The sequence below is a fragment of the Nomascus leucogenys genome, chromosome 21 (assembly GCF_006542625.1).
Source record: "Nomascus leucogenys isolate Asia chromosome 21, Asia_NLE_v1, whole genome shotgun sequence".
Classification (NCBI taxonomy): domain Eukaryota; kingdom Metazoa; phylum Chordata; class Mammalia; order Primates; family Hylobatidae; genus Nomascus; species Nomascus leucogenys.
The window spans coordinates 30,964,058-31,025,005 of NC_044401.1; the positions used below are offsets into that span (position 1 = coordinate 30,964,058).

Consider the following 60,948-nt stretch of genomic DNA (forward strand, 5'->3'; position numbering starts at 1 on the left):
ACAAATGGACTTTGAATTTTGAAAATATCCAAAAGTGAGACTGTTCCTATCAAACCCTTACTACAGTGCACATTACAGGGGGCTTTGTAAACACCATCATTTGAAATACTATCTATACACTAGCTACAAAATAGAAGAAAAGGGAATAATTTACTCATGAAATTCACTTTTAAATAAATGAGATATATAAAATATTCTCGACAATTAACATTTTTGTCACCTTTCCATTTGCTTGTATAATAACAGTGAAACTAAACAAAAGGAAATTCTTCTTTTGGAAGAGAGGCAAAAAAACTGCTGTGTTTCTGAGCCATAGAAGAGTCTTGCTAAATATCAACCAAAAAATAGTATAATTACACGATCTAAAATTAAAATAAAATAGAAACAATTTACAATCAGATTCACATATAAATATGTATGCATTATAGATTTACTTTTATAATATAAATATAAAATATGTATACATTAATAAAGTACTATGCTAAGAATTATAACCTTTAAAATTTCCATTTGAACTATCATATAATCCCTTGAACAGTGGTCCTTAATATTGCCAAGATAGGAAAACATTAAAATTGTTTTAGAAGATTAAAACAAAAACCCATTTGCTGTAGACTCATTGAGTAGACTAGTTGAGGACTAGCCTCTCCATTTCATTTGGGAGAGTTAAATCAAAAGAAGGTCCCCAGCAAATGCCAGTACAAGGAGCATCATGATGTACTCTGTCTTTGCCTTGTGGAGCACCTGGTGCATCTTCTTCTCCTGGGGTTCTAACCCTGGGCGGGGCGGGGGGGGCGGCATCTTGTCTTTAATAGCCACTAGACCCTCATTTTCTACACCATCGCAGCTTTGTGCACTCCTTCCTTGGGATCTAGAGAGCGTTCCCTGGTGGGCTTCTCGGGCCTCTGCCAAATGTCCAATTTAGAACGCCAGGGATATCAAGATACTTCTCAAAATGTTCATATTCAATTCTAACTCAAAAACTTTCCATCTAAAGTTGCCATTTTTGCTTCCTGAACTCATCAGTTACTTTTCATCATCAGTATTCTCAACCTGCTAGCATGAGCTTTTCTCTCATGGGAAACACGCTGATGATGACACTTGCCACTGATCATTTACACTTTTTCTGAAAGATTTTGTTGTGTCTAGCTCTTAACATGAAAGACTGTTTTTATCAATTGCTTTGGTAAGATTCTTCTTTATTTTTTTGTGGTAAATTTACTCTAAATTGTGTACGTCATGAAAATCCATTTGTTTTTCTTGATGTAGTTGAAGAAGGACATGAAAGATCTTCTGGAACTGTTGCCTTTTACTTTCTGACCATGATTTCCTGGTTGCAGCAAATCTGCTCAGTTTAATACTTTTGATATAATGTTTAGGTACATTGATTATTTTATCTTCTTCAGTTATCTTAATGTACATTTCATTTATTTCTTCTCTGTTAAAATAAGTGTGTTCGTTTTCTATGCCTGCAGTAACAAATTACCACAAACAGTGGCTTAAAATAATGTAAATTTATTATCTTGCATTCTGGACATCAGCAGTCTGAAATCAGTTTCCCGGGGTAAAATCAGTCTATCAACAGGGCTGCAGTTCCTCGAGCAGCACTATCGGAGAATCCATCCCTTCTCTCTCACAGCTTCTGGAGGTGGCCTATATTGCTTGATTCATAACCACATCTCTTCAACCTCTGCTTTCCTTGCGTCATTTCCTTCCCGGACTTGGATCTTTCTGCCTCCCTTTTACAAGAACCTGTGTGATTACTTTGGAGCTCACCCAGGTAACCCAGGGTACTCTCCCCATCTCAAGATACTTAAATTAGTTATATCTACGAAGTCTCTTTTGACATGTAAGTGAATAGAATACATTTACATGTTTGTTCTGGGACTTAGGACGTGGACACCTTTGCCAGGGAGAGTGTGGGACATTATTCAGCCTTCCACAGTAAGTTTTACTAGGCCACATCAGTCCATTTCTTCAAAACTCCTAAGAGATCTCTGTTTCCTGAAACATTTGTTTTAGAAAATTCCAAGTTCCCACCATCCATGTCATCTTCTCCAATAATAGCAGTCAGATCACTGAGCTTCAGCAAGGGTTCACCTAGAAATTTGATCTGATTTTTACTTTTGGAACTTGTTCCATACCACTTTAGCATTTTATAGCATTGCATTTCATTTAGTGTTCACTAACTCTTCTTTCCCATCTTTCTGCTTATAAAAAAGTCTTCATACTTTCCTCATGATTAGAATTTTTATCAAAGCATTTTGATGTCTGAAGTTGTGCCTCATTTTGCTGATGTATAATGAAGAGTGTTTTAGTTGAAATTTAGTTGAAGCAGCTACTTGAAATTTTAAATGTTTTGATGCACCATGTGCCATTAAAACACTGTATCTTTCTTGTTACATTTATTATCAGCCCAGGTTGTTCTAAACATTGAGATTTCTCTTCTTTCAGTCTTTTTTCCTAGGTAACTTTTAAAAAGCCAGCATAAAGAATTGGAGATTTCCAGGTCTTTTATTTCTGTTAAAGTGTTCTCAAGTCTGGCTTTCATTAAAGTTGCTTCAATTCCTGAAAATTCCTTTTTATGAACCTCAAGCATCTCAAAGATGTGCTCTCTTTCCTTCAGAAGGGCAGAAACTTCAATGGCCGGTCAGGGCTGCCACCAGGATGGACCAGGGTGATGTAGAGTTTCATGGTCATCAGTGGATCTATAGCTGAGCCCCATCATGTTGCCAGACTGGAGAACTCTCTGAACATTCTGTCTACCAGTGTCTGGCAACTAGGGTAGACCTTAGTGGAGGTAAGAGAGAAGGAACAAACACTGTAGAAGAAAACCTTCCAACCTTCCTCAAGCAGTGACAAACATAGATGGGATAATATCACATTACCCTGGGAGATATGGACTGGACCTCCAGAGGCACGTGATGATGGCTGGGGGCTCTGAACACCCTAGCCCTGCCATTGGTGCCCCAAAGGCTCAGGGAATCTGTCTCGCCTCGTGTGTGAATCATTTAGAATCACTGGTTGAGGTCTCCACCAGCTGTAGAGCACTAGTTGAGAGCATTTACAGGCTGCTAAACCTAGCCAATATTTCATTTCTCTTAAACTTTTCATTCTGTGATCCTTCTAAGATTGTCAGATTTAGCAAATGAAAATACACGTGCTCAGTTAAACGTGAATCTCAAAAAAAATTAATATAAAGACATCCCGTGTAATAGCTGTGATATACTTATAATAAAAAAAATTGCCATTTTGTTTGCTATTCAAATTTACCTGGGGATCCTGTATTCATCCAGCCACTCTCCTTCCTGGAGGCATCATTCTCTTCATAATGATAACAGAGAACTCACTGCTGTCAGTGCTCCTGCTCATTTTTTTGTTTGACTATCTTTGAGTATGTATCAAGGAGAGGGTTGTAAAGGGCCCCCAAAAAGGGTTTCAACCAATGGTGTGCTGGAACCAGATTGCACCCACTGGCTAGAGCTGATGATAAGCAGTTTTTTCCAACCCTGTGTTCAGGAATGTCTCATTGACATGGCTTGAAATGCCATGGTTGGCATTTACACCAAAGACATTTTGCACCCAATAAATAAGCGAATACTAGAGACGAAGGTTTCTTCTGCCTTCTGCCTCTCCACCCCCAACCCCCAAAAAGCAGGTTAAACATTGACTTACGCATGACCAATAATGACCAATTCTCTTGAACTATAAACTCTGCCAGTCTTAGAATGTGGAAAGCAACCTTGGAAGCCAGTTTTCTCCCCTTTAGAGTAAGGGTGAGTGAGAAATACCATTGCCACCAGAGGTCACTCTTAACCTCTTGAATCCAAAAGCACTCAAGCTACACGGAATCACCTCTTGACACAGAATTAGGAAGGACATTTTCTATACCATAAAGTAAGTGACTTAAAATTAATTCTACATTTTAACCTGTCTAACTCTATGGAGTTTCCATAGAACATAAACATAGGATATAAAATAGTTAAAGCACCAGTAATATAGGTGTTGTTTATTATCACTTCTCTGTTAATTGCCAAGCACAGAAACTTATTTTATTTAGTGAAGATCTCCTTATTTCAGTGCTATCAAAAGAAATATAGAATGTGAAGAGATGGAGGAAGTGGTACTTTATTAAGTTTTAGCTTTACATACACATTCTTGGACATAGAGTGAGTTCAAAGAACTAAGAAAATTTTAGTAGAAGTAAAACACCTTGAAGACCACATGATCAGTGAGAGGTAATTATTCATATAATTTGGCTTAAAACACAGCTCTGCTTAAAACATAGCTATGTTCAACTATATTTTCTTAAAGATGTAATAAAACTACAAATATTTGATGGACACTGTCTATACAGTATATGAAATGAATAGAATATTACCATTCTTTAAGGTAAGGGTCTAATGGAATAATTTATATGTATATATAAAATATTAGATATATGTATTTCCAAATAGTAAATTATATAGTAAAATTTTCAACAAATTGCTACGAGAACTCAGAAAAACACAGCTAGTCTTTTTAAATGCCTCTTTTCTCTTAAATTTATTGGCTGATTTATGGCCTAGATGTTACCTTGGTGGTGAACAAGAGGCTTACATTCTATTAGAGAAATAAATAAATTATAAAATTATTTCAAATGGTCCTAAGCATTATGAAGAACATAATAGAAGATGATAAATATGGGAAAACTGGGGTGGAATTGGCATGGTCGGGTAAGTTTCTCCTGGGGGAAACTGAACTGAGTCCTGAATAAGGAGTTGGCCTTATGAGATTTCAAGAGAGAATGTTCCAGTCAGAAGAATGGAAATTTAAAAGGCCCATGTGATGAGGATTCTGAAACTCTACAGACATATAAATTAACAGAGTCAGTACAATAGTTAAAATACAGGATTTGTTGGTAGGCTTGCCTGAAGGAACATCTTTTCACATGTAATGGATGGAACTATTGAATGCTCCATCTTCTTTGCAATCTGGACTGCAGAGATTATTTTGTTGCTAGGCACAGCCAATCTCCTGCAGGCCCTGAGAGGAGAGTTCAAATGTGCCCCTGAAAGGAAATGTAGAGACACCGTTGTAAGAGAGCAGCTTGCTCCAAAGCACGCCGCCCATGAGATCTCAGCATGGAAGACTTATTTCTTTTTAAACAACATGTGGAGGGCTGGGTGTGGTGGCTTACACTTGTAATCCCAGCACTTTGGGAGGCCGAGGCTGGAGGTCTGCTTGGAGCCAGGAGTTCAAGACCAGCCTGGGCAATATGATAAGAACCTGTTTCTACACAAATTGTAAAAAATTAACCAGGCATGGTGGTGTGCACTTGTTGTCCCAGCTACTCGCGAGGCTGAGGCAGGAAAATCACTTGAACTCAGAAGTTTGAGGCTACAGTGAGCTATAATTACACTACTGCACACCAGCCTGGGTGACACAGTAAGACCCTGTCTCAAAAAAAAAAAAAGAAAAAAAAGAGCCTCAAAACCATCGAAATTTGCCTACCAACTCTTGGAACAAGTCTAACTTTGCACCAAAATAGAAGACATTATAGTTAGAAAAGGATTTTGCCAAATATTTGAAGTGATGAAAGATTTTTAAAATTTTCAATCCTTGAGAGTGTAATTATGTAAGTCTATAAAACTGATTAGACATTTTAAGACACTGTAGAGAGGGAACTTAAAAAGTAGCAATCACAAGTAAGTGGCTTTTAAGATTTTTTTTTTTTTTTTTTTTTTTGTGATGGAGTCGCTCTGTTGCCCAGGCTGGAGTGCTGTGATGTGATCTCGGCTCACTGCAACCTCCGCCTCCCAGGTTCAAGCGATTCTCCTGCCTCAGCCTCCTGAGTTGCTGGGATTACAGGCATGTGCCAACATGCCCGGCTAATTTTTGCATTTTTAGTAGAGATGAGGTTTCACCATGTTGGCCAGGATGGTCTCGAACTCGTGACCTTGTGATCTGCCTGCCTCGGCCTCCCAAAGTGCTGGGATTACAGGCGTGAGCCACCGAGCCCGGCCTAGATTATTTTTAAAAGATATATAAAAGTGGAAAGGTGGGGGCGGGGCTGCCGGCATGGCAGGGCCTAGTGAGCCTTGTGCCTGGGCTCCCACATTGCAATGGGGGCAGGGGCGCGTGGAGGGGCCTCCGGGCCTGATTGGTTCCTGGGAACCCGCAGGGAGCTCTGGCGGTTGGCAGGGCAACCTCCTTCAATTGGTGTGAAGCGGTGGAAGGAGGAGGAGCTCCCTCTGTGCTCTCTTCTCGGCAATCACAGCTCTCAGGCTTGTTGCGTCTAGACCCTTCTAAAAAAAAAAAAAAAAAAAAAAAAGCCAAGCAGATTCCCAAGGGACCCTTGCAGACAAGTCAGCTCGGGGGAGGCGGCTGAGGTGGGGTGCGGGCTGCTAGTGGGGTGCAGCCCCATAGCCAGGGGCTGGCCCTGCCAGCGTGCCTTTGCTGGGTTGCTGGGAAGAGGTGGAAGTGCTGAGCTCTGCAGACTTGGAAGCAAGGGAAGGCCCAAGCTGCTGGAGAGGAGCCTGGCTACCCCATGGGGAACACGCTGAGCTATTGCGTGGGCACCAACGCCTGCCTCAAGCGGGGCCAGCGCAGGAGGTCTGGGGAGCTGTCCTGCAGCGCTGACATTTATGAGGCAGCATCAAGCAAAGGTGTAGGCCAAGGCAGAGAGGAGCGGAGGCGCCGCGGATGGAACATGCTGCTGCCTGATGCCAGGCCCAAGCAAAGCCAGCGCAGGGTGCAGTGGGTGAAACCGCCCTGCAGCTATAACCTCACGGAGGCAGAAGTGGCAGTAGCCCCACACCCCACTGCTGTGGAGCCTGCCCTGTCGGATTTCGGAGCCCGCGAGGGCCGTGACCTGCAGCACACCAGCGACCAGGAGATGCCCAAAGATTTTGCTTCTGACTATCCAAGGGAAAGCACACTCTTCCTGAGAAAATATCAAATGAGTGTGCAAGAAAAGAGGAGCAGCTCTCACCTATACTATATACCTGCACGGCATCTTGATAGAAAATACAGCTCATGTTCCACCATATTGCTAGATAACAGCACACTCAGCCAGCCTGACCTTAGACACACATTAGAAAGTGTGGCTTTGGCAATATATTACGACATAAAGCACAGATACGCAAATAGATCTCTGGCTATTTTTGAAGAGCCAGTACATCCACTTTCACAAGACAAGGTTCCAGGGAAATCCTTCAAGCCTGATCCCAAACGCAACTGTGTTTTCAGATATTTCTGTACTCTTTCTCAAGTCGTAAAACTAACAGCTCCATGTGCAATCGTAGCTTTGGTGTACATCGAACGACTTCTAACTAGTGCTAACATCGATCTTTGTCCCACTAATTGGAAAAAGATTGTCCTCGGAGCCCTGCTTCTTGCCTCCAAAGTGCGGAGAAATCATGGTCTGTGGAGTGTGGGTGACAGCCAGAAGCCCAAGGACACTGCAGAACATGAGCAAGATGGAGAAGTGTTTCCTGGAGCTACTTGAGTTTAATATTCATGTATCTGCCAGTGTTTATGCAAAATATTACCTTGACCTGCGTGCCTTGGCAAATGACCATGACCTGTATTTTCTATTTAGTTTTCTTCACGAAGATAAAGCCCAGAAACTGAGGCTAGGTCATGGCTGTGTGAATACAAAGACGCATCGAGATGCCGCTGCTATGAAAAGGGCTGTCAGCATGAACTTCATTGGTATTCGGTGCTCTAATGCCGTCTTATCTTAAACAGAAAAATTAGCCTTATAAGACCCTGAGCTTCTCAACTGTAAAGACTAGAAAATATCACTTCTGCTGAAAGAAACAACAAAATTAGGATTTTCTTTTTTTCTTCTTTGTTTTATTTGTTATTTGTTTGTTTGTTTGTTTGTTTGTTTTCATTTGTTTGTTTAGGATTTTCATCAAGAGGAAGCATCTTCAAGTTAGCCACATTGTGGAACTGGGTGATGGTGGTATGAACAGTGGGTGCTGGGTGCTTCCTGCCCTTCCTCTTTCACTGGGTCTAGATGGCATTCCTAGGGCACCACCTTCTTGAACAACTCTTGGAGAGAAGGAGTGTCACGTGGACACAGCACATCCCAGCTCAGAGTCCAGTCATCCACAGTCTCAAGCAGGTGCCAGTGGTCTGAGCTGAGCTGGAGCTAAAAAAAACTTTAGAATTGGCTCCAGATTTGTGAGAGCACCTGGGTTTGGTTCTCTGTCCACTGAGGCACTGAATGCATGATGGCCCCAAACTCAACAATGGTAGGAAGAGAGAGTGGCATCAGGGCAAGGCTGTCATTCCTCCAAGCACCAGGGTGCCTCAGGTCTGCTCATCTAGTCTTCGGAGGGAATCTGTGCATGTGAAATGAGGCCCCCACATCATGGTTATAATGGAAGAAATGAAATCAGCTCATCTTCTCCCAGGCCGATAATGGTCACGCCACCTAAGGAAGCGGTAAAAGACCTGGCCTTGGGATTCTTAGGGGAGCTACAGAAGTGAAAACTGAATTTATCCAGTTCCGGGAAAACAACAAAGGAGGAGCATCTGGGTTCAAAACCTTATCAGAAGATCATTTTCCCAGCTAATCTTGCCCTGGTGCATTGTATGGTCTCAGCACTTGTCAACAATACAAAAGCCTGTCTATAATTCTAAGACAGGGACACACCGTGCCTCACATTTTCCAGTGCACTGCAGTGGTTCAAAAGATTGCTGGTGCTGCCTGCATCTGTCTGTTTGCATATGGAGAGGAACTGCGGTTCTCACAGGAGCGGCTTCTGCATCCTGAGGAAGTTTGCCCACACAGTTCTGGTTGTAATAACTGGTGGCACCTACTGACATGCAGTCAACAATGGGACTCCTGTGGTGCACAGGACTGCCCCCCTCATCAATCAAGAAATAATTTTCTGGCTTCCAAAATAGAAGGTGCTGAGGATCAACTGCCTCAGAGTCTACAAGGGAAACATTTTCGGAGACTTTCTTTTTTCTCACAAGAACACCAGATCCCCACCAATGTGAGATGGTAGATCAAGTTTTTGTGCAAGGGTGGATGTGGGGGGCAGAATCCTAAGATGCCCCATGATCTCTGCTGTCTTTTGTTACACCCTGAATCCTCATCTTTCCTTGGGTACGGCCAGACCTGTGCCTTGTTCTAGACATTTGAATATGGCAAAGTGAGGGAGTGGCTCTTGCGAGTTACCTTTCCTTTCCTTTTATCGGGAACAATAGGACTCCCTATTTTCTTTCTTGCATTTACTTTCACAGTGCAATGGTTTGGAATATCCCACTGTCAATTTGTGATTTCCTCCTCCAACCATAATCTATGGCCCTTTATATGTAATTGAATGTTTTCATGTATTGATATTTTGTCTGAAAATAAAATATTAGACTAAACATGTTAAAACATTTCATGCAAAACCTTCAGTGGTTGTAAAGTCTACTCTTTGGTGAATATACAAATTTATCTATTTTATTTATTAAAAATTATATTAGTTGTGATAATGATATTTTCTTTCTTATCTTCACTTGTTAGATATAGTTACTTAAATTTTTCCAAAATTAATGATATTGTATCTTATATTTGATTTAAAATACTACTAGGATATTTGGATTGACAGTTGAAAATAAATGGCAAAATAAGAATTGCTGAAACCTAGTGATAATGTACTTAGGATGGGTTTATTATCTATTATCTGTATCATTGTTAAATGTTTAAATTTCCATGAAAACCTATACATAACAACTTAAAATTTTGTGTAAAATCCTTCGTGCCCGGCACTTAGGCTCCACTGCATAATGAATAAAAGGAAAATGAATTCTCCTGCGGGGGAAAAAAAAAGATATATAAAAGTGAATTGTTTACTTGATTACAGCTGACGAGGCATTTTTTTAAAAAAGAGGAAACAATATAATTTTTTGTTGCTGTTTAGACTAGATTTCATGAATACGCTTCTGGAAACAAACATTTTCTTTGTACTTCCATGTGATGTGTGGTGCAAGTCATTCTTTCCATATTTCCTGGTCCAAGAGGGCTAGAATGTGAGTAAAAGAGACTTCACACACGAAAAGCACATACCCAGAAGCCAGAGAGCAGGATCCATTATAGGATCTGGCTATCTCTTCCTCTGTCATGTGTGGGCTTAACTTGATTGAATAACCCATTTGTTTCATTCATTCATTTATTCATTCAGTTTTGGCATCAGACTAACATGAGCTCATATTCGTCATATGATGCAATGCAAGCTATTTAACTCTAAAATTCAGCAATATCAACAGTAAAATGAAGATACTCCATAAATTATTTAATGGTTATTGAGGTTAAACAAGATTGTGCAATTGCTAACACAGGCCATGGGCCAGTGGCCTTAGTAAATGATAGACTGCTATTAATGTTGTTTTTATTGTTCGTTTACTAATTCAGAAAACTATTTATTAGTTACATTCTTTATTATGAGGACTGTGTTAGATTCTGGGGATAGGGACAATACATAATTGAGTTTATTTGTCTAATATATGCATGTAGGTGTCTAATATTTGTCTAATGTATTATATATACATATGTATATATGATTACTAATCAGATGCTATGTAGAAATATACACGAAACAATAGCTATAATATTGATATCTATCATGAGCAAGCTGAGGCTCAGAGAGGGTAATGACTTTCTCAAGATGGCACAGCTCATATCAGAGCCAGGGTTTGATGGTGGCTCACCAGCCGCATTCAGTTCCTTTAACAACTAACACCAAAGTGCCTGTCACCTTGGCACAATCAAGAGTGGTTAGTTTTTTTGTAAGCTAACTGTTGTTGGGTGTTAAAGAAGGCTCTAAAGAGTGGTGTCCTTTAAATTGGCTTTGGAAAGAAAAGTACGTGTTTATCAGCTGGGGAATGGGGAAGAGAGATTGGGAGAATAAGTAGCAGAAAGGGAAGTTAGCATTTTTTTTCCCAGAAGTGAAAAACAAAAAGCCTAGTTCCAGTAGTAGCCATGGCATATAATTATATATTAATGTCTTTTTAACTAAAGAAAAGCAGAACACTATTAAACTATAAAAATCAGTTATAAAGTTATCTTTTACACTCTTGTTAAAAATCTTGTAGAAAAGCACGCAGTGAATTCGTATAATAAAAGACAAACTCATGATTTTTAAGAGTATAGAAAAATAAAAAGGAGATTTTTTTTAAAAAATTAGTTTGCTTTACTGAATGGTTAATAAGGACAAAAATAGAGCTCATATTTCATCCATTCTTAGTATGCGCATTTTTTTTTGTTGGTTGGGGCTGCAAAATTACAACTTGCTGACTGGTAGTTCAATGTAATATGTTATTTACTTTTATATTCCGAATTCTAATCGGTTATGTGAGAACTCTGTGGAGGAAAAATTGTTGTTGCTGTTGGTGAAGGGTTTTAAATCATTCGTTTAAACAATAAGTGCCTATGATTGTAGAGCTAAAGCAAAAATGTGAAATATTTTATCAGAAATATCTTTTTGATAAAGATTATTCCTTTCGTGTTTCTGTAACCTGTCAGTTCTTCATACTTTTACTTGATTCCTACCCAACTGGGAATACATGGTCAACTATTCCAACATTGTCTGCTCTTATATCCTCTTTGATTCTTCTGTGAATATCTTGAAAATATCCAGTCTGGATTGCAGTCACCCTTTATTCTGCCATTTAGATAAGAAGTATTACCACGGCATATTAATACAGCCTCCCAAATAGATCCACTGGACTCTCATATTCTCTGATCACAGATGGGTTCTCCTTACCAGTATGGCCCATTTATTTCTGTTTAATTCCAATCTATTACCCAAACTAATCTTTGCCAGATGTGGTCATCGAACCCAAGCCCTTACTCTTTTCTTCCCATTTCTGCTTCCGTTACTCCTCTCACTCCATTGGTTTTGGCATTTTTATCAGAAATCTTTCAGGGTATGTTTCACTGTCAGCCATTTTCTCTTTTATCACTATAATTTGCTTTCCACATATTTCATGGCAAGTGGGAGGCAGCATAAGATAGAAACTTTACCTGGATGTTAACTGCAGCCCCACCCTTTCTGGCTCAGGCTTTTGGGCCCTAAATCATCTCATGTATAGAATAATAGTAGTAAAAATGCACTTCATGGTTTGTTGTGAGAGTGAAATCAGATATAGCATGTAGAGGATCTATCATATGGCTGATAGGCACAAGGTGTACAACAAATATTAAATTCTTTCTTTTTCCCCTGTTGGGTAATACATGTTTTGCTTCTTTTCTTACTAGTCTAAGCTTGTATCTCCTTTGTGGATTTCCTCTCTCACCTCAATGTTTTCCTTATAATCTTCATCTCTTCATTGTTTTCTATAATGATTTTACTTTCCAAAACTTCACACCTCATTTTATGCATATCTATCCCAATTATATATTTTTGATTTATCAAACTTTGGGTTTGAAAGTAGCCTTATTGGTCATCTGATTAAACTTTAGTATTTTGGTGAGAGACCCAAGTTTCGGAAACATTAAGGTACTTTTCCAGAAACACAAGAATCAGTGACAATAGAACCTCCATCTTTTGACTTTTGGACAACTGATCTGCCAGTTCTTTCTCCAAAGCTCAATGTTTCATTTGAATCAACTGTTCATACCGCAGGAATCTTACATTTTTCACAATTATCAACGAGTTTTTCACACCTATTATCTCAGCATCTCCAATTTTCACTTGAGCATACTGAAGCTCAGTAAATGTAAATACTTTCTCAAGTTGTATGATTAGTTGTGATGGAGCAAGGATTAGCTTCCAGTCTTTGACTTTGTTTCTATAAAGAAGTCCAGGTACTTCATTTGCAGGAACTTAGGCCTAAGATCTCTGCTTCATACTTGTCAGGCCTTTTACATGGTTTAGTCATTGTTCTCGACACTGAGAACATTATTTCTTACTACTACTCCGCTTGGCTGTAAATTTAAAAGATTACACCAAAATCACATGTACCTGTGTTATTAAAATACTTTAAGAGGCTTCTGATTATAAGGCATTATTCTCTATACATAAGCACAAATATACTATTTTTCGTTTCATTAGTAATCACTTTGTATAATATATACCATGTCAATCTATTCTAAGTCAAAGGAAGCATGTTATTCTTTTTTCTGTTTTTTTTTTTCCTTTGCCAGGATTCCTTTCAGGCAACGTAAACAATGAGTTGCTATGAGGTAAATCTTCTCGGGGATGACTTAACTACCCAATTCCCAGACACTGTCATGTAGCACTCAGATATATCATAATGTGAAGGAATGGCAAAGATGTCTCTACGCAGGCTGTTATAAGGTGGCACGAACGAAATATAGCTAACCATGGGGACTATATTGGGATGGTTTATGACTAGAAGGAGGTTGTAAAAATTATAAGTAGTAGAACCTGTTTGCATTGGAATAGACAAGCCAGCTTCAACAAAAAAATCTCTTTAATATAAATATACCTAAGAGTAATATGACATTCATTAGCATCGTGTTCTCCAAATACACCTGTTATTACGTTCAGGGTGAATGCTTAGAGTTATTTTATTTGAAAATATTTTTATTCTCTCCAAACTAAAGTTGTATGTATTATATTATCTATCATTTATATTTCACTAAACATGATAAAATATTATGTAACTTGAGGTCATTTTCTCAGGTAGATTATTATACATATGCACATAAAATAATATATGCTAATAAATATAATTTTGTCATTAATGTATTACTTATCATTTTAACTAAATAATTTATATATTTGACATATAATTTATATAATTTACTCCAAATAAGTATTGATTCATTATTGACATACTTAATATATACTTTATTAGATATTAATTTATGTATTTGTGAAATATATAACCCGACTAGTTACAATCAGGTAAATCATTCTAATATGGAATATGGGATTTGTCAAGAAAATAATAGCATTCAACTTCAAATATTAATTAAACAGGCACCTACATAATGTGTTATGCTTGCCGATGAAGCAAACATGATATTAAACCACATTAATAAATGCATTCAAAGTTTTAAATAAGGTAGGCAATAGTGTCACTCTATACAGCACATAGACCATGTCTAGGTGGTATTGTCTCCAGAAACCACAGTTTTAAAGAAACATTGGGCAAATTGTAATGACTTCTGGGAAAAGCAATGAGAATAAGATATTTTCTTATTAGAAGTGATGGGTGGATTGGAAAATATTAAGCCTAAGCAAAAATTAATGCTAAGGTGGGTGGGCAGGAAGGAGACAGGATTGAGAACATACTGGGTATAGCTAGCTTCAGAGATATTAAAGGCATAACATGAAATGAGAAATTAACCTTATTTGTATAGCTCTAGAAGACAGATAATGATCACAGGAGTTTTTGGATCATCTTAGGAAGTCAGACTTCAGCTCAATCATATAAAGATGCTTTTGACAATTAGTGATGCCTAAAAAAGAATAGGCTTCATATGAAATTACTAGTTTTTTATTGTTGATTGTTTTAGACAGAATTTTTTATACAACATTGACTAGGGTGCAGGAGAGGATCAACATGTATTGGATTTAAATTTAGTGTAATAAACTTTCAAAGAAGGTGATCATATGTCTTATAATCCCAATAGGACACATTTAAGAATGAAAGAGGACACTAATAATATGTAGGTTGGAGCTGAGGGTAGTGGCTCACGCCTGTAATCCCAGCAGTTTGAAAGGCTGAGGCAGGCTGATCGCTTGAGCTCAGGAGTTTGACACCAGCCTGGGTAACATGGCAACACCCTGTCTCTACAAAAAAAAAATAAAAATAAATAAAAAAATTAGCCGAGCATGGTGGCAAGCACCGAGCACGGTCCCAGCTACTCTGGAAGCTGAGGTGAGAGGATCATTTAAGTCCCAGAGGCAAAGGTTGCAATGGGCCAAGATTGTGCCACTGCACTCCAGCCTGAGTGAAAGAGTGAGACCCTGGCTCAATAATAATAATAATTAATAATAATAATAATAAAGCAGGTTGGGACAGGAGTCCTAAACAGTAACTATCTCTGAAAAACTGTTACTCTAAGGCAAATTCTGAATCAATGCTTCCATAAATCATGGAATTCATAATCTTGATAATGATAATGATGATGCTGATGATAAAAACATTTTAATAGCACTTCTTATATGTTAGAAAATGTATTAAATTATTTACATGTGACATAAGGAGTATTATTATCTACAATTTGCAGATAAGGATAACTGCAGTTCAATTTCCTGGATTTATCCAAGGTCATACAGCTGGTAAGAAATGAAATGAACTGGTAAAAGATAAAGCCAGGTTTCCAATCCAGGAAACCTGTTTCTAGAGCTCATGAACTCAACTACCACACTATATTACATCAATTATAGTTTTAAAACTTTATTTTGAATATTATTATTTTGAAATAATAATTATAGATTTATGGGAATTACAAAAGTAGTACAGAGAGGTCTCCTGTTGCCTTCTACTAATTTTCCACCATGGTTACATCCTACAGAAGCAGAGTAGATATAAGCCAGGAAATTGACATTGTACCATGTGTGTGTGTAGTTGCTATGCTGTTTTATCATATGTGTAGGTTCAGATAACCACAAATGCAATCATGATACAGATCCAGTCAATCACCACAAAGACTTTCTTCATGATTAGCCTTTTATAGTCACACATGTCCTCCTTCCCTCACCATTCCTAACACCTGGCATTTACTAGCCCATTCATTTCTATAATGTTGTCATTTGAGAATGTTTTATAAATGGAATCATACGGTAAGAGACCTTTGAGATTGACATTTAAAATTTAGCCTGATGCTGAATAGAAATTTAAACATATCGATTGTATAATTTCTATGCACACAATCCTATTTGATTTCATAATAAAGAATTTTAATACATAACATGACACAGGAAATGTTTGAGAATTTATAACTTTTTTGGAATAAATATATGAAGCACATTGGATGAAAAAATAAACATTTAAATTGGGCTTACTGTATAAGAATTGACATTTTGGTTGTGCTTATGATTATTTTTTAATGATTGGCTGTTTACTTTGAGCATCTTAAATGACCTGTTTCCTTGTCTATAAACAGAGAAACAACTTGATGTGCTGATGGGGAAGAATATAATTTAGCAATCAACATTCAAATTTATTTTAAATTACATTCCCAGACATCGGGAAATATTAAAAAGGAATTAAGAATTTTTCTCCATTAGAGCTTTAGTTAGAACCACTTCATTAAGTGGCAACTTCCAAGTAAATAGGCAGGCAATTATGTATCTCCACTAATCACACTGGCTGGTAAAATTGTTTCCCGCTTCTCATTTCCAGTTAGTTCCACGAAATAATGTTATCTATAAGATAATGCTTTTGACTGAAGAAAACAAGAAAGGCAAATAAGCGAACCTAATTGCCAATAACATTTACATCTAAAACATTCTGTTACAAAACAGCTTAAAAATTCAACAGCTAACAAGATGAACACTGATTTTTGGAACCATTTTCCTAGTTATTTATTTATTTTTAGTAAAAGAATATGCTAATGCACTCTGAGCTCTCGTGCACAGATGTGTAAAAATCAATTGACTCTCCTCCAGAAATGCAGTCAAGCAGACGCTGTCATCTGCATGGCGCCCCACAGCATGGCACACTGCTGTCCATGTAACCTGTGTTCAGGAGGTGTTGGGACAAGAAAATAGACAAAACAAAGAAAAAGTAGAATCGAAATTTTTACTAATCTTTCCATCTAAATCCCATCAATGAAAAATTATGTATTTCTCCACATAGAAGATATGCATGAATTTTACAGATAACAAATAGCAAAGATAATGAATATAAGCATTTGTTTTCCAAAGAGTTCATTATGGACAGACAGTTCCACAGAAGTCAAATTCTCTTATTTTTTATTTTTCAAAATATAATTAAGCTACTTTATCTTGTATATAGAAAAATACCTAAAACACATGTATAAATTCATTATGGGATAACATAAAAATTAAGCCAGTGAATGGCCAATGTGAACAAAAAATGTCTTTTCATACTTATATTTCGATATGAATAAAGAAAGAAAAAAATAAAATAAGCAAATAAAAAACAACCAGCAACACAAAGCAAAGAACAAACTCCCCATTCACAAATGTACTCACTTTCAACTTGGTACACAGATGTTTTTGTGTCTGTCTACACTTGTTAAAATAAAATCTATCCAGAAAAGGAATTTTTCCCTTAAATTGGACTGAATATTATCCTGTTAATAAATATGAATTATTCCCTCATATACAGACCAACATTATATAGTTATATGTAATCATTTGTTATTCAACAAGTATTCATCAAGTCTTTAATTATGCACAGACATTGGGAACATAAAAATATTATTTGGTTTGCCCTCTAGAATATAACAGATACATATATAAAAAATTTAACTCTAACATATAAGTGCTAGAAATAGAGTCCTTTTGGTTTTTTGAAGCTAGAGTAAAGTTGTTATTACAGAGTGAGGAAGAATGACAGAAAACATAATACGATCCCCTAAGATTAGTATCAAAAGTGGCTACCCAAATAATTAAGTCCAAATGTCTAATTTTACTGATAGGGAAACAGATTTGAAAGCATGCCACAATGAGTTAGACTATATCTTTACTAGATGCCAGATTTTTAAATATCTTGACTGCTGACTTTACAACGTTATTGTGAAGAATAAATGAAGTGTAATATATGAAGTCTTTGGCATATAGCAAGGCCTCAATAAACATCTGGGAAGAAGTCTGCTGCAGTGAAAACAGCATGAACTTGGAATAAAATATACTTGGATTAAAATTCCATTTCTTCCTAATGTGGCATTTAACTTACCACTGCTTGGTCTAATATTACTCTTCTTTAAAATAGAGATAAGAAAAAAAAGATAATCATTCCAATATTTCATGATCATTTAGCTATGTGAGAATGTATTAAGTTTATCATTTAATAAATTTATCACATCATTAATCATTTAATGGCTGATAGATTTTTGAAGAAGAGATTTTCTCTTTAGAGGAAGATAAAAACTTGACAAATATTTTGGATTTGAAGATGGTATTCTTAGTAATACAGGTGAAAGAGAGTTAAGTTGTACAGCATAAGAAAATTTGATGTTTTGATTATGTTTTGATGTTCTGCTCTCTGAATGGAAATTGACCACAGAGAAGCAGGTAACCACTAGCACACACCCTTTTCATGGCTGCCCTAGTCCAATCAAAAGCATCTCATTCTTGTAACTCCTGTTACAATTACCACATTGTAATTTTTCAATACATGAATTAAAGGACCGTTGATGGCCTTATTAAAAATCTCATGAGAAAAATTCCAACGGGATTTGCTGTTGTTTTGCTGTTAGATAACTTTTTCTATGTTCCTAAACACTTTGTTTGGAGCATGAAGTATGTAAATAGTTTTGTTTCAGTGAAAATTAAATAAGTGATTGAGCTTTACAGTTGGGTTAGAGTAGAATGGAGCAGAGACGCATGTATGGAAACAGGACCCTGCAGATGGAAAATGTAAGTCTTGAGAATTTACTGACATTTTAGGGGAAAAAAACTTTGAACCTCCACAGAGCATTGAATTGGAGCTTCAAGTTAATCATACTTGTAAGTCAGAGGGCAAGAAGTTCTCAGTTAACACCTCGGTTGCATTTTTTGTGAAGATTTAATGAGATAATGAATGTAACTACCTGGGTGTTGAGACAAATAGACAATGATGACCCCTTTTTCTCTTTGGCTTCTGGCATTGATTAGTGGCACCCTGGCCCCTGCTAATAAGACTGGAGTTAGAGTCGGATGCCAGCAGGAACACTCAGATATGCTTTCCTAAGAATTTGCAATCGGAACTAAGAGTTTATATATGTACACATATACACAACAGCTTGATATATGGATAAGAAGGGGGAAAAGGCAGGCAACAGAGCTGAGATGAAGCACACCACAAAAAGGTACCAATTTTATTTCCATCAAAACATTGTTGTACTTCCTAATGGAAACATTCTTTTCTTGGTAATTAGTTGCATTAAGATATCAGCATCTAAATTTCTGGGATCAAGGGAAATTTTTTGAGAGATTTAGTAGGTGTGCTAGAGATAGAAGCCATTCCTATCAGCTTCCACTCCTTGGTTCCAAGACCCTTTTGTTTTAGCTTTAGAATAAACAGCTCCTTTCACTGTTTATAGTAACAAAATAATATTCAAAGCTTATTTTTGCATTTGTAGGACTGCACCCTAGAGACACAGTGTTCTTTCAACTGGACCCATATCTGAATCTTGAACAGGTCTTCTGACACTGTATAAGGCAGACTATTTCTGGATGATGGGATGTGTTAGAATTGGAAAGCATTAGACAGAAACAATGTTGTGTAAATTACCATAATCATGAATAAGAGAATGGATAATGGTGCTGGAAGAAGCATTGTGGACAAGGCAGGTATATTCACATCCGGAATAAGTATGTTTTACAGTGAAGAGAAAATTTGCTTCCTCCATGGTATAAGGATTCTAATTTAATTGTCCTGCCCCTAGGTGACTGGTCAGTCCTTTAGGTAGTAGAATTATATTAGAAACTTAGCCTTGATCTCTGCTGTTGGCAGGTTGGAAATACAGCAGGAACAGCAATCAAATAAGGCTTGTTAAAAGGAATGTCATATTGCTAAACCTATACATAACTTTAACAATCTTGCCAATATAGGTGCTTTTTTTCATGAACTATAGAAAAAGACTGAGTGACAACACTCAAAACTGATTATATTGTCTACCTGATTATTAAGAACCTCCTCTCTAGTAGGGAGTTTTCCTGAATATTGGTTGATATGGGTGAAGTTTTTTTTTCCTTAACCATTCAGTGGTCATGGGGACTTACAAAAAGGTGCCATTTGAGAGTGATGGGATAAAGCAGAAGAAACAGGTGCCACAAGACTCTGAACCAAATATATCTGAAACTTTCTTGTGCTCTCAGACACTGCTAAAGCCTTATCTAACTCCTCTTGAGAATGGAGTGTTGCGATGCACACGCAACTTTATGATTTGGCGGATCAGATAACAATGAGTTTATAGACAGGCAGATTAGTTTCAGATGCACTTGGCATTTCACGATAGGAATGCCAGGAACCCAGGCTTTACCAGATCCTAGGAACATGCCCAGGAGCTGATTTTCAAAATGTAAATAAGTTACGTGTGTTAAGAAGGCATAGCTGCAATCAAAAACTGTAGGAGCCTGCATCGTGATTCTTCTATCAGGATTCCCAGAGTCCATCGCGTTCCTATCTGCAATAGACGTTTGGAGCACATTGGAATCTGCTGGGTTTTAAAGCCCAAGCAGGAAAGCAGCTGCACTATACCTGCTCCAGATTTAGAACCTATTCTTGTCGTGGCCCTGTATTAGTTTTCCATTGTTTTGTAGCATATTACTACAAAGTTAGTGGACTAAAACAACAAAAAGTGATTTTTATCTTACAGTTCTGTAAGTCAGAAATTCAAGATGGTCTTATTGCGCTAAAACCAAGGTTTGGCAGGGCTGCATTCCTTTCTGGAGGCTCTAGTTGAGAATCATTTCCTTGCTTTTGCAGCTGTTAGAGGTTGCCCACATTCCCGGCTTTATGATCTTCCCTGATTTTCTATCTTTAAATCAAGCCTTGCTGCATCTCTGACTATTCTTCATAGTTACATGTCCTTCTTTTGCAACAGAAGGAAATAGTCTCTGTTTTTAAGGACCGGTTTGCTTAGATTGAGACCGCCTAGATAATCCAGGATAATCTCCCCCAACTCAAGGTCCTTAACTTAATCATATTTGCATAATCCCTTTTGCCAGGTAATGCAATATATACACAGCTTCCAGAGGACCTGGACATCTATGAAGGACCATTATCATGCCTAATGTCAAAACTTCCTGTTATATGATTCAGAACAGCATATTTTGCGAAGTGCACACTGCCTGCAAAATCTAAAGAAGCTCATTCATCATCTCTTTCTGTGTCATAGAGATGCAAGGCAAAGCACCTCGTTGTTCACTTTGAAAGAAATATCTGGGAATTGCTCAATTCTGCTGGATTCCTAGAACCTCGTGAAGGTCTGTGAGTTTTCACGGGATTTATTTCTTCCCTCAGGCATGGATATATCTTATCAACACATTTAGGATATTTGCTGCTTCCTTCTTACCAGGTCTGACCGGGATGATGTCATAAATGTATTGGGCCGGTATAATGCCCTGTGGGACGGTGTGTGATCAAGAGCCCTGAACGTTGGAGTGTGAAAGATAATCAGAAAATGGACACATTCTCCAAATAATAGAATAAAGTTTTACTGCTGCCAGTATGGTCTAATAATTGCAATCCTGGTGAGGGGCACTAGCCAGACCAAAATCTGCACATTTAATGAGAATGGGTATGTTAATTTGCTCTAGCAAAGAGATCACACTTGGAACACCAACTGCAATTGGTGTCACTACCTACTCAAAGTAGTTTGCTATTTTTTTCCTATGACCTACCTATCTTGTCACAGACTAAAAAGGCAAGTATATAAAGATGTCTCTTTCAATAATTTGATACTATTTCCCCAGTTTGAAGCAAGGAAAAAACAATTAGAACCATTATAATGGATAGGGCCAAGTATAAGGATCTGGAAATTTGTGTCCCTATCAAAATAATAAAAACAAATGTAATACCACATTTCTGGGGAAAACACAGATTAATGCTACCTTTAAAGACTTGGAAGAGAGAGACTGACAGATCATCTGGATCCACCTCTGATGGATTTGGGCTAAATCTTCATCACATGACTCCTGGAAATCCCGTTTTTGACTGGTAGACCATAGAGGCAGTTTCAGTTCCTGGGAAATAGTGTAAACTGAGATTAAATATCCAATAATCTTTCGAAAGCTTTAGTATTTCCTCCTCCTCAGTGCACAGTGACCCTGGCAAATGTCTATAGGTCCCTTTGGGGAAGGTTAGGAGGATGACTTTCAATAAATACTTTTGGCAGATTCTCAGAGTTCATTCAAAGGGCTTCAGTTGTTTGAACTGGTTGAGGTATAGAATGTCAGTCAAAGGCTGAGAACTCCCATGTGACAACTCAGGTTCTGTGCAATGTGTTCCCTTTCAGGCACGTCGTGTGTGTTCGATCCTAAGCCATGTTCCAATTATGGTTCTAGAGACAATGAGAGGTGATGAGTGGATGTTGAAGAGATTGGCCACTCTGTAAGATAACTGCTTCAGATGTGATAGGAAAGGATTTGCCCCCTGACTCAAGGAAGAAGGGGTTGCTTCCTCCAGGACACACAGTGGGACTTAGAGGTTCAAGTTTAACAGATTTATCTGTCAGCTGAAATATCCCGCATCCAGCTCCCTGTGTCGTATTCCCTTTATTCAATGCAAAAAAATTCAAATGAGAGGCCTATTAATATTCTGAATTCAATTTACATTGTAATTTTTCAAACCCACAGAGTTAAATTTTGGATCTGGTCTTTGCCATATTGGCCATCCTATCTCTTGTAAATAAGACATAAGAGATTATTTTAGGGTGGTAATTGAAATACTCCAGTTCTCTGCTCATAACTTGACCAGCAGAATTTAAAGCACTGAACTCAAAATTTTCTTTATGTCATTTTCCAATGTAGCCAGAGTCCACCACAGAGCCCTGGCAGTCACTCACTAGATGGCTACTTTGTCTAAATGCTATATATGACTGACATCCCATTTTATACTGGAGTCGAGGTCATAATTTTGATCAAACCCATCCGGGACAGAAAATCTCTCCCAGGTTCCCATCTTTGTAGAATGATTTCTTGGAACTACTTCTAGACAAAGAAAAAATACTGTATTAGTCAGAGTTCAGTCACGGAAAAAAAAATCAGTCTATATATTTCAAACAGATTTAATCCAAGATAAGTTGTTTGAAATAATGTTGGTGAGGGTAGAGAAGTCACCGTAAGGATTGGGGATGCTATCTAGAAATTACAAAACTGCAAGAAGTCGATGCCAAAATTTCACCCGCAAAGCAGGACATGGCCACTGGTGTTTGGATTTTAAGAAGCGTTCCACTGCCACCACTCCAGGAGTCTGAGCTGCTGCACTACTGCAGGAGAAATAATGAATTTTAACTCTTTTCCTTCTGAATCTTTGTCAGTGCCTGCAATAGGTAGAGTCTAAAGCACAGACTTGCTGGTTAGGGGACTGGGGATAAACCACAGTATAGAAAAGATGGCAGAAGGAATAACACATCAAAATAACACATCAAAAGATAACCACCAGCACACACCCTTTTCATGGCTGCCCAAGTCCAATCAAGAGCATCTCATTTCTTGTATTCTTGTTATAGCTTCTTAGCAGAACTTTCTTTTGACCACTCATAAGTCATATCCAAAGCAGGAAGAGTAATGTTTTAAAAATATAAGCCTCAACTCGACATTTTATCCTTATTGAAACTTTCTGGATAGCTTTCATTGCGATTGAAGTAAAATCCAAACCCTTACTATGCCTACCTGTATATTTTTGGCTTTTGCTGGGCCTCTAACTTTGAAACCTACCACTTTCTACCACACCTACTGCACTTCTCACTCATCAGGGATAACTTCCTAATGTTTCTCAAACGCACCAAGCTCATTCCTGCCTATTGCTTTGCACTTGCTATTCCTTCAGCTTGGAAGGATCTTTCTTCACATACTCCTCTATTTGGCTCCTGTTCATCATTTATATTTCAGCTTAAAGGGCACATTCAGACCTTATAACTCTTCTACTCTCTCTATTTTTTTTTTTTTGAGACAGTGTCTCACTCTGTCACCTAGGCTGAAGTGCAGTGGAGCGATTTCAGCTCACTGCAACCTCCACCTCCTGGGTTCAAGTGATTCTTGTGTCTCCCGAGTAGCTGGGATTACAGGCATGCACCACCACGCCCAGCTAATTTTTGTGTTTTCAGTAGAGACAGAGTTTTTCCATGTTGGCCAGGCTAATCTCGAACTCCTGGCCTCAAGTGATCCAAGCACCTTGGCCTCCCAAAGTGCTGGGATTACAGGAGTGAACACCCCACCTGGCGTCTTCTACTCTATACTTAGATAGCAAATGGTAGAGCATTGGTTTGAGTTAGCTCTTTTCCATTCCAGAACCTGAAATGCTGACAGATTTCTTCCAACAAAGAGGATTTCTGTCCTGTTCAATAACACTTATATCTTTGTTTATGAAACAATGAGAAGGAAGACAATAAAGTTTTTTGAAATTTTATTTTATTATTCTAGTTCAGTTACAGATTTTATTAACCACAGTCTTCTTCTTTTTCAGATGTAATTTTTTTTTGCTTCAAAGCATTATTTTTCAAAGCAATGCAAAATAATAAACATAGCATTCTTATTTTTCAAAGCAATTAAAAATAATAAGAATGAACTTCATTTCTTGTAGATTATGAGTTTTGAATGGATTAAGAAAGGTGATGGTTCATATATAAAATTATCTTGTCTGATATCAATAGAGAAAAACTGATCATTGTAACAAAAGATGAACAAAATAAGCAATTTTTAAAAAAAAATTTCAAAACTTGGGAATGTGGGTGGACCACGTTCTAATGGTACATGTTAGAGGTAATCCAATGGCATATTTTTCTGTGACACCCTTCATGACTTTAGAGATAATATGGTGCTTCTAATATTAATGTGTGCAGCAATGCCTTCCTTAAAATTTTGCTCTAGTTTATGATTCTGTAAAATCCTGGTAATACATCTAAAATGTACATTGGTCTAAGGAAACAAAAATTCAGTGACTTATTAGGTATAACTCCCTGACAGATACGTTTAGCTAACTCCAGAGGCTTTTCTATTGGCTTGTATGCTATGCTGCTGGCTAATTCATTCATTCATTCATGAATTATTCATTCATTCATTAATTCAACAAATATGTATTACACATCTGATATGTACCTGGTTCTAGAAACTAAATATAGAATCACAATAGAATGTAGCATATAACACTTTACAGAGTGCTTTGGAATATTCTTCTCTGTATAAACACTTGAATTTTTCATATTGAAGTTTGTTTGTCTTCTCTGTGTCTCCATCTGAAATTACTATCTTTCCTTACAGGAGACAAAATGCTCTGTAAGCAATCATCTAAGAAACCTACTAAACAAGAAAGAGAGAAAAATTCTATAAAGGAGGTGATATAAAGATGAAATTGTAAAGGAGAAAAGAGAAAATTAAAAACTCTCAAGTGAAAAGGAACATTATTAGAAAACAGAAGCATAATATATGCATCTGCTCTTAGCAGCAAAATATATTGAAGCTTCACAGCTATAGGTTGTTTGAGGGGTCTATCATACAGCCCAGTGTTTCTCAAGTCTGATTTCTCTGTGCTTTTCTAAAAAAAACAGACTTCTGTTTCTTATCCCTGCCCTACTACAGTTGGGGCCCTCTCGTTTGCATTTTTAATGTTATTGTAATGATTCTTACACAGACAGCTAACCATAGATTTCTTGTATTTTACTTATTTTGTGTGTTATGCATTTTTGGAACCACTAGGCTGAAAATTATAATATTTCTATGAAAATAACATGTCTCTAAGAAAGAAGAAAATGAATCTATCATCAAAAATATCTAATGAATCTAGTAAAACTGGTCATCACTAAGAATTTAAGCATATCTTATTGTAAAACCTTTAAAGGAAGAAAAAATACCATCTGAATACAAACTACGAGTAATTCAATATAAGCATACCTTGTTTACAGACTTGCAAACTATTTAGCATCCTGTAATTGGCCTAATGTTGGACAATTTATGGTTTGTTTTCTTCTTTTGATAGGGTTTCCATCTCACTTACAAAAACAACAAGAAGCAACTATAACTTTAGATTAAAAAAAAACAAACATTGCAATGCCACAGGACTTTTCATAGGGCTCAAATAGGTCACAACAATAATACGGAAACCTGGACTTCTCTCAAGATCTTAGCTATTCGGCTAAGGGTATGTGTTAAGCTCTTCTACTCCATTATAAGATGAAAGCTCCATGGATTTTTTTTCCTGTACCTTGTGATATATCTGCCCCAGAAAGAGTAATGGAACTGTGGAAGAGATAAATGACAGTTCTGTACAAAGTATTCTGTCCCTTTCATGAATATACCAAAGTATAACCCAGTTGTGCCCTCTGGCCTTCAGTGGGAGCAAATTTTTCTTTAATTCTTTAATAAAATAATTTGAATTCCAGTCTCACTTCAGACTGAAAGAAATTTATATTCTTCCCAAATATTTCTGTGAATTCTTGGAGATCGTGCTTATATATCTCAGTTGTTAACTTTTCAGCTCCACTGCCAAATTCCTGGTTTTGGCTGGTTTCTCCCTGACCATTCTGGCTACCTCTCCACCACTCTACATATTCCTCCAGCTTTTCTGGTCGGCTTCACCTCAAATTGTAAATATAGATTTTAGTCTCCAAAGCAAAGGGAAGAGACAGCCATTATTAAGTTAGTAGTTGATAAAGCTGTATTAAAGATTTGGATTAGGGAAATTGCAGCATAGAATAGGAAACTGCTCTTTCCAGATTTGCTAATCACAACTGTCTCTGGGAATTTTAAAATAATATTGTGGCTATGTTTTTCCTTTAGGCTCGATCTGTATCCATGTTGCTGGGACCCATTGTGTCTTTGCAAATTCTTCTCTCCTAGTTCTTTTATACTATCCATGCACAACCACTTAATTCCTCCTCCATTTTCCAAACCACTGCTGACCACACACCCAGCAAAGCTCCAAAAAAGGGTGGAAGAAACCCCCCCACAACAAAACAACAATGAAAAACAAACTGCAAAACAAACAATCCAAACACACACACATACACGCATGCACGCACACACACACACACAGTCCTGCATTTGGCACTACCTGTTCAAAGCTGAAATTATTGTACCTTAAAATAATCTCTCTGTATCAGCAAGAACAAATATGAACTTTATTGTGGAAAGAATTTAATTATGGTTATCTGTTTTCTCATTCAAACACTGCCTTATGCCTTGCCTTTCATAATGAAAAAAATTCTTTTCTAAAAGAAAAAAGCCTTTTTCTACCTAAGAGTAATTATATAGGTCCCCTAAAATATAGAAAAGTGTGCAATATTTTTCTTTATTTTAAAATGGCAATATTTCCTTATAGCCATAAATGAATAGTGTATGCTTTTTCTTTTAACTCAGAATGCACCAGGAATGATGCATAGAGGCTGATACAGAAAGTGAACACAGCACATTAACTGAGTCAGTGACTGAATCCTTCACATATTTTCAGAACTCAGAGGAATTCTCAACATTAGATGTTCCTTAGAACCACCTGGGGAGCTTTAAAAAATCCCAATGCTCAGGCCTTACAGCAGATCTATAAATCTGACTCTCTGGGGCTAAGACCCAGGCGTAAGTAGTTTTACAAGATCCCCAAGTGATTCCAATAGGCAAAGTTGAGAACGACAGAAAAGAAAAATTTGATACAAGCATGAGTAGCCAGTGGCCAAGCGTGATCTCGTCAACAAAGCCTTAAAAACTAGTTCAAAAGTAATTTGTGGGATGAAAAGTTGGAGGAGCTTTGTCATCCACGTTCTTTAGGAAGAGGAGAAATTATTTCTTTAAAAATCCCTACTTATCTGTGAACTTTATAATATAAATGACTAAGAATTAAGGAAGCCATCAAAGATGGGTGGCAGAGATTCGGAGCTGGGTGAGAGGGGTATGTAGTTGCTTTTTAAGTGATTCTCTTTTTCTGAACCATGTCAACTTTATAATACCATTTGAATAAATATCGTGTTGTTATTTTTTGCTTTTTTTGGAGTCAAAATCATATGATACTGGTTATCAATTCTGGAAGACAGACCACTACTACAACTTGTTACTTCATTCACTTTGTAATAATATGGAAATAATATAATTTTAGCCTAGGAATGAGCCTCTGTACTAAAATTCAACATTCCCATTTAACAGATGAACAAAGTAACTTTGCCACACAAGTGAGAAATGGAAATGAGAGTAGACCCAGATTCATTGTCTTTAGTATGTGTTCTAAAACATATACCTCACTTTTTCTCTGAGTAACTTTTTTCTCTTTCTAAAACTTGAGCAGTCTGTGTAAATATCTAGTGAATTCATATTGAAGGCCTCTAAAATCATCTTTCAACCCTGGCTTAATAATGTCCCATTATTATTATTATATAGAAATAGAAAAAAATGTAAAAAGAGAGACTGACAAGATTAATGCATTACAAGGTCTTACTCTCACTGCCTGGATGAAAAAGTATTAATTAAATCATTGGGAACCAGAGTTATTCTCACATTTTATTATGAATATAAAATGAAAAGTAATGTTAAAAAAGAAAACGGATGTGTTGAGTCAATTATTATTGTATTTAATGTTCTTGTTAGTCAATGTTTGTTTCAGGACAAAAATGGTATCCAAAATCTATGCTCAATATCTACAAATGGTAGAATTGTTGATTGTGGGGATAGGCTTGGAATGAAGGGCAAGGTTTTGGAGGGTTTTTTTCATGTGTGTGTGGCAGGTGAAGAAGTGAATCACAAAAAATGCTATTCCACTGGTCTGACTGATGAAAGAAGAAATAGGATCTTGAAAGGTGCTAGACAGAAGAATAACTAACTGAAAGATTGTGGCAGTATAGAATCATGACTGATATTCTGTAAAATAGTTTTGGGTCAAGAGTATTGGGGTTGGAATTGAGGGTCTATCGCTTATTATTTCAATAACTTAGGACAGATTGTTTGCCCTTGCTGTACCTCAGTTTCTTCCTCTGTAAAATGAAGGTATATTAAGCTTCACTTTATAAGAGTTAATGTGATGTTTAAATAAGTGTATATCAAAATCAATCTACTTTTATCTATTTATCTATCATCTATCTGATAAACTTACACCTATACTTACTAAACACTCAATATTAGCTATTATTGTAGGGCAATGAATTTATAGTTAGAATGATGTATGCTCTATTTATTATGAGAAGCCCAAGAATGTGGAGAAGTGATCTTTTCCATATAAATAAAAAGTTTATAATGTAGGTAATAAAATGTGATATATTGTATATTAAATTTGAAATTAAGATGTGACAAACTGCAGGGGTTACCATTTTTGCTGCAGCCTGATTTTCAGGTACATTTCAAATGGTACTTGCATCTCTGGTTTCTCTCTGTCTCTCAGACTTTCACTTTGGGGGTGAAGAATTTGTATGTGGAAATAAAGTTTATTATTGTCTGCATGCAACATATCTAAGGAATCACATAGAGTCAGATGCCAGGACCACTGAAGATTTGTAGGTAATAACAGGCAAGAAGGATGGCTGGTTGAACTATGCTTCTCAGTTTTAAATCATCCCAAATTATAACTCTCCAGGGAAATGATTATTTGGAAACCTTTATCAGAAAGCCCCTTTGGGATTGCCTATAGCTGTGTGACTGAAAGAATAAACCAAAATTATTGTTCCAGCCAGAAAATAACTGAGAGCTTGAGTATCACTGGTAAAGAATTTAGGTGTGATTCTGTTAGCATAGTTGTCTTAAAGCTTCTTTTTCTGTAACATGAATATGTAGCCCCACTTGAGTCTCATTCTAACACTAGGCAGGCTTGAAAGGCCATAATCTGGAAACTGAGAATGAAGGAGAATAAAATGTGCCAACTATAATAAAGATAAATACTGAATCTACGATGAGAAAAGTACATTGCAAATTATGGGAAATATTTGCAAAACAAAAGAGATTTTCAAAATAAAAATTTGTAATATTCTAATATAAAATATTTTCTTAATTGCAAAATTAAAAAAAATTATTTTGCACGTGAGTGTAAATAAAGACCAATCTGATATCCTCATGGCTTAATCTCAAATTTTCTGCAGATCTCTGCTCAAATGTCAACGTAACATATAAATCTTCCCTGATTCCCATATCTAAAATAACTCCCCCATTGCTCTTTACTCCCTTACACTGCTTTACTTTTCTTTGTATCTTTTAGCACTACCTGGCATAGAAATGTATTTATTTTTAATACTTTAGATTAGCTTTTCTGTCATTAATAATTCTTGGAGCATTGCATCTTCTTAAAATTAAATCAGATAATTTTTAGTTAATTTATTTTAAAACGGAATCAACTAGTAGTTATAATAGGATTAAAGTGAGTAAATAGATCAAGGATAACATGAGTATGCAATACTTTGAAATGATTTTGTAGTTTGATACAATAATACAAATTATAAATCATAGGCCATGCCTTAAGCATTTTAATAATGTTTGTCTTGGTATTTTTTTATTTTCTTAGGCTCATTCATTCATTCAAATAATATGTACTGTTTATTTATTAATTAACTAGAAAATATACCTGGCACTGTGCTACAGCTGAAAACAAGACAATCCCGTACTGCTCTCAAGTTGCTTACAATCTAGTATGATAGACAAAGCTTAAACTAGTAATTTTATTTATTTATTTATTTATTTATTTATTTATTTATTTATTTATTTATTTTGAGACGGAGGCTCGCTCTGTCGCCCAGCCTGGAGTGCAGTGGCGCAATCTTGGCTCACTGCAAGCTCCACCTCCCGGGTTCACGCCATTCTCCTGCCTCAGCCTCCTGAGTAGCTGGGACTACAGGCGCCCGCCACTATGCCCAGGTAATTTTTTGTATTTTTAGTAAAGACGGGGTTTCACCGTGTTAGCCAGGATGGTCTCAATCTCCTGACCTTGTGATCAGGCTGCTTCGGCCTTCCAAATTGCTGGATTACAGGCGTGAGACACTGCGCCCGGCCTTTTTAAAATTTTTTTGAGATGAAGTTTTGCTCTTGTTACTCAAGCTGGAGTGCAATCGTGCGATTTCAGCTCCCTGCAATGTCCACCTCCCAGGTTCAAGCGATTCTCCTGCCTCAGCCTCCCAAGTAGCTGGGATTACAGGGAACCGCCACCATGCCCGGCTAATTTTTGTAATTTTTGTAGAGACAGGGTTTCGCCATGTTGGCCAAGCTGGTCTTGAACTCCTGACCTCGTGATCCACTCTCTTTGGTCTCCCAAAGTGCTAGAATTACAGGCATGAGGCACTGCAATGGCTGTAATTATTAAAATAGATTTAATTTTAATTAATAATCAGAAGAAGATATAAAGAATTTTGGTGAGTGAGTGTAGGGAGATCAAATCTTGTTTGGGAGATTAGGAAAGGCTTCTCTGAGAACCTGACATTTAGAAAGAGACTTGAAATTTAAATTGGGAAGGCAAAAAGGAATCTGGAGGAGGCCAAGGGAAGAGCATGCCTGGTAGATCAAATAGCAGGCATGAGGACTGGATACTGAAGAAAATAAAAACCATCTAAGCTTGTTCAATGACCTAAAGAAGGCCACTGATATGGTTTGGCTCTCTGTCCCCTCCCAAATCTCATCTTGAATTGTAACTCTCACAATTCCCATGTGTTGTGGGAGGAATCTGGTGAGAGGTAATTGAATTATGGGGGCGGATCTTTCCTGTGCTGTTCTTGTGATAGTGCATGATTCTCACAAGATCTGATTTAAAGCAAACAAACAAACAGGAGTTTCCCTACACAAGCTCTCTTTCCCTGCTGCCATGCGTCAGACTTGCTCCTCCTTGCCTTCCACCATCATTGTGAGGCGTCCCCAGTGATGTGGAACTGTGAGTTGTCCATTAAACCCCTTTGTTTTGTAAATTGCCCAGTCTTGGGTATGTCTTTGTCAGCAGTATGAAAACCGACTAATACAGTAAATTGGTACCAGTAGAGTGAAACACTGCTGAAAAGACATCTGAAAATGCGGAAGCAACTTTAGAACTGTGTAACAGGCAGAGGTTGGGAAGGTTTGGAGGGCTCAGAAGAAGATAGGAAAATGTGGGAAAGTTTGGAACTTCCTAGAGACTGGTTGAATGGCTTTGACCAAAAGCCTGATTGTGATGTGGGCAATAAGGTCTAGGCTGAGGTGGTCTCATTTGGAGATTAGGAACTTGTTGGGAACTGTAGCAAAGGTGACTCTTGTTATGTTTTAGCAAAGAGACTGGCAGCGTTTTGCCCCTGCTCTAAAAATTTGTGGAACTTTGAACTTTAGAGAGATGATTTAGGGTTTCTGGCAGAAGGAATTTCTAAGCAGCAAAGCATTCAAGGGGTGACTAGGGTGCCGTTAAAGGCATTCAGTGTTATAAGAGAAGTAGAGTATAAAAGTTCAGAAAATTTGCAGCCTGACAATGTGATAGAAAAGAAAAACCCATTTTCTGAGGAGAAATTCAATCCAGTTGCAGAAATTTGCATAAGTAACGAGGAGCCCAATATTAGTCACCAAGACAATGGCGAAATGTCTCCAGGGCATATCAGAGGTCTCCATGGCAGCTTCTCCCCATCACAGGCCAATAGGCCTAGGAGAACATGGTTTCATGGGCCAGGCCCAGGATCCCTGTGCTGTGTGCAGACTAGGGACTTGGGGCGCTGCGTCCCAGTTGTACCAGTCATGGCTGAAAGGGGCCAATGTAGAGCTCAGGCTGCGGCTTAGAGGGTACGAGTCCCAACGCTTGGTGGCTTCCATGTGTTTTGAGCCTGCAGGTGCACCAAGTTCAAGAATTGGGGTTTGAGAACATCTGCCTAGATTTCAGAAGATGTATGGAAATGTCTGGATGCCTAGGCGGAAGTTTTTTTGCAGCAGTGGGAGTGGGGTGCTCATGGAGAACCTCTGCTAGGGCAGTGCAAAAGGGAAATGTAGGGCAGGAGCCCCCACACAGAGTCCCTACTGGGGCACCACCTAGTGGAGCTGTGAGAAGAGGGCCACCATCTTCCAGACCCCAGAATGGTAGATAAACTGAGAGCTTGCACTGTTCACCTGGAAAAGCCATAGACAATGCAAGCCCATGAAAGCTGCCAGGAGGGAGGCTGTACCCTGCAAAGCCACAGGGGTGGAGCTACCCAAGACCATTGAAACCCAGCTCTTGCATCAGCATGACCTGGATATGAGACATGGAATGAATGGAGATCATTTTGGAGCTTTAAGATTTGACTGCCCTGCTGGAGTTTGGACTTGGATGGGGCCTGTGGCCCCTTTGTTTTGGCCAATTTCTCCCATTTTGAATGGCTGCATTTACCCGTTGTCTGTACCCCCATTGTATCTAGGAAGTAACTAACTTGCATTTGATTTCACAGGCTCATAGGCCAAAGGGACTTGCCTTGTCTCACATGAGACATTGGACTGTGGACTTTTGAGTTAATGCTAAAATGAGTTAAGATGTGGGGAAGGCATGATTGGTTTTGAAATGTGAGGACATGAGATTTTGGAGTGGCCAAGGTCGGAATGTTATGGTTTGGCTTCATGTCCCCACACAAATCTCATCTTGAATTGTAACTCCCACAATTCCCATGTGTCTTGGGAGGAACCTGTGGGAGGTGATTGAATTATGGGAGCAGATCTTTCCTGTGCTGTTCTTGTGGTAATGAATGAGTCTCATGAGATCCAATGGTTTAAAAAAAAACAAAAAAAAAACGGGAGTTTCTCTTCACAAGCTCTCTTTGCCTGCCGCCATCCGTGTAATACTCGACTTTTTCCTTCTTGACTTCTGCCATGATTGTGAGGCTTCCCTAGCCATGTGGAACTGTGACTTTTCCATTAAGCCTCTTTCTTTGTAAATTGCCCAGTCTCGGGTATGTCTTTTTCAGCAGAGTGAAAACGGACGAATATAGCCACTATATAGGGTTGCAGAGAAAATATAAGACTTCCAGTTAAGTTTGAATTCCAGATACACAATCCACTTCTAAAAATACAGGTATTTCTCCCAAGTAATAGGTGTATTTTTATTTGTTTATTCTGGCAACCATAAATGAGAGCACAATGAGTAACAGAAAATGGAATAATAGACTAGAGAAGGCAATAACTGGGTCTCACAAAGTCTTGGAAAATTATGTTATTATTATTTTTTCAATGCCTAAGAAATTAGGAGGTGATTCAAGACCTTTAAGCAAAGACTAATCCAATTTCTATTTTAAAAATAATAACTTTGTTTGTAGAGTGGAAATAAAGAAATCCAGTTTTAAAAACTCTGAGTAAAAATGGAAGGATAAACATATAATAGTAAATTTTGATTTATTTATGAAATTTAGAAAATTATGAAAAACTGTAGAGGAGATAATAAGCCACAAAATTTTAAAAACTGGGAAGCAGTTGAAAAAGTGAAAACTGACTAACCAAAAAGAAGAATACTGAATCCTAAACCAGCAGTTAAGATAGGTTAGGAATTGAACAGTTTCATACCGCAGCTTCTCAGGGTCTCAGGAATCAGGCTTTCTAGGTTCCATGGAAGTAGGAGTAAAGGAGGAGAACCAAAATATCCCTTCCCAGAAGAGCAGCATAGAAGTTTATATATTGGAGAAATAAACCCAAAATCTCTGTACAAAAAAAAATCATGCACAGTTGCAAGTATGAATGGAGGTGGTGAAGTCTATACAAAAAAGAAAGTAGTAAAACTAACGAAAACAGATTAGATGTGGAAAATCTCAGCCTTTTTTTCAACTTGGGTTTTAGTATTCTGTTAGGCTGCTTCTAGCTAAGCACTAAGCGTGGGAAATTGTCCTTGGGCAATACGATAAGACCCAAAGTAACGACCTAAAAATAGTGCTGTAAAACCACTCAACAGTATGATGCAGATTTCTCTACTGAACCTACATTGTCAAAGTCCAACCTGTACTTTCTCAGACCTTCTTTTCAATTTTAATCTCCATTAGCAGTAAATAAAGAAGTATCAGATATCCGAGGAAAATCTCTTTACTTAAAAAAAGTCCAAAACAAAGAAATTTAAAAAGCAAACTGAAGAAAATAAAACTGTATAGAAAAAAATAAAACAATAAAAGCTATGATTAAGAACTTGAGAGATAAAAAGATGGAGAAACATGAAATAGGAAGAAGATACTACTAAAGAAAAAGATTAAGATTAATATTCAGAATACAAAAATAAAAAGTTGTAGTGACATTAGAAATAAAAAATAGAAGAAATAAAAAACAAAATACTAGGCTTGAAAGTTAGAATAGGGTGTATATTTCAGATAGTGGAGCAAAAATACAAAGTGGGAATATATTCCAGATAATAGAGCAAAAACATGAAATTAAGAGATAACATAAGAAAATTTGATGATCTGCCCACAAGAGCCAATATGTAAGTAAGAGGCATTTTAGCTAGAGAGAATAGGAGAAATGGAGGAAGGAAACCATTAATCGAAGAATTTAAGGGAATTCCAAAGACAGAGAAACATAAATTTACAGATTAAAAAGGTCCACCAGATGCCCCCAAAGTACCACATCATGAAATTTTAGAGGGCCAAAATTAAGAAGCAACAAACTTCCAGAGAGAAATAGAAAGCAACAGCAGACAATGGTACATTGCCTTCTAATCCTAAAAGACAACCATTTTCACCCTAGAATACTACAGACACTGGCAATAAATTGCTAAGGTAGAACCCAAAATATTGTGACATGCAAGGTACAAAAAAAACTCATCTCCTAGATGAAGTTCCTAAAGAGGCTGCTGCAGGAGATACACTACTAAAACAAAGAAATGAACCATGGAATTGTTCATTATAAATAGGAAGTTATGGAATATAGAAAACAAGACATAAAGAGTAAAGTGAAAGAAATGCCCAGGAGGGCTTAGAAGGGAGAAGCAAGCCAGTCATGGAAGTCAACCAGACCAGAACAAGTCAATAGGCTGTGGGAGAGGTTTTTCAAACGCAGAAACTGAAAGAATATCTGATGTATCTGACAACTGGACATTTAGACAACTGGCAAAGAATTTGTGATAAATGCAAAAGTAAGCATACTAAAAGAAAAAATTCTAGACAATTAGAGAAAATCTAGGGAATACAAAATGTGCAGAAAATTAATGCTCCATTCTGAATCAAGAAATAACAATATTATTTATTTGTGGAGCTGTAGAGGTAAATGCCAAAATGATTCACTTAACTAATAGAATTGAAAATGATTAACTTGGAGCTGGAAGATGAGAATGTCAGTGTACTCCGGGTGTGTAGCAAGCCTTGAACAAACCTTGTAGAACTATTCGACTTTTTAATCCATGTAGAATTCATGCATGCATGTAGAATTCTGATAAAAAATAATAAAGTAAGTTTAAAAACCAACCCATGGATATTTAAATCATCCAGACAAGAAATCCTAGTAACTTGGACTAAGGTAATGAGAGCAGAGATAGTGGAGAATGCATGGATTTGATATAGAGGATGAGGAATAATGAGTTGTTTGTTAAGGGTAGCTTTTAGGCTTGTTCATGAGCAACAATGAAATAAATAACATTAGAGTAAGAAAAACAGAAAGAAGTATATGAGTTTTCTTTCATAAATGCTTAGCTAGAAATAACATGGATAAATTGAGTAATAACTCTGTAAAACATTCTGAAACTTAAAGGAAAATCTAGGCTGGCAATAAAAAGCAGAAGTCTTGAGCACTGATGTAACTCATTAATTATGACTTCAGCATTTGGAACGATGCACATGTAGAGTCAATTACCAGAAAAAAATAGCAAATCAACAGTCTTTCCATTAGCTGCTTACAAATATATATATATATAGTCTCCTTCCATTCTGTCCCTTCCATGCACATTCTTCCTACTCTTTCTAAACCTTTGGCCTCTTCCCCAGGGTCTAGTTGTTTATGGGCCTCAAAGTCGTAAAAATGGTAATTCTTGGCAACTCGTGATACAATCTTACTGTCCACGCTAAAAGAGGACATTCCAGTGTTTAAACTTCAGCTTGGAGAGTAAGTCAATAGCATTTACTCATCACCTTGATGACCTTGATGCATTATGGGTTTAATAAATTATCTTTTCGGCTGGGCGCGGTGGCTCACGCCTGTAATCCCAGCACTTTGGGAGGCCAGGGCGGGCGGATCACGAAGCCAGGAGATCGAGACCATCCTGGCTAACACTGTGAAACCCCGTCTCTACTAAAAATACAAAAAAAAAAAAAAAAAAAAAAAAATTAGCTGGGCATGGTGGCGGGCGTCTGTAGTCCCAGCTACTCGGGAGGCTGAGGCAGGAGAATGATGCGAACTCCGGAGGCGGAGCTTGCAGTGAGCCGGCATTGTGCCACTGCACTCCAGCCTGGGCGACACGGGGAGACTCCATCTCAAAATAAATAAATAAATAAATAAATAAGTAAAAAGTATCTTTTCTCTTCTACTCAATTATACTACACTCCCTTCCCACCACTAGCAAGAATATAAAGAAAAATACTTGTGGGATGGGATAGTGGGGACTACCTTTCTGTTAAATGACACTAAAGGCTGCAAGTTAACCTAGGGTTAAAATTTACATTAAGAACAAAAGAGGGGAGCCAGCCTCGGGAAGGAAGCGCCTGTCGGGAAGGAAGCGCCTGTCGCCAGCGCGAGCTTCTGAGCTGGACGGGCCGAGCTGGCAGCTGGTTGGTGCTTACACCTTGGTCACAGCGGCAGGTCCCTCCACGTGCTTTCGGCGGCGACATGGAGCTGGAGGAGCTGGGGATCCGAGAGGAATGTGGCGTGTTCAGGTGCGTCGCCTAAGGAGAGTGGCCCACGCAGCTGGATGTGCCGCATGTGATCACTCTGGGACGCTGCAGCGCCGGGGTCAGGAGAGTGCTGGTATCGTGACTAGTGACGGGAGTTCAGTGCCAACATTCAAATCACACAAGGGAATGGGTCTTGTAAATCACGTCTTTACTGAAGACAGTTTGAAAAAATTATATGTTTCAAATCTTGGAATGGGACACACAAGGTATGCCACCACAGGAAAATGTGAATTAGAAAATTGTCAGCCCTTTGTTGTTGAAACACTTCATGGGAAGATAGCTGTGGCACATAATGGCGAATTGGTGAATGCTGCTCGACTAAGGAAAAAGCTTCTGCGTCATGGTATTGGTCTGTCCACAAGTTCTGATAGTGAAGTGATTACCCAGTTAGTGGCGTATACCCCTCCTCAGGAACAAGATGACACCCCAGACTGGGTAGCCAGGATTAAAAACTTGATGAAGGAAGCACCCACAGCATACTCCCTGCTTGTAATGCACAGAGATGTTATTTATGCAGTACAAGATCCTTATGGAAATCATCCCTTATGCATTGATCGTCTTATTCCAGTGTCTGATATAAATGACAAAGAGAAAAAAACACCAGAAACAGAAGGATGGGTGGTGTCTTCAGAATCTTGTAGCTTCTTGTCTATTGGTGCAAGATATTACCGTGAAGTCTTACCTGGAGAAATTATGGAAATATCCAGACATAATGTCCGAACTCTTGATATTATATCAAGGTCTGAAGGAAACCCTATGGCTTTTTGTATCTTTGAATATGTTTATTTTGCAAGACCAGACAGTACGTTTGAAGACCAAATGGTTTATACAGTAAGATACCGTTGTGGCCAGCAGCTAGCGATTGAAGCACCTGTGGATGCAGATTTGGTTAGCACTGTTCCAGAATCTGCTACGCCTGCTGCTCTTGCGTATGCAGGAAAGTGTGGACTTCCGTATGTGGAGGTGCTGTGTAAAAACCGATATGTAGGGAGAACCTTCATTCAGCCAAACATGAGGTTAAGACAACTTGGTGCTGCAAAAAATTTGGAGTATTGTCAGACAACTTCAAAGGCAAAAGAATTGTTCTTATAGATGATTCAATTGTGAGAAGCAATACCATCTCACCTATAATAAAATTGCTCAAAGAATCTGGCGCAAAAGAGGTACACATTTGAATAGCTTCACCACCAATTAAATATCCATGCTTCATGGGAATAAAAATTCCTACAAAAGGAGAGCTCATTGCCAATAAACCAGAATTTGATCACCTTGCAGAATATCTAGGAGCAAACAGTGTTGTGTATCTGTCAGTAGAAGGACTGGTTTCATCTGTACAAGAAGGGATAAAGTTTAAAAAACAGAAAGAGAAAGAGCACGATATTGTGATCCAAGAAAATGGAAATGGTCTGGAATGTTTTGAAAAGAGTGGTCATTGTACAGCTTGTCGCACTGGAAAATATCCTGTAGAATTAGAATGGTAGCTGGTAGGGTTGGATGTGTGTAGTTTCAAGATAGAAAGTTGGTCAAGAAGTTATAGTGGTCACACCTCATCTATTTACTGTTACTCAGTTGGTACAATGTAAAATGCCATGCTTATGTATACCTTTATAAGTTTTGAGATTTTTTTTTTCTGAAAAGGATACCAAAGTGGGATAACTGAACATTTCTAATTGCATATAATACAACAATATGTGGTGTTCTTTTTTTAACACAAGCATTGGCTAGCCTTTTTAACCTGGTCAGAGAAGGCAGGTTGTCACTGACATTTGCCATGGCCATGCTTTAAAGGGTTTGCAAGAAGTTGAGGTTAGGCCGGGCGCGGTGGCTCACGCTTGTAATCCCAGCACTTTGGGAGGCCGAGGAGGGCGGATCACGAGGTCAGACCACAGTGAAACCCCGTCTCTACGAAAAATACAAAAAAAATTAGCCGGGCGTGGTGGCGGGCACCTGTAGTCCCAGCTACTCAGAGAGGCTGAGGCAGGAGAATGGCGTGAACCCGGGAGGCGGAGCCTGCAGTGAGCCGAGATTGCTCCACTGCACTCCAGCCTGGGCGACAGAGTGAGACTCCGTCTCAAAAAAAAAAAAACAAAACAAAAAAAAGAAGCTGAGGTTAAGGAGAGGTGATGCCAACAAGACAGGTGAGTTAAATGTAAAATTTCACACAAAGTTTGAATAGAATACATTATACCTCATAGGTGTCTAGCCTCTACAGTTCTGGCTGTAGTTATGACCTTGGCTTCCCTGTCTAACTGTAGACAAATCTTTAAAAAAAAAAAACCCACAAAATATAATCTGTGGTGCCTCAGTTTCCCCACATGTGCAATGGGATACTTATTAGATTAAATAATTAATAAGAATGTGAATAAGTGTCATACTTTTGTGATTTGAGCCATCGTTTCACTTCTGATTTTAAGACAGCTCATGATTGTTAGCTTTCGGAAAGCTAATGATTATTAACTTCTTGAAATTAGTTTACAATTAAGATTTCATTATGATGGAAGGAGACATAATTGGCAGATCTTTGCCATCTCTCTTTGAGATGTCCTAAAAAGGGTTGTAAAAATCTGTGAAAAGGTTTTTCCTACATTTGACTAGAAAATGTGATCCACAGTATTTAGTGCCCTGATACTATAGGCTCAGCAAGTAACCTGGTACATTTGAAATAAAAACCAAATTTTTAGATTCAAACAATCCCTTTATCCCTAATTTAATTAATTATCATATGCTTTTTAAATGAAGGGCTTGATCACTTGCAAGCATATATACATGTAGATGTACATATATACATGTGCACATACACATAAATATTATTGCAATTAAGTACAGACACAATAGGGGCCAGTTTTGTTTAAGGATCAAAGAGACAACCACTTTGGGGAATTAGTATCAACTTATAATCCAAGTCCAAGTATCATCTTATAATCACTCTTTTCTACTTTATTAAGATCTAATGAATTTGATTTCTTTTTTGAAGTTTTTTCTTGTAACATCTGAGATTTAGAAGTTTAAGTTGACCCCAAACCTTTGTTTATATAAGAATTTTTAAACATAAAAGTGTTTGTTTCTGTTATGTTGCCATAATCTGATGTCTATAGTGTCCACGTCCATTTAGAAATTTAGTATTTATTAATAACTGAAACTGTTTGTCTTCCTTTGGTATATAGTCTCACATATTATATTATAGCAGGCCAAGATAAAATTTTGACAGCTCTTTAAGTCCACATGCAGCAGTGGGTCAGATAACCCTGTGGCAGTGACACGGGCAAATTGGCATTTGAATAAAGCCCTGGGACCACCTCAACATGTGTAGCCTCTTATCTTAAATGTATTCCCCATGGCAGCATGGAGGAGGTAAGACCTGTGGGTCAATTTTGAACTGGCCTTACTTTGATTTTTAAAACAAGAGACTCAGGGAAACTACTAAACCAAAATCTCTGATTTCACTTTGCGTTTTCTGTAGTTTTTGTTTTACTGAGATGCTTTTGTAAAGGAAAATAATACTGTGACAGTCTGGTAATTCTACAGATTTCTTAATATTTCTCCATCATGGCCTTTTACTTCACAATTTTCTGAAGTCTGAATTCAATTTTTTTTAATCAATTTAATCTCAAATGTTGTTTAACTGCTTTAAATTTATATACATAAAGTATTATAAACTGCAGAGATGAAAAATGTGTTTTCACAGGATTTATATTGTGAACTAAACTAAGCCTACTTTTTGTGACTTATTTGTGATGCCTTGTTGATGAATATGTGTAGTAAGTATGTTTAAGAAAAAAAAAAAAGAACAAAAGAGGTTATAAAAATAAGGCCTGTAAAACTACAACATTAAAAGTTTGAATAGAGGAGAAGCAGAAAAATTGTGAAATAGTGGCCAAAGAAAGAGAGAAGGAAAGCTGTGAAGATTTAGTGTTACTGAAGCCAAAGTAAGAGAGAGTTTCTAAATGGAGAAATCAACTATTTGGAAAGTGATAGGAGGCTGTTTGTAAAGTGAATCACTAAGAAGGGAAGTTAGACCTGGCAAAATTGTGTTAGTTGATAATTTTCTAGCACAGGTTAATTGGAATAATACAAGCATTGGTGAGCTCGTAGCGTTGTTTTGATGGCATCTCTGTCTTCTCTTCTCACTCTCTCTTTAGACGTTTTGAAGTCTTGCATAATAATTAGTCAAGGCTCAGCATATCCAGGGGTCATAGTTAGCACTGAGTTCAAAATCAAATGTATTAACCCTTACGTTTGAGTTTTCCCCTTTTGTAATTGAAGATAAATAGCTTAAACTGTGTCTTCTTTTTAAACATACAGACATACAGACACACAAACTGGATGGCCAGTAACTGAATAAAATATTTTTTAAACAAACAAAAAGCTGTGTTTTCCTATATTTAACCAAATAAGTTTGCTTCATTTACATCTTGCTAATGAAATGCTTGCTTTGCTATGTGGCACTAACTATAACACAGAAAATACAATTTTAGAGCAATGTATTTTGGTATAAGAAACAAAATCGAACATTACTTCAAATTGTAGTATCTTACTATTTATTAAGCCCTTACTTAATGTCCATTAATTACTATTATTAAGCCCTTACTTAATGTCCATTAACTGTGAAAACACGTAAGGCCAAAAATCTATCTTGAATTCAGAAGACCCTTGACTTTCAATTGTCTAATTTTATATGTATAGTAATCCTGCAAGTACAAAATAAAAACTTATTGATGAATAGAATTGTAGGGAAATTTAGTGGAATTGTTTTTGAATTTGGAAATGCTGTTAATAACATTTTTTGTTTTTAAACTGATAATGGCAAACTCATTCCTGTTAGGGCCTGGAAGCATTCAGGTCACATTGCTTTTGGAATGATTTGAGTTCCTTCTATTTGAGTAGTCTTGGTGTGAGTTAGAAGTCTCTAGTTTCCTTCTGTGTACTTTAGAGGGATGCTTAGCAACCTTGTGGTTGTAATATTTCTGAATCTGTTGGATCACTTTCAGTAAATATCAGTTCAAACAACACTGGACTTGAGAAGGTTGATTTACATTTTTGCCTTTAGAATGAGACTAACACACTCCTTTCTGGGCTCAGGAAAGTTGTCTTAACTCCTCTCTCTTCCCTACCATGTTTCCTCCTGCAAACTCTGAGATCCTGGGGCAAAGATAAGCAGCCCAAAAGTGTCATTCTTTCATATCCTAAACTTTCTCAACGGCCTTGTATACTATTCTATTTGGAGCCTCCCTGGAGATGTTTTATCCAGTCCTTTCAGCTAATTCAGAAGGGCCAAGAAGCCTATGCAGGGTTCTCACTTGACCACTGCCAATTCAGGCTTTACCATTTCAGTGTAAACTGAACAAAATGGCCTTAGAAAAGAGAGAGAGAGAGAGAGATACGACCAAAATTGTGTTTCTGACCAAAAATATGGAGAGTGGGTAATTTTTTTACTTACAGAGTATGTGGAAAAAGACAAAGTTATAATGAGGTTAGGCCAGCTATAGTCATGTGCAGATGCTTCTAGATCTTTATTTAAATCTGCGCTAACGGGAAGGGATGGTAATAGAGCAGCAGAAGCAACATGAGATAATCTAAAGAATATAAAATCAGCCCAGATCTTCCATGACTTTCGTGTGCCCTTGGATAAATCACTTCACTGGTATGAGTTTTCTTCATCAATAAAATGAGAAGGTCCTACTAAATCGCTCCAGCGGATCCATTCAGCTTTTATATTCAAATATTCATTTAAGCCTTAGAAGTAAGCTCTGAATATCTGTTTGGTGAGAATATTTCTCATAATAATTATGATGGCTCATCTATGTAAGCCTAAAAATATAGATTTTCAAAAACCATGGTGTTTCAGTACAGCATTATACTCTTGATCTCAAATATTTCCTAACTGAATGCCTGTATAGATATGCAGCAAGATAGGATATTTGATTTTACCTTCTTGAATATAGTAGTTCCAATTACTTGAAGCATATCTAATATTAAAGGACACTTACTTGCCACCCCCACATCACCATGCCATTCATCTTTCTGGCAAATGTCATTGAATTTTAATAGTAGAAGGTAAAGAAAGATACTCTTTTTTTTAAATGTTAAGGGTTTAGGATGAAACAAATAAATGTTGAAGTAAAAAATGCATTTTTTAATTGTGGTAAGTATATACGTGAAGCATAGGAAATTTTTTTTAATGAAACACAGAATGGATGAATTTCTCATTTGCAATATGCTAATGTTATGTAAGACACATCCAAATAGTTACCTAGCAAAAATGTGTATGCTGTGATTTTTGTAAGTTTAAATTAACAAAATGCATTGAATTGGTTTCATAAAATCTATCCAGATATGTATATGTTCAGCCTGCATATTAATGAGGCATTCTTTCTTTAGGCAGGTAAAAAGATGATGGGCTGTAGCTATTGAAATGTGTTACATTTGCTCCATAACATTCTCTGCTAAAAAGCTGTTATCTTGAGAGCTCTCATGCTGTGTTGCTAATAACAGTAGGATCTTAAATGAAGCTATTACCTCCGCTCTATAAATCACAATTGTTTTTAATCAAAGAACATTAAAATGAGCTAGCTGCCACTGAGGGATTATTCAGTTTAAAAGGAGCAACTTTACACAGATTTAGAAGAAACGTATGCAGGCACTTTAAGGACTTATTGTTTTTTGTAGGTAAAGATTTGGATCATAAGTCATGTTGGGGAAAAGTAACTCTACAGCAAAAGTAAAAGGGCATGATTCAACATTTATAGAAGAGGAGAGTACACAACCTGGGGCAAAATATAAGTGCTACCACTGCACTTCTACCATGAGCATGTGCTTTACAAAGTCCTGTTCTGTAGCCCAGAATCCTGGGAGCACATGTGAAATAAGAGTTCTGGGGACAGAAATAATATTGCCACATTACCAACCCTACCTTTGGAGATTTGCAGTAGTTGTTAAACCCTTCAACTACCTTTTTTAAAAAACATAAACTCATGTTTCATAAACTCTAATATGATAGTAATTGTATGTTTAATGTCCATTAATTGTGAAAACACGTAAGGCCAAAAATCTATCCTGAATTCAGAAACTCTTTAAAAAGGTATCTTAAATCAAAATAGCATTTACACACTCAAATATTATAAAATACATGAGATTAATGTGTGACAAATAGTTTATTTTATCTCTAGGCAATTCCTGGTGCATTTATGGATTTGCAGGTATCAGGGATGCATAGCCCTCAGGTTCCTTAAGCCAGTAATTCCCATGCTTTCTACATGGTAATAGATACAATGGATGAGTTCCTATTTGCTCTATGCTATGTAACATTAGACATATCAAATATGTTTTAGATGATTCATTCTAAAAGTGGTAAATGATTACATCAATGATAAAAATAGCTATTTAAATACTTCACTAATATTGCGGGCTATGCACAATTTTTAGATAAGTAGCTGTAATTCTATCCCTTTTCCCTGGCTGAAGAAAGCTTCTAATAATGCAGCATAATGAAACTAGTGCATTCTTTAGCATCTTTAATCTGCGATAATTTTAGGGACTAATCATACATTTTGTCTTTTTTAAATTTTGAAACACAACTTGAAATGTTTCACAAACGTAGCTATATTCCATTTAAAAACCACTAATAAATGACAGGTTTGCTTTTGATGATATAGATATCTACACATTCAGCTGCATGGAACCTGGGCCAAGTTGCACCCCAAATTTCCTACAATAGCCCTGAATCTGATGAAATTCTCTTAAGCAAAATGTAGATGACTCTTTCTAACTACATGGACAAAATTCTAATATTCAGCTAAGATGCAAAAGATTCAGTTACATCTGACTGACCTAAGTTAAACACATTGGCACGAACTGCAAAGATATGCTCATTGATCAGCTATTGCTCAGAGGGCATTTAGGAAAAGACATATGCTCATGGGGCGCCAGTTCAATTCTCAGCATGCTGCCATAATTACATGCTTCAGTGTGTGCGCTTAATGACAAGAAAAAGAAAACCAGAACTGCCTCAAAGAACACAAGGGTACTGGCTCAACAATCCCCACTTTCTTAGGTGCTAAAGTTTTTATCCTTTTCAGAAGAAAATGGTGCCTTTCAAAAAGATGTTCTCACAGATGAAATCCCTCTGTCATATCTTACGACAGTCTTTATTGGTTAAAAGTCCATATCTATTTATTTTCATAACATATTTCAACAAGTTATTTGCCTACTTAATTTAGGGCTTCAGGATTCTAGGTTTACAGGTGACTGGATAATATCATCTTCTGGATGGGCTCAATAATGATGAGGCCATCAAAGGAAAGGGGTGAAGATTAAACTGTGAGATAGGTAGAGTCTGTCACTGGTAACACAGTCCCTCCCATCAATTCCCAGTGTTTGACTGCTTCACATGTTATGGAAATCTTATTACTCATAGAAATTCGGGTTTTCTAAGCCTTGAGGTCACCTGTCTTTTGTTTCATGAATGATCTTAGTGAAACAAGAGAAATGCATCCTCTTTTTTGACATTGAGGTGAATTTACTGTAAAGCTCCTTACAGCTTACCTTCAGATCCCATCTCTTGCATGCCTCCTTTTGAAGTCTTATACCTAATTTTCATCCATAATTGTGCAGTGTTGTTTATTGTAAGGAGAATGGCAGGATCTACAAAACCCAAATCAGACCCCACTCTTACAGTTTAGTATGGCAGCTGTCCCAAAGATGCTGCCCTTGAACAGTGCCAAAGCCTTAAGATAAAAAGTTGCAATTATCAAGACTGAATTTCAGGTACGTGGCAATGAGTAGCAAAAAATCTTTCCTCTGAGATCAAGTTTTCCTGCCACTATATATTGATATTTCAGTGGATGTAATTTACATGGGAGTCTTCTGAGTTTCTCGTATTTTCTGTGGCACGTCCAGACTTCTTATATTTGCACGAAATTGGCAAACAACAACAATAGCAATGGTGACAAAAATAATTAGACCAGGGTGTCCAAGGGAGAGAATACAGTCATGAGTTCTGTTTCTGGGTGGGCCAGTAAAGCCCCTTTCTCATCCCTCTTTTCCACTTATCACTAGAGATAGAAACAAACTAAAAACGATGGCTGCAGGCTGCTAAAAGCCTAAAACAAAATAAAACAGAACAACAACAACAAAATAAGGCAGGTTAGACCTCATTGACCACTGAATGAATGCCAGGATCTTTGCTAATTGTGGCTTCCACTGCAAAATTTAAGTAAACTTACTGAAGATGTTATCCGAAGTCAGATATAAATCAGAATGTAAAGAAGAATTCAGGTTTGGAAGGTAGCTTTCAAGTTCAGAAAAATGTAAAAATACAGATTTTTTTTAAATACTGAAAAAATAGTCAATATTTTGAGTCAAATGAAAAAATAATATTTTAAATAACTAAAACATTATCTTTTAATTTCCAACATTTCATAACAAGAGCAATAAGACCATTACATTGGAAGTCATCTTGGACCACCATTTTCAGTTTCTCATCCACTGCAAAAATCCTCCTTACCATCTTAACAGAGAGCCTATTTCACTTCAGTTACATTGCTGTGAACATCATTGTTTTCGGCCGAAATCGGCCTTAGTGCCAAGTGCTGCTTTGCATTTCATTTTTGTATGACTTGCAAACTAAGAATAGATTTTACATTTTTAAATGGTTTTTAGCAATTAACAAAAGTAGAGTATGTCATAATACATGGCAATTATATGAAACTTATTTTTTAGTTTCTAGAAATAAAGTTTTATTGGGGCACAGCCATGGTTATTATTTATGTATTGGTGATGGCTGCTTTCATGCTACGATGGCAGAGATGAGTAGTTTCAAGAGACGGAAAGGCCCACAAGCCTGAAATATTTACAGTCTGGCCCTTCATAGAAGTTTGCTGATTACTCAAGAACCACACAATATAAATTTCTTTCTTTTTTCCTTAAGAGAACGGCAAATAGTTTAGGTTCTTCGCTGTCTCTCTTTCTCTTTCTTTTTAAATTGGTGATTATCTTTATTTTGCCTTCACATTTTTTTCTTAATTGGGATAATTATAGATTCACAAGCAGTCGTAAGAAAGAATCAGACATTACATCTACATTTTGCCTAGTTTCCATAAATAACATTTTGCAAAACTGTAGTAGGATAACCAAGATAAACCGAGATATTGACAGTGATCTTATCAATCTTACTCAGATTTCCCGTTTTACTTGTATTCATCTGTATATACGTGCATGTTTGTGTGCACGTGTATAAGCTCTTTTTTTTTTTTTTTTTTGAGATGGAGTTTCACTTTTGTGACCCAGGCTGGAGTGCAATGGCACAATCTCGGCTCACTGCAACCTCCACCTCCCGGGTTCAAGCAATTCTCCTACCTTGGCCTCCCAAGTAGCTTGGATTACAGACATGTGCCACCACACCCGGCTAATTTTTGTATTTTTAGTAGAGACAGGGTTTCACCATGTTGGTCAGACAGGTCTTGGACTCCTGACCTCATGTGATCTGCCCGTCTCGGCCTCCCAAAGGGCTGAGATTACAAGGGTGAGCCACCGTGCCTGGCTGTTTATAAGTTCTCTACAGATTTTATCACTTGTGTACATTTGTGTGTCTTCCCCCCATGCTAAAGATATGAAACAGATGTCCCTCGTTCATTCTTAAATCCTTTCATACTTTTATCATTCTCATCAGACATATTTTGAACACTTCTGTCCACCTTTTGTTAACTTCTGATAGCCTTGCAGCTTATTGAGATCTCATTTGAAGTGTCTATTTCTACACCCAGTTACGTCTTGTACAGGGAGTTGCAAAAACTCAGAAGATAATGAAGAACTTTAAAGGAAGATAAGAAACATAACTCTGGCAACCTTGGAAAGTAGTACGGTCTTATTAAGTAACAAACAATTATGATGTGTTAAAGCAAAATTGAAAAGTAATGCAATAGCCAAATTAAAATCTGCCTCTAATGCAGTAAAGGGCAGAATGCAAGCAATCTGAATCAGTAATAAAGTATAAAAAATTATTAAACTCTCCGAAATTCAGAAGGATGAATACTGACACAATAAAAAAAAAGAAGAGAGAGAAACAGGGATAGAGACAAGAAAGAGATACTGTGAGAGAAAGTGCTAGGGATAGGGGAGGAGGAGGAAGAGGAAGGTGGGGCAAAGGTGTGGGGGAGGAAGAGAGAAGAGAAGGAGGGAGGGAGAAAAAGAAGGAAGAGAGAAAGGAAAGAAGGAAGGTAACTGTACCATAACCAAGGTACAATGATCAAAATCAGGAAATTAGTATTTGTACTTACTATTAACTAAATTCCACACATTATTCAGATTTCACCAGTTGTCCGAGTAATTTTTTCCTTTGTTCCAGATTTGGATTCTGGCTCCAGCATTGCATTTCGGTATTTGTTTTAGTCTCTTCCAGTTAGGAACAGTTGTGACAGTCGGTCTTTTGTTGTTGTTGCTGTTGTTGTTTTGCAACTTTTTAGCACTTTTGAAGAGCATTGGTTAGGTATTCTTTCTAACTCCAACAGGTAACTCTGTGAGGTCAATCAGAATGAATACAGAAAAATAGGTGTCTTGTTTTGAAAAATATGAAAGTGAGACCCATCTAGTGGTCAAAATATTGCATCACACAATAACCAAATGCCATTCTCTCTTTGTGTATGTGTATAGAAATATATATGTAGTACAAATATAATTTAAAATGTCAATGAAATATTGTCTTCTTTGAATTTTCTCCTGTAACAAAAATTGTAATAGCCAATGTTAAAAGCCGATATTAGCAATCTTATAAAACCAAGTACACATCCAGAAAACTATAACGCTTATTTTGAAAATATTAATCCCGATTTAAAGCAACATAAATCCAGTATTTACTTATCTATGTGTGTTCCTAGTGTCTTCCAGGTAATGCCGAGTCAGTTTTGGAAATTAAACTGAGTAGGGCCCTGGCAGTTTACATATCATTTGACAACTTTGTGTCACCCTGTGGCAAATATAATCTTCCTGCTGGTTGGCCAGTGTCAAGCAATAAGGGAAAACTACCAGGATAAGGCAAGCTGTTTTTACTCCAGGTAACTAGCCTTCTGAATGAAATAGTACCTACTCATAAATTTGTTTGGTAAGTGATTTGAATTCCTCTGTTGAAGGTGACAAATACAGCATGTTAATATTTATACTAAGTGTGGAAGCTATATGAGAACCAATGTATGTTTCTGTCTTTTGAGTGGAACAGCTTTGGCTGAACAAGTGGTGAATCAGGGGAAGAGAACATTTGAGTCCACGAACACTGGACTCAATTTAACATTGAAAAACTTTTCAATAGTCACAGTACCTGAACTATGGATTAAGAGAAAGGAATCATGAAGCACAGACAAAAAGGCAAACGGAAGTGGAAGACACTCAAGTCAAAATTAGATGACTTAAAAAAATAATTTTGTAAATAAAACTTCCCTTTCAGTTAAACTCTGAAGTGCAAAGTGTATCTTCTGTTTTCATTTATATCCATATTTACCAAAAGTAGTTTTCTATCATAAAATACAATATTTTTCCTTTCAGTGAAATCTTTAAAGTGTACACTGTTAGATATCTGTAGGCTCTTCTAGAATGCACAGCTGAAAAAACAAGATATTTAAACCCTCAAATGATTTGGGTCTATTTCAAGGTTTTGTTCTTGGCCTTATTATGCAAAAAACAAAAAGTTGCCCTTGGCCTCTAAATTTGGGAATGACAATTTAAAATGTTTAAATACCGAAGTATTTATTTGGTGTAAATTATATGTAGTCTTTATTCATTTTTAAAAACATTTAATGTTTAGCAACTTTAATAAAGGACTAGAAATATTAATATATACATTGCTGAATATTCGTAATATTTAGTTTCTTTTCCTATGAAAGTAAAATTTTGTCCTAAGACTGGACAATGCCTACAATTGCATCTTTAGGCACATAATTTTGTCAGAAAGTTGATAATTTTCAGTTTACTATTTCCCCATGTACTTAAAAAAATAATGTTTTGATATATTTAAGATGTATCATTTTACGAAGATAGTAAAAAAAGATTTATGCATAAACATTCATATGGTAATAATTTTTAAAATGATATTATCTTCTGTAACTATGTAAATCAAACCTGGCAGCTGATGCTTGGCAGTTGAAGAAGACCCACAAAATTATTCTTGCAAATTATGATGAGTAACTGAACCCAAAGCGACCCCTGGCACAACTGGATAACAAATTAGTCAAAGAAAGAATTACTAGCAATTATATTTTCTGATTGCCTACAAGCAGACAACAAAATTTGGTATAGTCTCATGTATGTCTGTTTTCTTAGCTAGCTTCTTGGTCTGGCCCCTGAAAGCATCATAGACAAAAGAAACAGATCTATTTTTTTTTTTTGATAATCAGAATGTATGTTTGCCTTAAAATATCTCCCTACCCCCTCCCATTTTAGCATATGACTGTAAGTTCTGTAATGTAGATGAGATTAACATGCAAAAATCAACTGTTTTAAACATACTACTATTAGAGTTATATATTAATAGAAAAAAACTGCTAAATGAAGCTTTCTTGATAACATATTTTGATGGATTAAGGAGGAAATGAGTGAACTAAAATGAGAAGAGAGAAAAACCTGATGAGAAAATTGGAAAGATATGATGTCTAAAGACTAACTTCTTCTACTTTGCAAATTGTCTTAACAACAGCCACAGGAGAAATTAGTGGTTTTGGACTCTGTCTTTGGCTTCTATGTCAATTGTGGTGTGGAAGAGGATAATACGGTAAAGATACATTTCCATTTGTCTTTCCCACCTGGATTTATTCTTTCTCTTTCTCTCCGCTTCTGCGGATAGACTGCTATGTTCACTACTTCCAAAGGGAAGCATCAAAGCAGAAACACAATGACCACAATAGCCACAACAACAATCGAAACAATAACCAACCAAACAAACAAAAAAAGCTGGAATTTTATCGTGGCTTTGATTGTAGATACTTAAGGCCTTGAGGGAATGAAGAAGAGTTGAAATACAGATTAAAAATACATGAAAGGAAAATAACCTCCTTTCCTACTAATCCTCCCAACCTGGGAGGGGGGATATAGATGGAGAAGACAGGGGAATGATGGGAGTATTCAGGAATTAGCCTGGGTAGGCATTATAAGGCCAGAAGACAGACAATACCACAGCCCTGTAGGCCTGTGCAGATACCTATGGAGAATGAAAGCAGATTACCAGGAATTGAATAAGATGATCCTCCCCAGTGTATGGAGCTGCACCCAGTATTGCCTCCCTTCTGATGAATGTAGGAGTAGGAGAGGGCCGGCCACCTACTCTTTTATTATGGATTTAGCCAATGCCTTCTTCAGCATCTCCTCTGCCCCAGGGAGTCAAGGTCAATTTGCACTGGACCTTTACTTTCTTGCCCCATGGATACCACCCGGGGGAGTTACATGTTTTCCATCACGTTGATGCTATCATGCTGATTTCAGAGTCCAGCTTACAAACTGCAAGCCCCACCCAGCTGCCCCAACAGAGGATAGGTGGTCATCACAGACAAAGTCCAAGGTCCAGGCTTGGGGACAAATACTTGGGTGTCATCTGGTCAGGTAACAGCAAAGTCTTTCAGTCTGCCATTATGGGTAAGGTTCAGGCCTACCCATGTCCTACCACACCAAGGCAGTTGTGAGTTTTCTTAGGCCTTTTGGGGTATTGGCATCCTTCTATTCCCCATTTGGCCCAACTCCTTAGGCCCCCATAGCACTTAGTCAGGAAGTGGCCCACGGGATGGGTCCACAAAGGAGGATGAGATCTTTGAACAAGCTATAAGTTGCAGTGAAATAAATAAAAGCCTTGAGGGTTCCAGTGCAGGGACAGCCTTGTGAATTAGGCATAGCCCAAGCCCCTGAGAGGTTTGAGTGGGGCCTGTGGCAAAGACATAAATGGGTGAATTCAGGATTCTGGTCCCTATTATGGAAGGGGGCTGAAGGTGGATTATGGTGCCATGGGGCAGGAACTCTGAGCTGCATATTGTGCTTTGCAGCAGGTAGAGGACACCGTAGAGGGGGTCCTGGTGCTGGTGCATAGCTAGTACTCCATGGCAGGTTGGCTCAAGAATGCTTTCCCAGAGACTGAGGTCTGGGAATGCTCAGACACAGACTGTGGCCAGTTGGCATGTAGGCCTGCAACAGAGGAGCACATTGACTGGTACCCTCTTGAATGCAAAGCTCCATTGGATGCCTGACCCTGTCACCTATGTGACAACTGAAGGACAGTCTTTTATGGAGGCCACTAGACCTCTGTGGATTCCTTCCTTCATATAAGAGGGACTGGGTGCAATTCCTGACTCACCTTTGCCCTGCCTTGGGACTCAAAGTAACCTACTATTGCCCTTGCCACAGGAGTGACCCACCACGGAGCCCATCATTACATGGTCCTGGAAGTGGCAAACCAGCCATGGCCTGTTTTTTCTGCTCCATAGGGTAAAGGCCTAGAACAAGATATACAGGTCACAGTTGTTTTGCACCCTGCTTCCCCTCATACTTCTAGGATGGTGGGTCCTGGTCCTCTCTTGTGCAGGGGGCTGATCATTCTCTTGTTCTAGAACAATCATCCTCTTATTGTGGAGCACTTTGGTGCCCCTGGTGTCTTACTCTGGCTTCCTGCAGTGCAGAGGGCGGCTAATCCATTTGGTATCATAAACCAGTGCAAGTCCTCTGCCAGGCGTGATGCTCTCAGAATGACACAACTTTCTGTATCTTGACTGCTCCTGAGTGCCCCTTCTTATACCCACTAAACATCTCACCTTCCACCCATAGATGGTGTACAGCAAACCTCTTTACCAACTGGGCACAGATGGTGGCCTTTCTCTAGAACAAAGTAGACTGTTGGGCCTGCAGAGAGCTTCCCCTCTCCTCCACCACAGGCCTGCCATGGCACATCCAGGATGAACTTCCAAGCGTTTGGAAGAGCTTTATGATTATCATTGTGTTTGTTGTTGTAGTTGATGTTGTTGCTGGCACCTACTGCTAGGCTCCTTTGCATACCTGGCCCCAGGGAAATCATGGACCACTGGCTTGATAAGAATGTGAGGGCCATTCAAGGGTATGCTGGAGTGGAGGGTAGGGTAATGGAGCCTGAGAGCAAAAAGTGAAACATACCCTTAGGGTGGCCCTGTATGGCAGACACACCGGAATGTGTGGAGTGGCCAACCCGGAGATTCATTCCTTGTATATGAGGAACAACTGAGCCCCTGTCTCATCCAGTGGAACACAGGCCACACAGAGGACTGAAGTCCTGAGTTTTGGGTTGGATGAAGGTTGCCAGGTGAGATCATCAAAGGGAGGGTGTCAAGTAAAAATGCTTTATAAACTGCATGTTGTTGCCATTTTCCTGCCCAGCCCACTGCTGTGGCCCCTGGGCGTTGTGGTTAAACTCCCCCTTGTCCAGCCCACCTCCACTGGATCGTATGTAAGGCAGATATCTTGTCCGGCCTGCTGCCACGATACCATTTCTGTACGTAAGGCGGTTCTCCTGTTCAGCCTGCTGCCATTGGACTGTCTACCCTGTAGGTAACCCCCTAAAAAAAAAAACCCATGACTCGTTTGCTGACTCTGCATCTCTTCTTCCACCTCTTGAACCTGGTACCTTCCCTATTGTGGTTAATAGGGATTCAGCACAACACCTCTCCCTAAGTACTTGAAATTACTTGAGTCTCCTAGAATTTAAACCCAGCCTCGGAAAAAGAAGCAGGAAGCCCAGATTAATTTAGGACAATTTTCTGCTACAATGGCAAAATGAGAGCTGAAAGTAAAGTTAATTCGCGTCACAGAAAAAGAAAGAATGCTTCTCCCACAAGTTCTTGCACACTTACTGAGCTTCATACCTGCTATGAATACACACATGCAGCGAACGCTCTGCAGTAAGAAAAGGCTTCACGTTATTGGTCAATGTGATAACATTTAAGCAAAGTTTGAAAGATGCATAAGAATATGTCAGGTGAATAATAGATGAAGTGCATTTAGGGAAACGAAGAGTATATGCAAAGATATGGAAGCATGAAAAATAACTCTGTGCTTAGATAGGATCAAGAGATAGTTCACAGATGACTGGCACCTAAGAATTAGTAAACAGAGCCACGACAATGGAAAAAGCAGATCTAGCTAGAACATAAATGTCTTTGCTAAGAAATTTTGGTTTTGTTTTATAGTTGAAAAAAATTTATCAAAATATTTTAAACATAAGAATGGCATGAACAAATTCAAACTTCATGCAGATAGTTTAGGCAGAGTGTATAGGATTAGTTGAAACATGGTGACAATAGAAGCAGACAGACCCTTTAGGAAGCTAGTGAGAAACTATTAGGGCCTAAACCATGGGGGTGGAGACAGAAGATGAATTGAGGTTTACTTGACATGTAGAATTGATGGGATTTGGCCAGTTAGATATTAGCTATGAGGGAGAGGTTGATGATAGTTTCCAGTTTCTGTATGGAATGTTAGTATCATTAATCAAGCAAGATAAGGACTATGGGGAGGAGATATGAAAAGATGACCGGCTGACTATTAGAAAGAGGTACTTGAATCTCTGGAGAGATTTCTGGACTAAAAGTAGATTAGGGAAATTCCATAACCTCAAACTCATAATGATGGTTTGGGAAATTTATATAGACTTCCATATGTTCAGTCTCCCCCATGAATTTTCTCCTTCTCTGTCATCTTCTGCCTTCAACCTTGAATCAAGCAGCAAAATCTGATATCATCAATGCTGCTCAAATTTGACATCATTTGTGACTCTGACTTTATATTTGGTCCCAGGTTGCCTTTTATTGCACTAGCCTTCTATTGATTTAATTTTGGAATCTTGAACTTAATTCCTTTGACTCTTGCCTCAGAATGATTTGAAATGACCCCTTATCCTTCTTTAGAGTTAGAAATAGGTCATGAACTATACCAGCAAAACAGGAAAATAATGGAGTAGGAGGCCATGTATTTCCATACATTGCAGACAGAAAGTCACTTTGCCAATAGACCAAGCGGCCATTCATGTATCAGCTGAGCAGGTGGCAGCTATGCAGGAGCTACATAAGAGTTATCGATTAATGGCCAAGTGTGGTGGCTCACACCTGTAATCCCAGCATTTTGGGAGGCCGATGTGGGCAGATCACCTGAGGTTGGGAGTTCGAGATCAGCCTGACCAACATGGAGAAACCCTGTCTCTACTAAAAATACAAAATTAGCCAGGTGTGGTGGTGCATGCCTGTAATCCCAGCTACTTGGGAGGCTGAGGCAGGAGAATTGCTTGAACCCGGGAGGCGGAGGTTATGATGACCCGAGATCACGCCATTGCACTCTAGTCTGGGCAACAAGAGCAAACAACAACAACAACAACAACAAAACACAAACAAATAAGAGTTACTGATTAACTCTCAGATATGCCTGTTGCTCCAATTCTAAACATAATGCATAATACATATACAGTGATTTCTTCATTCCAGACTCATATTTATGTTTTACATATATTAGTTAATTTAGTCCTTGCCTCAATGCTATGAAATAATTACCATTATTATTCCTATTCTGATGAAGAAACTGAAACAGAAAAATCAAATTGATCAATATCACACAGAGATGTGGGTTCAAAGCCAAACAATCTGGCTCCAGAGATTTCTCTCTTTATAAACCCATTTGCATTAGTTTCCTATTGATGCTGTATCTAATTACTACCAACTTAAGAGCTTAAAAACAACACAAATTTATTATCTCACAGCTCTGGAGGTCAGAAGTCTGAAAGCGTCTTATGGGCTACAAGCAAGGGCTACATTCCTTCTGGACTCTAGAGACTAATCTCTTCCTTGCTTCTTTCCATTTCTAGAGGCAATCTGCATTCCTTGTCTTGTAGCCTTTTCATCTTTGAAGTCAGTAATGCAGCATCTTCAAATCTCTCTGACACTGCTTTCATCCTCACATCTCCTTCTCTGACTCTGATTATCCTAAATTCGTCTTATAAGGACAGGTGTGATTACACTGGGCCCATCCAGATAATTAAGGTTAATCTCCCTAGGTCAAGATCCTTAACTTGATCATGTTTACAAAATCTGTTTTGCCACACAAGGTAACAGGTTTCAGAGATTAACATATGGACATATTTGGAAAGCATTATTTTATTCTACTATGTTATTCTTGATATTTTCATAGACAAAGGAGACATATTCTACCCGGGAATACTCAATATTAACTTTCCATTTTTTCTGCAATTATTTCCTCTAAAAATAACACAAAATAAAGACATAAAGACACATAAAGACACTTGCCCACTTAAACAGCATACTTTTTCAGCATGCAAAAGAAGTTTGTATCAAACACTTGAAACAACATTAATGATGACACCTGGTACCCCATAATGATCAAGACCTATACTCTTTCCTAGATACTCAAGGAGTACCGGAAAATTCAGTCAGCAACCAGTGTGGAGGACCACTTTCATCAATTGTTACTTAGCATGTGTTTATCATACCAGATCCCTTGCAAATGTTTTGGTTTATTTATTTATTTTACCCTATTTTGCTTTCCAAAGAATTTAAAATGAGGAGTTACTACTGAAGCTAGGTCAGAATTAAAATTTTCCGTTCTTTTGGTGCTAATAAAGTCTCACTAAACATGTAGGAGTATACCAAATAAGTAATGATTTGGAGTTGTCTATGATTGATTCAAGACTCCTTATACTTGAGTCAAAGGTAAAAAGATATGTTAGGAATCAGCCCATAATCCTTTCATGTGGCATAAAGTTACGGTATCTAGCTGAGGAATTGGTAAGAGACCCAGGCCGTGGATTCCACGGCCTTTGTTTTATAATGGGTAGTACTTAGCTGCCATTTGCTTTAATAAGTTCCTCACAGTTTTATTACATTCCCAGAAGAAACACAGCATAGCATTATACATTTAAATCAAGTAGGAAAATCTCAAATGTTTTAGTAATCAGTTTTAAATATTGCCCTTACTTGCAAATATTTACAGAAGATTGAAGTTCTAGATATTTTCATCTTTTTCATTTAAATAGGGTGAAATGAATCTACATGGAACCATTATTTTGGTTGGATACTGTCTTGGGTTATGACTCTCTTTGAATTGGTTCAGACCAGAGCCTTATGTTTATCAGCCCATAGAATTTTCACTTTATATGTACATATTACCTTCAGCCCCCAGAACCAAGTGAAAAGAGTCTCTTTGCTCTCAGTAATGTTAGAAAAATATAGGGGGGTTTGGACATGAACGAATCTCATTCATGTCCATTAATCTGGCAAATTGGTACAATTCCATGTTATTTTTAACTCCCCTTCCTAGAACCTACTTATCTATTTTGAAGCATTTAGACATTTTTTTCTTTCTTCATGGATTGACAATTCTTGTACATATTCACTTGCTAAATACTTGGGAAAACAAAATGTCAAATTTGAATCTTTCGTACTGCTTGGGTACAGCTGGTTTTCTACATTCATGGAGAAAACAGGCAGGTAGTGCTTGTTAACTAAAAGAAGGCTAAATTCTCTGACTTTCATTTTATATAAAACAATTGGGAAATAGGCAAAGCATGTTATCTATTTTTTCTCCAAATTGCTTAGATTTAAACATATGTCCTAAATCCAGATTTAAAAAACTTTTTTTTTTTTTTTTTGATACGGAGTCTCGCTCTGTCGCCCAGGTTGGAGTGCAGTGGCGCGATCTCGGCTCACTGCAAGCTCCACTTCCCGGGTTCACGACATTGTCCTGCCTCAGCTTCCTGAGTAGCTGTGACTACAGGCGCCCACCACTGCACCCGGCTAATTTTTTGTATTTTTTTTTGTTTTTTTTAGTAGAGATGGGGTTTCAATGTGGTCTCGATCTCCTGACCTTGTGATCCACCCGCCTCCGCCTCCCAAAGTGCTGGGATTACAGGTAAAAAACATTTTTTACGTTACTTTGGAGAACAAGAATGTACTAGGTCAATACAAGACTGTATTGACTATATGAAGTGTGGATTTAGAGATTCAAATTTAGAGATTAAGGCAAGTTGTTGGATATTAAGATCGGCAGAGATGATTCTCTTATTTCTTGCTCTACTTCCAGGAGGTAACGAAATCTAGTACTGAGAATACAACATACTTGTTTTAGCTGGGGTGGACTGAGGGTTCCTGGCCTTTTATAAACTTCCTCACACAACTCACCCAAATTCAGATGTTTGAGCAGGAAAGATTGTGAGCATTGCAAATTAGTGCACATATGACTAGACTCTCATTAAATACTTGTTGACTGAGTTACTAGCTGGAGGAAGAACTGACATTCGAAATATGGCCTGAGAAAAGACTTGGGGAAACTTGTCAAGGAAGAAAAGCAGGGAGCTGTTGGAAAGTAGGTTTCTTAGAGCAGAATAAAGGTTCAGACTGATCCTGATTTGTGGTCTAAGTGGGAGGAAGAGCAAAAAGGAGGTTTTTTTTAAAAGAAGAATTTCTCCTTGCAAAATTGGGCCACAACTGGCACTAGAAGAAAATAACTAGACTTGAGCCACAAGATAATTGGATTTTTACAAATTTGAAAGGAGTTGAGTTGTAACCTGGAGCAGACTGGTTCACCAGCATTGTGTGTAGCTCTTACTTTTTATGATTCCACAGGCTGGTATATTTCTAGGGAAGAACACCCCAAGCCCCTCAGGGTGGTCATCTCTCTGAGAATAAGCAGCTGGCACTGAAAATCTCTGGGCATCAAATTCTTCATCAAAATGAAAAGATTGAAATTGATAAGATCTAAAGTTATTCACAAATTGTTTGATGTAAAAATGAATAAATATCAAAGAATCCTGAAATTCTGCTTAATCAATTAGCCAAGTAATATGTGTTCTTTCATTCAGTCATTCCTTCTTCAAATATTCATTAAGTGCTTACTATGTGCCAGATATTTTGGCAGCAGTAAAAATATATTCATGGGTCATAAACAAAAGGTTCCTTTCATTTATTATAAAAATAAAAGTCTTTATTATATTAATATGTTTTGGTAGGGCCTCTGAGAAGAATTTTGATTCTTCCTTCTGCTTCAGACAGCCAGACTCCAGACACCATCGTCATCCTGAAGAGCTACTTTAATGCGTTTGAGCCAGGTAACCAAGAACAATAAATGAAGAAATAACTTAGAAGTGTGGATCTGTTAAAAACATTTATATGATTTCCCTAAAGGAATTTTGGACCAGAATAACCTGAGATCCTTCATTCTTCTTACCTGTAAGTCTCCAGCATGTTGCTGGGGAGTTTCGCTAGTTTACTTACAGAAAAGAAATATGTTTCTTCAAATGACTTGTAAACGTCTTTTTATAGTACTAGCCAAGTTAGCCGGTGCAAAAAGTTCTGAAAACTTGTAATTAGAGTTTACTCCATTGAACAGTGAAGCAAAGATAACCAGGTATGACCACACTGGCAAATACTACCGGAATAGCATAAAATGATAAAATTCAAGCATACAAATAAATGTGGATCATTTGTAAATATATGTGTGGTGACAAAAAATGCATACATTTTCTGGTTTCTTTGCCATTTTTCTTCTCAAGATTTGTAAGCAGTTTTACTAATCATCTTGGGCTTGGGCACGGGGGAGCATAGTGTAGCTACAGGTTTTTGGATTTGCCTTGCATCCCAAAGAGTTGCCTTTGCTCTGCTATCCTCGTTTAGCATGAACCAGGAGGGAATTTCAAAGTTCTGCTCATTACTTTTTTGGCTCATCACAGTACTTCATAGGGAATAGCAAAATTCCTGAGCCAAGCAACTCAGTCTACAGAAGAGGTCAACTTCAGGAGGGGTGTGTTATTCAGTGTTTAAGTATTTATAGTCCACAAGTGAAATGGCCAACACCATGAGGTAAAGAGCATGTGTGGCTATGTGCTGATGCTTTTTCCATAGGGTGATCTTGTCAAACTCTCCTCTAGTCTCTAGAAGGGTGCTTATAAGAGGAGAGAGAAAGAAACAGAGAGAGAGAGAGAGACAGAGACAGAGAGACAGAGAGAGTGTGGGTCACATGAAGAAAATAAATCTGTAGATTGTGTCTAAAAGCATCATACACAGAATATATTATCAATACTTACATTTTCATTTAAATCAATTAAATAGACATCTCTAAAGTAACATAAATCCTGAAAGTAAAGATAATAACAATCTTTGTGGACTGACATAGAATACAGAAAATAATGAGTGGCTTTTCTTGAAAGTTCTATAAGGGTTTTCTTTACAATAGTCCATGATCTTAGGCCTTAGCAATATGGTTTATCAAAAATATAAAAATTGATCTGTCTATCTATCTGTCTATCTATCCATCTATCATCTATCTATCTATCTATCTATCTATCTATCTATCTATCTACCATCTATCTATAGAGAGAGTGAGAGATTGGGTCTCACTCTGTCACACAGGCTGGAGTGCAGTGGCATGATCACAGCTCACTG

At 37.7% G+C, this 60,948-nt stretch overlaps 1 pseudogene; it reads left to right on the forward strand.

The window, feature by feature from the left end:
• Positions 1-37,454: 37,454 nt before the first annotated feature.
• LOC100592696 lies at positions 37,455-39,161 on the forward strand (annotated as a pseudogene).
• Positions 39,162-60,948: the final 21,787 nt, after the last annotated feature.